We start from the raw sequence: 65,476 nt of genomic DNA, 5'->3' as shown, positions 1-65,476 counted from the left end.
CTCGCAACTGGGTGACACAGAATTAGCCAGATCACACTATCCCCGCCATTACGGTACACATATATAGAGTTAGCCGGACTACACCGTGTATCCCAGAGAACCACGTTTTAGGTGGCTGGTATAGAGTGAGGAATGGGAGCTATTCCAGACTGAAATCCCACAAAGTTTCTTGGAACAGTTTTATATCGTGATCTGTGTTCAACTCTTTAATGCCCCACAACGCTAAACAAAGCGAGTAAATGGAATAATGTGCTCATCATATGTCACACGACATGGACATGTCATTGTCGTTATCATACGTTTTTATTATTAGCTCGAGTGGCCGAGACTGCATCTGTCCACCATCATATGTTATCAGGATGATTCTTCTAACAGTAATGAATAATCGCTCGGCTCTCTCTAATGGTATGTCAACCCTTGGCCGGTTGAGGGTGTTTTTATCCACGTATAAACAAAGGCAGATGGGACTTGTTCGAGGGGAACAGAACCCCTCCAACAATACCTTCAAATTTACAGACCGTTGTCATATAGCTGGAATATTGCTCCAGCAGAGCTGGTCACCGTTATGTTTGAGCATGAACACATTGTTCCTGCAGCAGCGGATCCAAAATAGCAAGCGAATATCCATGTTCGAGGCCTCCAAATGACGTTTCTTCTGACGACCCAATTTCCATGGCAGTAACTGAATGTGCAGATTTCCTTTCAGATTTGTGTGCCAGTAATGTTGATTTTTTTCAAGTGATCCACTTCATATGCTTAATAAAATTTACAGTACAATTTGTGATTTGTCAGTTGATCAATGCAATCCCATAAAATGGTTTAAAAAATCATTTCCAAAACATGAAGGTCACCCATGTATTCCATTGAACTATTTTGGAAGCAGTTGTGGTCTGTGTCCAGCTACTGCAACCTGGTTGAAGAGTACGATGCTAGTATGTCTGGTAACATTTGTCCACGATGCCTTCATTACTTCTGATTGCCTGAAGAAAGTTATAATCAATCTAAACCCAATACTGCACCAAGGTCTGATGGCATTTGAAATCGGTTCTGTCATTACCTATTTGATTTAATCTTTGAACCTGATTTTGGACACATCGGAAGTTCCTCCATGGTTATGCAAAGGACGTGCAATACTTCTTGAAAAGGTGATCAGACTGATCCCCAAACCTACCGCCCCATTACACGTCTCAACACAATTTACAAACGAGGAGCCTTTGGAAATAGTGTCATCCTAAAGCACTTCCAATGACATAATGTACAGAAGGGAGCAAGGAAGGTTTGTTGGGGAAGGACCAACTTTTGGTAAAAATGTGATCCTGGAAGACGCTCAAACATACCCCGGAAGCCTCTCCATGTGCTGGATTGACTACAGAAAGGCATAACACTCAGCCCCTTACAACAGGATTTTAAGGTGACTGCAGTGTATTGACCTTCCTGAGCATTAGGCATTACATCAAACTGGAGTGGTACCTTGTACTAGATGTCTCTATGGCGTGATATATTGGTAGTTACGTCACACTGGAGAGATACCTTATTGTAGATATACATATGGCCTGACCATTGGTAGTTACATCACACTGGAGAGATACCTTGTTGTAGATATACATGTGGCCTGATACATTGGTAGTTACGTCACACTGGAGTGATACCTTGTTGTAGATATCTCTGTGGCCTGACTACAGAAAAGCATATCACTCAGCCCCTTACAACAGGATTTTAAGGTGACTGCAGTGTATTGACCTTCCTGAGCATTAGGCATTACATCAAACTGGAGTGGTACCTTGTACTAGATGTCTCTATGGCGTGATATATTGGTAGTTACGTCACACTGGAGTGATACCTTGTTGTAGATATACATGTGGCCTGATACATTGGTAGTTACATCACACTGGAGTGATACCTTGTTGTAGATATACATGTGGCCTGATACATTGGTAGTTACGTCACACTGGAGTGATACCTTGTTGTAGATATCTCTGTGGCCTGATACATTGGTAGTTACATCACACTGGAGTGATACCTTGTTGTAAATATCTGTGGCCTGATACATTGGTACATACTGGAGTGATACCTTGTTGTAGATGTACATGTGGCCTGATACATTGGTAGTTACGTCACACTGGAGTGATACCTTGTTGTAGATATACATGTGGCCTGATACATTGGTAGTTACGTCACACTGAGGGATACCTTGTTGTAGATATCTCTGTGGCCTGATACATTGGTAGTTACGTCACACTAGAGTAATACTTTGTTGTAGATATCTCTGTGGTCTGATACATTGGTAGTTACGTCACACTGGAGTGATACGTTGTTGTAGATATCTCTGTGGCCTGATACATTGGTAGTTACGTCACACTGGAGTGATACCTTGTTGTAGATATCTCTGTGGCCTGATACATTGGTAGTTACGTCACACTGGAGTGATACCTTGTTGTAGATATACATGTGGCCTGATACATTGGTACACACTGGAGTGGTACCTTGTAAATTTCTCTGTGGCCATATACATTGGTAGTTACGTCAGACTGGAGTGATACCTTGTTGTAGATATACATGTGGCCTGATATATTCCACTGGAGTGATACGTTGTTGTAGATATCTCTGTGGCCTGATACATTGGTAGTTACGTCACACTGGAGTGATACCTTGTTGTAGATATCTCTGTGGCCTGATACATTGGTAGTTACGTCACACTGGAGTGATACCTTGTTGTAGATATACATGTGGCCTGATACATTGGTACACACTGGAGTGGTACCTTGTAAATTTCTCTGTGGCCATATACATTGGTAGTTACGTCAGACTGGAGTGATACCTTGTTGTAGATATACATGTGGCCTGATATATTCCATTTTGTCATCTGCAGATTCCGGCCGATTTGGTCATGATGTGTATATTCCAGCCGATTTGGTCATGATGTGTATATTCTAGCCCATTTGGTCATGATGTGTATATTCTAGCCAATTTGGTCATGATGTGTATATTCCAGCCGATTTGGTCATGATGTTTATATTCTAGCCCATTTAGTCATGATGTGTATATCCCAGCCGATTTGGTCATGATGTTAATATTCTAGCCGATTTGGTCATGATGTTTATATTCTAGCCCATTTGGTCATGATGTGTATATTCTGGCCCATTTGGTCATGATGTGTATATTCCGACCCATTTGGTCATGATGTGTATATTCCGACCCATTTGGTCATGATGTGTATATTCCGGCCCATTTGGTCATGATGTGTATATTCCGACCCATTTGGTCATGATGTGTATATTCTGGCCCATTGCGTCATGATGTGTATATTCCAGCCAATTTGGCCATGTGCATATTCTGGCATATATGGTTATGTGTATAGTCCGACCCATTTGGTCATGATGTGTATATTCCGGCTCATTTGGTCATGATGTGTATATTCCGGCTCATTTGGTCATGATGTGTATGTTCCGACCCATTTGGTCATGATGTGTATATTCCGGCTCATTTGGTCATGATGTGTATATTCCGGCCGATTTGGTCATGATGTGTATATTCCGGCCCATTTGGTCATGATGTGTATATTCCTGCCCATTTGGTCATGATGTGTATATTCCTGCCCATTTGGTCATGATGTGTATATTCCAGCCAATTTGGTCATGATGTGTATATTCCGGCCCGAAGGGAACTTTCTGCCATATTGGATAGTGTTTACAAAATCACGTTTCAGGTACACCGGTTATGAAACGCCTGTAACATCACGTATATTTTAAACTTAGTTGCGATACATATATCCTTGAATTCCTCATACATTTTAGAATCAAATGACCAATGGTCTTTGTCACCAATACAAAGTGTCTAGATGAAACAAGCAAAATAAGTGTAGCATTTTCTCCTATTTTGAGCTATCCATTCGTTTATTCGTTCAAGATATTGGCTCAACATTTTCAGAATATGAATGGGAAGAGAATCGTAGGAAGAATTAGGGAATATAAGATAGATACATTGCTATGATTTGATATTTTCAACAGAAAATGTCAAAGTTACCGTCCTGTGTGACGCCATGACTGACGCAAAATCACGCGCAACGACAACGGTATTTATCGGAATTTCTGACTATTTCCGTTGGTTTCAATAAAAATTATAACAATAAGTAACAGTACATAGATCGTCAGAATGTTTCTGATTACCTACATGTCACATTTATGTATATACGATCGCTGACTCAACGAAAGTACCCTCGTAGATTCCCGCGTACTGATGACAGTGAACACGGCATTTTGTAAAAGTCGGTCACCGGTAGTGATGTCATACGTCAACATTGTTGTACATATTTGGTAATATCTTTGAGGTGAATGTCCTTGAATGAGAGTGCACACGATCATTGTATCATGCTGTTTACAGTTTCAGTTATGATATAGAATTTGCATATCTTTTATACATTTTTTCACACAATTAATTGCACTTTGGATATCTGTCAATGTTCAAAATGATATCATACGTAAATATAGGCCACAACATGTATGAACGAACCTTTGATAATCTCCTGTTTGTTTGAACATTGTTTACATAGGAATCGATAGGTTTATAGTGTCGAATACGATATCTCTTTCCTTACAAGTGTTACAAGATGAAGTGTAAGTGTAACTGCAGCATGTAAGTATTTCTTTGAATGTTTAATAGTCAATATTATAAGTTCTTATATCTTATAACCAATGCCAATGAAAAGCCCTTTCATTTTATTTTACAACTAAAACTGAATACATTCATTTAGCAAAATGGATAATAGTTTCGTTAAAATATATGCGCACATTTCTGAAAGAATTGTCTTGCCTTGGAATTGTCTTTTTATGTCGTTTAATACACAGAACAGTGATATCTAACGATTCGCCAGGTGCGCGTTAGTCATAAACAATTTACGAATTATTCCTCTCATTTTGCATTATATAATCAATTCGTTCATTCTTTTTTTTCAATATTGTGATCATAGGATATTTTTAAACTGTTTACTTTATTTCTCCAGGAATAATAAAATGTTTAAAAACAAAACCAATGCCAGGTACCCTGTTCACGGGTTCAACCTTATACGATTATCCTGATATTTCTATACCCATAGAGCTTTCGTCGCATCTTTTATTGTGTAATTCTGAGACGAGGTGAAGAGAAACAATAACATCATAATAACAAATATATGTCCAATATTGAATATAATTTTGGTTGTTTTGTAATATTCTTTTGGTTATTTCATTACGTAAATTGATGCGTGTCTTAAGATACACGATAAACTATCTAATTGTTTACATATTAAAGCCATTATTTACTTTGTGAAAGCAGTCATTTTATGTTGTGTCGAAAAAGCGTCAAATTCCGTTTTACACATCGAGATTTTCCATACCATGAACGAACATTTGGGGAGATATATATTAATCAAAATACCAGTGTCGTCTTTCCCCGACGTTATCAAAGACATAAAACCAGCCATGACATCAAAAGGAATGGTGTTGTTTTGTTGGTATTTCATTAAATTTGATGATAAGGCTAGTGCTCCATTAATAATGGTGCAACATTAGTCAAATTACACTTGCACAATCAGGAGAATGTTGGAATCTAAGGACTAAGTTAAAGGGTAGATAAGGCCATCCATTTCTTTATAACCTCTTTTAAATGAAGGACGATTTCAACATTTCTGATGATTTTTTTTATAACTAAACGTATACAGTTTCAATATCGATATTTGTGCTGGAATAGTTTGGTTCCTCGTGAACAAAACACCATGAAAATATACTCTTCAAAAAAAGAAACTTGACATAGATGTAAAACCACTTTTTGCCAAATATCTAAAATAATTACATTAAATGAGAACCAAATAAGTCAAACAGAAAGATGATGTGTCTATAATTCGCGAAAACACACGCAAAGCACATAAACGTAGCGTTTGGGGATCAATTTTACAGCTTCATTCAAACGCAACCACCTGTAAAAAACGTGCAGCACAGGATCCTGCATTTAGGCATGCAGGCCCCCCTCCTGAATGGGTATAAAAATCCACATCAACGGCTGTTCGTAGAGTCCTTATAACGGCAGTAGAGGCGCTGATAGAATGCCAAGATTGAATGCAGCTCAACGGAACAACGCCATTTGGAGATAACATTTTGGAGCAACTCAGCAAGGACTGGCCAGGCACTTTGGCGTATCCAGACAGACAATTTCCGCACTGTTGACCCGATACAACAACACCAACAGAGTTGACGACAGACCAAGGTCAGGAAGACCTAGGGTGACAACCCAAGCACAAGATCGATACATCTGGCTGCGACACCTCCGAGACCGCACTACCACAGCCACGTCTACAACCACACAGATCCCTGGGGTACGCAGAATATCAGATCAAACGGTACGCAACAGACTGAGGTAGGCTGGACTTTTTGCACGAAGACCTGTTCGACGTCATGTATTGACCCCACGTCATCTGGCGGACCGTCTGCTTTGGTGCTAACAGAGGGTTAGATGGGCACGTGCAAGGTGGAGAAATGTACTGTTTACTGACGAGTCCCGTTTCCTACTCACACGTGCTGATGGGCGCGCACGTGTCTACAGACGTCAGGGTGAACGTTACGCCCCCAACTGTGTGCAGCAGGTTGTCCCATTTGGCGGCGGGAGTGTCATGGTATGGGCCGGAATTCATCACGGTGGTAGGACGCCTCTCGTGCATGTGGCAGGTGCATTGGCAGGTGTGCGTTACAGAGACTTGATCCTAAAACCTTACCTTCTTCCTCACGTCAACGTTATGGCGGACAGTTCCAGCAGGACAACGCTCGACCGCATATTGCACGTGTTTGTCAGGACTTCTTACAGCACAACAACATACAGACATTACCTTGGCCAGCCCGGTCACCAGATTTGACCCCGATTGAGCATCTGTGGGACGAGTTGGATCGACGCGTTCGCAGAAGGAATCCACCGCCCCAAACACTTCCGGCGCTTCTTGGTGCACTTCAGCATGAATGGGAGCACATCCAACAGCGTGTTATTGACAACTTGATTGCATCTATGTGTCGTCGGTGTCAAGAGGTGATTGATGCACGTCGTGGGCACAACCGATACTGACTTTTTCTGTACCCGTGTGACATTAACTGTATCGTGTACGTGTGTCTGTCTAGATGACACGATTAATGTTTTGAACATTGTGTACATTGATCTTCAAAAAGTGTTTCAATTATGGTTTCTGTGTCCTATTTTGAAACAATCGCATTAAATTACATTTTGAAAGTCAGTGTCAAGTTTCTTTTTTTTGAAGAGTATATATTGTCCTTACCCTCAGATAATTCTCACCAAGTGACCTGAGTTACAATAAACTAGTGCTGAGCATTGCGGAGTTATGCCCGGTTTTCTTTGTACGTGCGTAACCTCTCTGTCGCCTCTCTGTCGTTATACATACGCCAACAGTTTCCGTAAAGCTTCTACATAAAATAAATCGTCGCACTGTACTTTTATCGGTGTATGAATAAAAGCGGAGAGATTTACTGTTCTTCAACGCAAAATAAATTTTCGGACAACGCTTAGAAGTCTTTTTAAAAGCGGTTGAATATTTGAAGTTAGATTTACACAATCAAATAGGAAATTTAATATTCTCCACCTCTGCTTAATTTTATAGCTAGACGCAGATCCAGTGCCGCGTGAGCGTAATTCTCGCACAGACTTCACTTTTCCGATTTTAGGAAAATGTGCGTCAGAAAAAAAAAATCGGCATCCCGAGGGTTAAAGGGCTCACTCCAACAGTCATCCTTGCGAATATGGTGTCAACGTTAGGGTGTAGTTTCCTTCCTTTGTCACTGTTAACAAAAGATGGAGCCACGAAGATGATTCAAGATGAGGAAGACCTTCAACTGCCACCACTAAGGAAATTGTTGATACAATGCATGATAATACAGAAGGCATCTGTCATGAGAGAGTGGAGAACATTCTGGGGAATGTACTGTGCATGACAAAGGCTTCAGAACGCCGGGTTCCAAGACTACTGATTCCTGATCATATACACGCCATTTCCATCATATCTCGTGAGACGTTAATTCGTTCTGAAGCAGAACCAGCTGATTTTGTTGAGCGATTTCTAGCAAGAGGTGAATCTTGGGTTTACCAGTATCAATTAAGACCAAAACACAGCCATAGCAGTGGAAACATCTAACGTCTAATCCGAAAAAAAGAAGGCAAAGGATGTTCCGTCAATTGACAAGGTGATAGCTTCGCTTTTTTGGGTTTCCAGTGGAATTCTACTGGTGGACAACTTGCCGAAAAGCCAGACTTATGATGGCCACTATCATACTAATCTACTCAGCCACCTGCATGGTATCGAGGCTAGACGTCGTGAAAATTATATCATTCCTCCAGGACAATGACCATGTGCGCAAGTATGTTGTCGCCATGGCTGCAAGACTGAAAGTCTGTCAATGTCGTAAACATCTTTTCCTGGGAAATCCCTGGTACAAGATTGAGAAATAGATGAAGCATTTAATCGTTTCCAGGTGACAAATTCATCAACTATAGAGTTTTTTAGAAGTGATACACATAAGGAAGAGAATTTATGGATGTCAACTTGTTCATTATGAGGAAACACAACGTTTCGGAATATATATTAAAACTCCTTCATCAGGTGAATGAATGCTACTTACTTACTTATTTTGGAGATTTAACGTACGCTTTCCGACTGCAAGCGTATGTCGCACACGGGCCCGGCCAGGCCATTTAATGTGTTTCCGAAAAGGGGAAAAGTGAGTTTGTGCAACCCAGGAGGGGGGCTTTTAGGGGTTGCTTATATAGTAATTTTGAGATTTTGAGATTTGGAATGAATGCCAAGAGTGGGTGGAGGACGAACTAAGGGAGCTGTGTGTGTTGGGTGGTTGTTAGAAAAGGTAGTTTTGGTTTTAATATTTTATTTGGGGTTTAAATGCGACTAATTAGTCCTGTTTTAATTAGGTATATGCCTAAGGCTTTGAATTTTTCTAATTTATTTTGTGGATTTAGGATTGATTCTAGTGTAAGTGCGGTTTTAAGATTTAGGGTGGTCTGTAGTGTTGTTCGGTGTGTTTGGTAGTGTGTGCAGTGAATGAGTACGTGTTCTGATGTTTCTTGTTGTTTGCAATGTGGGCAGTTTCCTGTTGTGTGCAGATTAGCTATTTTACGGTGATTATTTAGTTTGGTGTGGCCTGTTTGTTGTTTAGTAATTATTCTGTCGATTTTTTTGGATGGGTGTAGTATTTTTGGTTTAGTTCGGTTTTTTTAGTACCTCCCTGATTCGGCTTTTTGAGTTTTGATATATATTTTGCCATTTTTTGTAGACTTTTTGTTTAGTGACACTTTTGATTTCTGATTTTGAGCTGGGTAAGTTTAAGCTTATTTCTCGGAGTTTAAGGGATAATTTTTCTGCTTTATCTGCGTTTTCATTTCCAAAGATTCCTACGTGGACGGGGGTCCAAATGAACTCTATTTGTTTACCTGCCTTAGTTAAGTTGTTTGTGCTTTTAAGTATTTGATTTATTAGTTTGGGGCGGTTTTTAGTGTTTTTATTTTTGAGGGCTTGTAGTCCACTGAGGGAGTCGGTTAGGATGAGGATTTTTTGGTGTTTTTTAGATTCCTGATTGTGTAGTGCTGAGGCCATGCCCATGAGTTCGGCCGTGAATATGGATGGGTTGTTTGGGAGTCGATAAGATTGGGCGTTTTTGGTTGGTTGTGCGATGTGGACTCCGAAAGCTGTGTGTTTTGAGATCGGATCTGAGGATCCGTCTGTGTATATATGACACCAATTGGCCAATTTTCGTGTATGTATGCTAGTGTGGTGGTTTTAGCGATGTTAGGATCGGTCTGTTTATTTAGTGTATCGGCTAGTGTTGTGTCTATTTTTGGTATTTTAAGTTTTGGAGTGAAGATGTTGGATGATTTATTGTTTTGTTTAAGATTATTTATTTTGTGTTCATTTAGGTAATTGGTTAATCTTTGGGAAATTGGAGTGAGAAGTGGATTTTTCCGGGCTAGGGCTTGGTTTCTAGGGCTAATATTGTTTTTTATTAAGTTTTCGATTAGAGGGTTTGATTGGTACGCGGCCCAGAAGTTTAGGGTTAGTTGTACACTACGTAGTTTAAGTGGCATTTCTCCTGTTAAAGCCTGGAGTGAGGTGGAGGAGGTGCAATGCTGAGTTCGTGTGATTAGTTTTGAGGGCCTGATACTGGATTGAGTCTAGTTTTTTAAGGAGAGAGTTGTTTAGGGTGTCGTAGTAGCACTGCCATAGTCTAGTTTAGATCTAATTAGTGATATATAGAGTGAGAGGAGGGTGTTTTTAGAGGGCCCCCAGTTGAAGCCGGTTAGGCATCATAACGTGTTTAGGTCTTTGCTGCATCTGGTTACTAGGTTTTTAATGTGAGCATCCCAGGTGAGGTGACAAATATCAAAGCACAAAGTCCTAAGCACTAGGCAGATTGGATCCCTGGTCACGGTTGATGTCTGGCTGGGGTATCCTGATGTCACTGGCTTCCGGTAGTTTTCTATGTCGCCAGTTGTTGTTGTTGGTAGACAGGCCTTTGGTGGCTTCCCACATGATGTTATGGTCTTTGTTCTTGAGGATGTGTTCGTAAAAACGGATTCCAGGTCTAGATTGTTGCAGTTTGTACCCCAAGCGAGCAACACCTCCCAAGCCAGCGCAGAGCATTGCCTGATAGCCAGCCAAGGAGAACTCCAACAGCGGTAATTATCACGTCATCCTTTCAGCCTTATTCACATACTCTTACAATCACTCTCACCGTTTGTTTGTTTGTTGTTTAACGCCGAACCTAGCAGTGTTCCAGCTACAGGACAGCGGTTTGTAAATAAACGAGTCTTGGCCAGACAATCAGTTGCAGTTTGTACTCCCAGCGAGCAACACTTCCCAAGCCAGCACAGAGCATTGCCTGATAGCCAGCCAAGGAAACTCCATCATTGGTAATCATCACGTTATCCTTATTCACATACTCTTAAAATCACTCTCACCGAATTAATCATAAAAACCCTAAATCCTTAAAAAACAACAACACTAAATAACCAACACCTTATCCTACCCAATCTCCCTAACACAGCTCGCACTCATTTCTACTCACTACCCACGCCCACCACTCAAACACACCCTTTGACCCAACTCCTAAAAACAAAAAACACCTAATCCCCCCTTCTCCTAAACACAACGCTCGCTCTTTCCTACTCACCACCCACGCCCACCACTCACATACCTCCACTCCTTCGACTAAATATCTCTTAATCCCCGCTTTCCACTTGTCTCACCTTATCCCAGCCTTCCAGAATCAAACTTAATCTTCAATAAATAATCCATTTCCCAAACCCTCCTACTAAAACTAACAACAAATAACCGCCCGCAACCTCCTCCGCCTCCTAAACACAACTCACCAAGTAAAAACAACAAACCAACTCACCTCCCCAAAACACTCCACCACCGCTCACCACAACACACGCTCTCCAACACAACACCCAAACAATATGACTGACACCCGCAACGCCACACTCGCAGACATTCCAGCTCCTTACTCACCCACGCCTGCGGAAGCGCACAACACTTCTGGGAGGTCACTCGAAAACATCGTCCCGACCGAGTATGGCGAAAACACGACATACACCACCCCAACCAAACCAGCTAACTCGCCACCACAAAACACCAAAAACGCAAACTCGACACATCCACTCCACCTCCATCGCCAACACCCTCCCCGGCCGCCTTCCTCACCACCTTCGCCCTCTACTTCTTCTCAGCAGGCTCAGGCACCACTCTCTCACTAGAACTTTCGGCAGACAAAATAGGACTTTGGTTCAAAAGACAAAAAATAAATTACAACAATATTAAAAAAGCCAACAAAGGATACCAGATAATCTTTCCTAACCGAGAATCTTACAACGCAGCAAATAAAATAACTCAAATATTCCACGTCACGGTAATCAAACAAACACCTAATTGGCAACAATATACACGAGGCGTAATTAGGGTTAACCCAAGGGAAACAACTGAGGACTTACAATTAAACTCTCTAGAAGCTAACATAAACCAAGACCAAAACCCTCAACCCCTAATCACCAGCACGCGCAGAATAACCTCAACTAGAAACGGAAAAACGGTCCCAACCTCCATTGTCATAATCAACTTTAAAAAACCCGCTAAATTCCCTGAAGCCCCCAAACACATATCCTTCGGAGCCCACACCAACTTAGAAGTCAAACCCTATATAAAGCAGGTTAAGCAATGTTCAAAGTGCCTCAAATACAACCACACTGCTTCCCAATGCACATACCCTAAAACTAAATGTAAAAAATGCGCACAAACAGACTGCCCAGGCACATGCACACCCTGGTGCATCCACTGCAAATCCACCCAACACACATCACTTTCAAACCAATGCCCACACAGACACACACTCACCCAGCAGGCCAACAAACACATAAACATAGAAACGGCTAAAATCCAAACACGAAAATTTGCTACACCTGCATCTAAACGACTCCTCCCTACACCACACCCAAACACCATCCCACAAACAAACACCACACCCATAACCGACAGCTCTGTCTGGGACCCCTACCGAGAAACCGCACCCACCTCACACACACAAGCAGCCACTCAAACCAACCACGAACCCTCCCAAAACATCAACCCCCGCATGCAAAACAAACCTCAAAATGACCACCACAACACGACCCTCATCCAAGCACCCTACAGCCCATATGGCAACAACGCTCTCCCACAAGCAAGCACAACAACAAAACACAAACACTAAGAAAACATCAGCTACACCCATTCCGCCAACACCTTCACAACCCTCCACATCACATGCCTCCCCCATGGAAACTCAACCAGCTAAACCTAATCCAACCCATGACGAAGATTTCTCCACTACTGAGGAAACAATAGACACTACTCCAACTAAAACAAACCAAACTTCCCAACCAGCCAACACCCCAAACCTAAATAACCTCACCTTACTCCTAGCATATATGCATAGTCAAAACTCACCAAAAGCTAGTATGGAATCCTTCCACAAAGTAGCTTTCAATCTAAAATTAACCGATCTTCCCTTCTTCCTCATTAACCTCCATCTAAAAGAACTCACCGAATAAAATAAAAACTAAAAACTAAATCACCAATCACCCGAAACCAATAATGGAAGGACTAAATATTTTTCAGTGGAACGCCAACGGACTCACCTCCCACGGCCATGAACTAAAAACTGAATTTAAACTAAATAAAGGCCCTCACATTGCTTGTATACAGGAAACCAAATTCTCAAAAAAATCGAAATTCACACTACCTAACTACAACTCAGTTAGAACTGACAGAGCTAAACCGAAAACAAGAAGAGCCGCAGGAGGACTAATCATATTTATCAGGGAAGATATAAATTACGAAGAAATAAAAATAGACACGCCAAACCTAGAAGCCAACGGCATTAAAATCACATTAAATAACCGAAACATAAACATCATAAATATTTACCACTGTGCGGAACAAAAAGTCCAACCTGAGGATCTAAACAAACTACTCAAAATAAGCGATAAATCTACTATATTCCTGGGAGACTTTAACGCTCACCATCCTACATGGAGCATAGATGATAAAATAGATAATCATGGCAAATTAATCTCCGAATGGATAGAAACAAAGGACCTAGTACTCCTTAATAGCAACCAACCCACGACGTACGATAAGATAAACCAAAAAATGTCGGCTATCGACCTAACCATATGCACCGCAGATCTAGCCCAAAGCACTCAATGGGAAGTGCACGACGTCCCGCTAGGTAGCGACCACTTCCCCATAAACATAACCATAGGAAATACAAACGTACCAATCCAAACAGAAAACCAAGAACCAAAATTCCATTACAATAAAGCTAACTGGGACCAATTCCAAGATATCTGCAACGAAGCTAACTTAAACGAAATAGAAAATAATGATCCAGAAACCTATTGTAAAACCCTAACAGACTATATAATAAACGCAGCCAAAACCTCCATCCCCTTCAAAACATCTAAGACAGGCAAACCGACGGTACCTTGGTGGAATGAGGAAATAGAACAGACTAGACGAAAACGTAAATCAGCCTTCAATAAAGCAAAACGCGACTACAAATATTTAAACATAGCCCACGAACTAAACCACCAGGTTCAAAAACTAGTCCAAATAGCCAAAAGTAGAGACTGGAAAAAATTCTGCGAAGGTATAAATAACCGTACAGATGCCAGAACAGTCTGGCGCAAAATCCACGCCATTAGAGGCTTAAAACGACATTAAAAAACCCTAAAATTAACAACTCAACCAACCCCGCCCAAAAAGCAAATAATCTCGCCAACCACTTTTCGGCCGTTAGCAGTAACACCAACTTCAGCCAAAAATTCCAAGATAAACTTAAAACAGAAAACAAACCCACAAAAGAACCAAACAATAACAATCTAGAAATAAATCAACCCTACACAATGGAGGAGCTCCTCTACGTAATCCAAAACAGGAAAAAGGGCACAGCCCCAGGATTAGACCTAACCTCTTACCAAATAATTAAAAAACTCCCCCTAAAACTACTCCAGGCACTACTCAAACTATACAATCTCATCTACCTAAACGGACAGGTTCCTACTCCCTGGAAACAGGCCCTAGTCATACCAATCCCTAAACCTAATAAACCAGCTAATCAAGCTAACTCACATAGACCAATATCCCTAATTTCAAACTTATGTAAAGTAATGGAATCAATGGCTAAAAATAGATTACAACATTACGTAACCCAAAATAACATCATAAACCCAGATCAAAGCGGTTTCACTCCTGGCCGCTCAACCCTAGATAACCTCGCCCGACTAGAACAAGATATTAAGACAGGACAACTAAATAAACAATATACCACAGGCATCTTCTTAGACTTCTCTAAAGCTTTCGACATGGTATGGCACGATGGGCTAATACAAAAACTTTTAAAAAAATAGGACTCAAAGGTCAGATAATAAACTACATCCAGGACTTCTTAAACAATCGTAAAATAACCGTGGGTATAGACCAAACTCTATCGGACCAATGTCCCCTAGAAAATGGCACTCCACAGGGCAGTATCCTCAGCCCCACCCTCTTCAATATAATGATAAACGATCTATTCGAGGGTCTATCCCCTAAAGTAAACACATCAAAATTCGCGGATGATGGAGCCATCTGGATCCGCACTAAAAGCATGAAAATGGCCAAAAATCTACTCCAAAAATCTCTTAATAACATACAACAATGGGCTGACAAATGGGGCTTCTCCCTTAACTCAGAAAAAACAACAGGAATAGTATTCAAACATAAAAACATGAAGCCCGCCTCCCCAATCCTCCAGCGAAACAATCAAACAATCAAATTTCAAAAACAAACCAAATTCTTAGGACTTATTTTCGATGAACATCTCACCTGGGATGCTCACATCCAAAACCTAACAACTAAATGCAGTAAAGACCTAAACACCCTAAGATGCCTAACTGGCTCTAACTGGGGAGCCTCCAAAGATACTCTCCTCTCTCTCTACATATCCCTAATTAGATCAAAACTAGACTACGGCTGCGCCATATACAACACCCTAAACAACTCTCTATCTAAAAAACTTGACTCAATACAATATCAGGCTCTCAAACTAATTACACGCACCCAACATGGCACCTCCTACACTTCACTTCAGGCCTTAACAGGAGAAATGCCACTAAGTCTACGCAGGGAACAGCTAAGCTTAAATTTCTGGGCCGCGTCCCAATCAAACCCTCTCATCCAAAACTTAATAAACCAAAACATCAGCCCTAAAAACCAAGCTCTAGCTCGTAAACACCCCTTACCTACCCCAATATCCCAAAGAATAACAAACTACCTAAATGAACACCAAATTAAAAATCTTAAACAAAACTGCAAACAATCAAATATCTTCACCCCTAAACTTAAAATACCCAAAATGACACAAACCTAGCTAGCCAAATAAATAAACAAACCGACCCAAACATAGCTAAAACCACCACACTAGCATACATACACAAAAATTGGCCAAATTGGTGTCACATTTACACGGACGGATCCTCAGATCCGACCTCCAAACACACGGGTTTCGGAGTCCATACCACACAACCAACTAAAACCACACAATCCTTCCGACTCCCAAATAACCAATCAATATTCACGGCAGAACTAATGGGCATGGCCTCAGCCCTCCACAATCAAGAATCCAAAAACCACCAAAAAATCCTAATACTTACTGACTCCCTAAGTGGACTACAAGCCCTCCAAAACAAAAATACCAAAAACCGACCTAAATTAATAAATCAAATACTTAAAAGCTCCAACGACCTAACAAAAGCAGGCAAACAAATAACCTTCTTGTGGATACCCGCCTACGTAGGAATATACGGTAATGAAAACGCCGATAAAGCAGCTAAACTATCCCTCAAAATCCCAGAAATAAGCTTAAACTTACCCATCTCAAAATCAGAAATTAAAAGTGTAAACAAACAAAAAATCACAAAAAATGGCATAACCTATATCTAAACTCAAATAGCCAAATCAAAAGAGTGCTCAGCAAACCACTAACCAAACCAAAAATTCTCCATCCATCAAAAAAAATCGACAGAGTAATCACTAAACTCCAAACAGGACACACCAACCTAAATAACCACCTAAAAAATTTAAAAAAACACACTACAGGTAACTGCCCACACTGCAAACAACTAGAAACCCCAGAACACGCACTCATCCACTGCACACACTACCTAACACATCGAACCGCATTACAAACCACCCTCAATCTAAACAAGGCTCTCACTCTAGAAGCAATACTAAACCCACAAAATAAACTAGAAAACTTCAAGGCCTTAGGCGTATTCTTAATCAAAACGGAACTAATAAAACGCATCTAAAACCATAATAACCTACCAAATCAAAATCACATAAACAAACAATCATCCACCATACCCAGCTCCCTTAGTTCTCCTCCCCAACCCCATCGGCATCTATTCCAAATCTCAAAATTCCCAAATTCTATATAAGCAACCCCTAAAGCCCCCTCTTGGGTTGCACAGACCACCCTCGCCCCTTTCGGAAACACATTAAATGGCCTGGCCGGGCCCGTGTGCGAAATACGCATCAGTCGGAAAGCGCACGTTAAATCTCCAAAGTAAGTAAGTAAGTAGATTGTTGACAGAGGTCTGATGTTGTTTGAGTCTGGTGTTGAAGGTCTGAGGGTTCCTCCAGTGTACTGGTGGCAGCAGTTGCAGGGGATCTTGTATATGCATCCTCGGGGGTTGGGACTTACACTGCTTGTGCCTCTGCCATCGGCTTGTAGATCAGACTTGACGGACTTGCTGCTAGAAAAGGTGACATCTGTGGTCATCCTCAAGGCCCTCAAGAACTTTGATCCCAGACCCAAACTTGCTACGTTGCCCATTAGAATCACCATACCCTACCAAGGCCCTGTCACTCATCAGATTTCACGCCTCATCAAGGACAAAGCCAACATAGATGTCACCTTCTCTAGCGGCAAGTCCATCAAGACCCATCTACAAGCCAATGGTAAATAGTGTTTTCTTGTATTTTCATGGAATGCATTTGCACGTAATACTGCATTAAATCAAATATATTACATGTATAGTATATTGTGATTTAAGAGCATAGTTTAGTCATGGTTGTCCTTGATATGTCGTCTTTTGTTACCCGAACAGGTAACTCGGTCGAGTTTCCAAAACGACATTCGTTATGGTACTAGATCAGTGTTTCATACTCTAAGCATTGGATGGATACAACAAGCTATAAACAAGCTACAAGCATGCCAAACCTCTTGTTTTTTTACTTGTGTGTTATTCTCGTATAAGACCGTGATACGAATTTGACATTGCAAGAACATTCTAGTTTGAGGCAGTTGAAATAGTCAGTGTACGTGCCTGCCCAACTGAAGATTGGATATAAAATCAGGAGCTTTGAGTATTTTGCATTTTGGGTTGTATTTCCGTGGTGGCTGTTTCAAATTGTTATCAGCGTGAATTCACACGATGCCCCTCGGTGAAAATGGTAACCACATACATGGGAACAGCGACATCAACCACATTGGTGTTGACGGCGGCGGTTGTTACTGCCTAAACCTTGAAGAAAACGGCCCTCGATGTAACAATGACAACGGCATTTATCACAACAACAGTCCTGAGGAGGATTGTCCCAACAGTGCGACAAACAAATCACCTCGGAAACTAAGCACAAGATACTGGCAAATTGGATCGGTCATCAGTTGTTTTATAGCCAATTTTGCTGCTGGTGGCCTTCCAAACTCATACGGAGTAATGTACACATACATGAAGGAACCTCTGGGTACCACGGAATGGCAACTGTCTTTGATAGGATCTCTCATGGGTGGATGTATAGGGTTTGCCTGTGAGATTAGCATTCATTCATGATGTTGATAACTCTTTTCTTGTTATTGATACCAGTTCACATGTATTTACATGTACAAAGTGAAAATTGTTAATTACGTTAACTGATCAATAATTTTACACAGTGCTTCTGATATTCAAATACATGTTTTAAACATATTTTCAAAAAAAACATAATTTGTTTATTTCAGCAGAATCACTAGTTTATCTGCTACTTCTGCCTCCTATAATTCCAGCTCGTCAGGGTCGATATGTCTTTATTGTCCTGGGGAGATGTGTTGGGTTTGCCCGTACGATAAGTATACATATGTTGTTGAACACATGATTATTTATGTTAACTTTTTTCAGTGAGAATAAAGTTTTACATTTTAATCGTGCAGACATATACCAGTCCAGTGGATAAATTATGCCATTGATACAAATGATCGTTCAGTCTTTTGTTCCAGGTATTCTTGGAACGGTATGTGTTGATTGTCTCGGGAGTCGTTTCACCACATTATTTGGAAGTGCACTAACTGTGATTGGGTTTATTGTCGGCAGTCAGATGGACAACATATACGTCTTGTATTTCACACTCGGCGTTCTTCCAGGTAAATACATAGAAAAACGTGTAATATAACTGCGGTTTTATGATGATGACTTCACTTTGTTCGTGTTATGTAAACAAAGATACAGTATAAGTATGTCTATGGCATTGACGCTTTAGCAGTCCTGTAAAACTACTGATAGTTTATTTTGGGATTTGACAGTTGTCTCCACTGTTGCGGGGTAGTCGGGTAGCCTAGTGATTAAAGCGTTCACTCGTCACGCCGAAGACTCGGGTTCGATTACCGACATGGGTACAACGTGTGAAGCCCATTTCCGGTGTCTCTCACTGTGATGTTGCTGGAATATTGCTACAAGCGGCGTTAACCCATAATCACTCACTCACTCCACTGTTGCCGCATCATATTATTATAGATAATATGCGGACCGCCTCCGCGGTCTAGTGGACAGAGGGTCTGCCAGGTGAGGTTAAGGTTGTGGTCTGTTCCCGGGCCGCATCATAGCAAAATACATTAGAATATGGTACTTGTTGTTACCCTGCCTGGTGCTCGGTATTAGAGGATAAAAGGACTGGTCACTTGGGAGTCAAAACACTGTCGAAGTGGGGTTTCCATATCAGGATGCAACATGGTATCTCAGTGGGCTAGCACAATAAAACCGACATTCGACAGACGTACAAACCCCGCACACACACACACGTGCATGCACGTTACTATGTAAGTGAAATATTCTTGAACGCGATGTTAAAAGACATTTCACCTCACCTGGAAGATATCCTTCCGTGGACTGCAATATATTTTAAAAGCACAAAATAATGTCGATGGAAACAGGTTTATGACTAGTTGGTCCTTTGTTTCCATGGTGAAACGAATAAACTACTTTAACACATATTCAAAGCCAAAAGTAACTGTGACATACAAAACACTTTTAAAACACTTCCGTCAAAACATTTTACTGCCGTGGATGGAATTATATCACATATGCAAATGTCCGTAGCGACCGTGACCTATTCCGGGTTAGACTAGCCATAGGTACTCAGCAACCTACATTTTATGCTGGTCGTAAGAGGCAGTCAAGTGCATCGGGTGTTCAGGCTCGGTGATCTTGGTTGATTCCGTGTCGTCGTACCGGACAAAGTGGATTGTTACTCGTAATATCGATGGATTGTCTGGTCCAGACTCGATAATCTACAGTTTGAGTGCAAAATACAAACTACTACTGCGTGGGTCTCTGCCTAAACGTTACATAGCACGTTGTATTGGTGAAAATTGGTCATACCATTTATAGTGAAGAAACATCATTATTAAAGAAAACTGTTGAGTGTTTCACTTGAATCGCCTATATATCGCAAGAACGTGCATCTATAATGTTATTTCCCTTTTGCAGTGAACTGGTATCAGTCTTAAATAAAGCCAGCATATATGTGTACCGCACATTTACTTTGAAACAGGAATTGGTGTTTCCCTCGTCTACACCGCGACCATGGTGCATGTCAACAAACAGTTTTCAAAATGGCGACCGTTAGCCGTTGGGACATCAGTAACAGGGGTAGCTGTGGGAATACTCACTTGGCCCCCTCTCTCTGCTGCTGTTGCCGACAATATGGGATGGCGGGGGACATTTCTCATCAATGGTGCACTGGCGCTGCACTTCCTACCATGTGCTCTCTGGATAACCCCGCGCAGCAGATCAGGTGACACTGCAATATGTCCATTCCTTTGCTATTTTTTTCAGTTATAATCAATGTCATAAAATGTCCCCCTCTACTGAGTGAGTTTGGGGCAGTGACTAAGATATGACATGGAGTCAAAGTTCGAGTACAGTATCCGATGTCTGAACACTGTATATATACTCTTCAAAAAAAAAAATTGACAACCTGAAACTGACTTTCAAAATGTAATATAATGCGATTGTTTCAAAATAGGACACAGAAACCATAATTGAAACACTGTTTGAAGATCAATGTACACAATGTTCAAACCATCGTTTCACCTAGACAGACACACGTACACGATACAGTTAATGTCACAGGGGTACAGAAAATGTCAGTATCTGTTGTGCCCACCACGTGCATAGGCGTCCTACCACCGTGATGAATTCCGGCTCATACCATGAAACTCCTGTCGCCAAATGGGACAACCTGCTGCACATATTTGGGGGCGTAACGTTCGCCCCTACGTCTGTAGACACGTGTGCGCCCATCAGTACGTGTGAGTAAGAAACGGGACTCGTCATTAAACAGTACATTTCTCCACCTTGCCTATCTAACCCTCTGTTGGCACCAAAGCAGACGGTCCGCCAGATGACGTGGGGTCAATACATGACGTCGAACAGGTCTGCGTGCAAAAAGCCCAGCCACCCTCAGTCTGATATTCTGCGTACCCCAGGGATCTGTGTGGTTGTAGACGTGGCTGTGGTAGTGCGGTCTCGAAGGTGTCGCAGCCAGATGTATCGATCTTGTGCTTGGGTTGTCACCCTTGGTCTGTCGTAAACTCTGTTGGTGTTGTTGTATCGGGTCAACAGTGCGGAGATTGTCTGTCTGGATACGCCAAAGTGCCTAGCCACTTCTTGCCTGAGTTGCTTCAGCTTGTAATCTCCCAATGGCGTTGTTCCGTTGAGCTGCATTCAGTCTTGGCATTCTGTCACCGCCTCTACTGCCGTAATAAGGACTCTACGAACAGCCGTTGATGTAGATTTGTATACCCATTCAGGAGGGGGGGGGGGGGGGGGGGGGGGGGTGGGGTCCTGCATGCCTAAATGCAGGATTCTGTGCTGCACGTTTTTTATAGGCGTTTGCGTTTGAATGAAGCTGTAAAATTGATCCCCAAACACTACGTTTATGTGCTTTGCATTTGTTTTCGCGAATTATAGACACATCATCTTTCTGTTTGACTTATTTGGTTCTCATTTAATGTAATTATTTTAGATTTTTGGCAAAAAGTGGTTTTACATGTATATAAAGGGGTTTTTTTTAAGAGTATATAATCATTTTATCACTTGCTGTAATCGGGTTTTTTATTTCTTTTCAGAGGATTCTGTTCATTGCCCAAGGGTCTCCTTGAGAAAAACAATAATCAACTGTTTCAAAATATACCGGCTGCCCGGAGCATTTGCATTCTCCATTGCTCAAGTGACCTTCGGCTTTTGCTATTACACTTTCACAACTTTTCTTCCTGACTACGTATCAACCCCACCATTCAACATGGCGGCATCAGAAGCTGCGCTCATTGTTTCATCTTCGGGATATGGCAGCATTTTTGGTCGTCTAATATTCTCTGGAATAGTCATGGTGAATACCAAGGGAAGTAGCTTCATATTTCTCTTTTCGTCCTGCATGTGTGGCATCACCAGCCTGCTTGTGCCACTCTGTACGAGCTCCACTACAATGCATATTAACAGCGCTGTAAATGGACTAGCTATAGGTGAGAAGGTTTAGGAGAAAGTTATTATGGATTGTAGTTCAACTAGCTGATACTAATGTTCTCAATTTAATCATCATTTTACGTCCGTGTTTCAGGAGGTTGGATGGGCGTTTTTACACTTGTGGTTGTGGAACTGTTTGGTCTTAATAATTTGTCACAAACATTTGGCATGAACATGGTTTGCCAAGGATTTGGGTCATTCGTCGGACCGCCGTTACAAAGTAAGTTTTAATTATATAGATCCTTGTAAGAATGTTTCGATCTCATTTAAATTGAGTGAGTGATTAAATGCTGTCTAACGCCGCAGTAAACAATATTCCAGCGATGTTATAGCGGCCTCACCACAATCGAGTCTGAATATTTACCATGAACCTGACGGTAAGATGACACGCCTCATCCTAGTAGTACAATTTAAAGTACCTATCTGTAGTTATGTTAACAAAAGAAAGACAATTCATGCCGAATATTGGTCTGAATAATGTTTTTTTTCAGGTTACCTAGCAACTCGACTTGGGAAGGAAGTTACGTTCTACAGCTCGGGAACTTCTTTTCTCGTGACATCGATTTTGGTTATGGTATCTTTAATGCAAAAGCAGAAAACATTTTGTTCTGCAAGTCGGCTTTCGGTAGAGACCGTGGTTGTTGGTGTCGATAACAAAGGTTTCAATCCAAGCAAATCTAAGTACTAAACTGACGATGCAGTGGTTGTGTGTTGAGTCCCGTGCGGTTGCATACTGATGGTATGGCTACTGGTGGCTTGTGATCTGTGCGGCAACATCCGTGCATGGTGCCATGTTATCTGCGTGATTCGTCCTCTGTAGTGGCTCCGTGTCTGCTGCCAATCTGTATGATTCCTTTATGTGCAGTGACACGTGTTCGGTTTGATGTCTTTCTGTGTGTTCTGTAATGTGTGTGATTACCTCCTTTTCAGTGGTGTGTAGACTGTGTGATAGCTTCCTGTGATGGTACTTCCCAGCAAACACTCAGCGTTGTGGATTAGTTGTGGGAATGTCACGTTGTCACATCACGTTTTGTAACGTTGTGACACAGTTGCATGGCAACCATGAGGATCCTATATGGTTGTATGTAATATTTAAAAGAAAAAACTAAATCAAGATCATTATTGACATTTAAAAACCAGACCTTGGTATGAAGTTACATATTTACAAACCTTTTTGAAAAATAAAACTATTCGGATATTCGAAACAGCCCTGCCTCATGACCGCCATTTTGAAACTACAGAGAGTCCGCCAAGGGAACAGTATTTAAATGGAAATTAGGACAAACGTCATTTAAACATCAACCCTGTCAAGAAGTGATGAGAATATATGACAGGCCTGCCACTCATGCATACAAGTATATGATAATACAATGGGGTAGAAAAGTTGCAGGAAAGTGTTTTGGTTAAGTTACGTTGTAGCAACATTATGAAAACAATACAATGTTATTTCCAACGTTGCCACAAGAAAATGAAACGTTCCAGAAACGTTCTTTTCTGTCTGCAAGGCTTGGACTAGCGGATGAGTCAATATGCTGTCCCAAGTGGAGATACAGATCGTATCGGTGGAGTGTTTTATGTTAATATTCAAAGAATAAAGTGAGTGTAAGAATGACATTTTGAGTGTCTGTTATATATGTTTCTTCAACTACAGCCTATACGTGTCTAAGCATAAGGGAGTTACGTATCCAGGTAAACTGCACATTCGTCCAAAAAATACTTTAAATCTAACTCCTATCATGCTGAAAAACACAAGCTTGATTATTTACATCATACATATTGTCTTGACTACGTTGTCATAATTATTTCTTATAACATTATATTAAACCTGAACTGAAGAAAGATCCAAACTTTATGTTGCTATAGGGACGAAAACAGGAAAACACAACATTTTACGACCTCGATATTGTGCACCGTAACTTGATTCAAATTCATTATGTTTTCACATCACAACCAGGAACACACCTGCCCTATAGTCACATTTATATTATTCCATTTTTTAAATTTCCGTTAATGTATGAAAACATGTATACTCTAATGTGGTGATTTAAAGAAACTGGGTCTGTAAGGTAGCCATACAATTTTGTCTTTGCAATATCTTTCAAATCTTTGGTCTACGTAGCAAGAAGCTTTTGTAGGAACTATCCTCGCCGTTGCGGTACACATATACATAATAAGCCAGACCACACCGTGTATCCTCGAGCACCAAGTTTGAGGTGGTTGTTATAGGGTGGGTGTGGGAACTTTTCAGTTCACAGTCTCTTAACCTATGGAATACTGTAAGGGACATTCTCGCAATCTCGCATTTTTGCGATCTCGACCTTTGGAAACGAGCTAGATTTGCCAAAAACACGAGAATGTGAGATCGCGAGAACGCGAGATTTGGAAGCATTTGTAAAATGTCGCAGTCTCGCAATCTCGACATGTCAAATTATGCCACAAAAACACGAAATCGCGATACCGCGAGAATGCGACATTTCATTTGCTCGCGATCTAACGTTCTCGCGTTTTAGACGCTGTCCATGGGCATGCGTAATATCATAATATCAAGGCCCAGTCCTTTGGTCATGCTTCTGTCATGCTCTTCATTCTCCAAGTAGCATTTACCAAACCTAGACTTGTGTTTGAAAATGCTGTGTAATTTACATACACAGAGTCCTATGTAGAGTAGGGTCCTTTCCCGTTGCTATAGTTTCCTGTGAACATTAAATGAAGACCCTCAACATGCTCAATATAAATTAACAAAAGAAATATTCTGTTCCCGAATGTCTAATGGTAGTTAATACATTAAAGTATCCGGAAGCTGAAAACAAAATATCAACGTCAGTGAGAGAGAGTAAATATTGCTTAAAACCACATCAGCAGTATTGCTACACTGTCAGGCCAGTGAGTTTCACCATGAGGCAATATTATACACGGCTAGACTATTCATTTAAGAAAAATTCTCACAGGCCAATTTGAAGCATTCGGCTAAAATGATATTGTCCGATGTTTATATTCGACACCACATTCGCTACTTTATAGGTCATACAAAATTTATTAATATATTTTCTTCCGCTCCCCTCTGACTACAACACATCCTGCCTTACATTATTCTTATGCCTGGAAATATCTCTAAAATGAGTGTTCCTACTTTCTTTACTTGATGAAATACTCCAAACACGTAGCCCTAGTGAAAACGCATGATGCATGTGAATCGCACCCTTCGAAATTCGACATCAATTGTACACAGCTAAGCCTGAATAGTTCGATAGGAACTAAATAAAATGTTAAAAATAAAATGCCTCCCGTCTTCCATGTGTTTTTATAAAACTATTTGCTCTCTAACTGTTAATTTATTGCGGCCTTAACATCTATGTGATAGGCATGCTTATACTAGAAATGTACCCCCAATATCCAGCCTGAGGGACCGGCATGGCTCTGAATACGTCAGTGAGTTTGGCTTAATACCGCTTTGAACAGTATTTATATTTCAGTTATATCCCGGCTTGTCAGACTATATGGGACGAAATTGTCGTGATCTCGCGTTCTGTCGTTTTTGAAAATATTTACATATAACTGTTTGGGCATTTGACACAAAAGCACGAGAACGCGAGATGACGAGATCGCTATATTGGTCAAGTGTTGCGAACTCGTGTTCTCGCGTTTGTCGCGTTCTTGAAAATAGTTACATGTAACTGTATGCGAAATTGACACAAAAGTACGAGAACACGAGATCGCGACACTGGTGAAGTGTCGCGTTCTCGTGCTTGTGTGGTAATCGGCTATACAGTTATATGCAACTATTTTCAAATACGCGAGATCGCGACACTTGACCAATGTCGCGATCTCGCATATCGTGATTTTGTGTTCATAAGCCAAACTCACTCACTTGTTCAGGTCCATGCCAGTCCCTCATGAACAGGCTGTATGTTCGGGTACATTTCCAGTATAAGCATGCCTAGCATGTACATGTTAAGGCCGCAATGAATTAATGGTTAGAGTTTGACTATTTTTTTTTTTAAAACATGGTGGACGGGAGACATTTTGTTTTTAACAATTCTTTTCTTATAGAACTATTTAAGGCATATGTGTACAATTACTGTCGAAGGGTTCGGCGGGGCTACGTGTTTGGAGTATTTCATCAAGTAAAGAGAGTAGGAACATATTTATGTATATCTATATTTATTTCCAGGAACTTTGAGTCAGTAGTATCAGGGTAACACTATTTTTCTGGGCATTATCACTTGCCGAATCCCACGGCTCAGCCACACATGGGGTACATTCCCCTCGTGCAAAGCCTGCAATTCAGGACGTACTAAAGTGATCGGTACTTATGGAAAAAGCAATGATAGGCTGACCAGAAAGTGTAAACGTAATCAATCATGATCAGTCATTCTTGATTGTAGAACATCCCAAAACAAGTCACTGCTGAGTTATTTAATTCTGAAATATCAAGAACATTATAGTTTGTTTTGTCAACTGAATGTTAAAGTAAAAGATATGAAGTGATATGAATGTATATTTACTTTGTTGATTTGTAATTAGTCCAGCCATATATATCTGTATTGTCATCGGATGCTATTAACTTTACCTTAGGAAACCGTCCCTCATTCCACCTCTTGGAATAAGAATATAACTTGAAATTTCTACTTTGAAAATGTACTCAAAAACATATATCCTTGTTTCCTCCGTGGCAACTGGAAAAACCAAAGATAGATCTTTTATAAACAAAACTAAAGAAAATCTTATACTAATCAACTAATATATCATCAAGAATAACATCATTTCAGGAGCATAGATGATGACGCAGTCGCTGGACCCAGAGCCACATCACCATGGTTACCAAACTGCAGCATATCCGATGCAATTCCATATTTTGAGTTTTTCAATAACTGTGAACAACTGACATGCGTTTGTATACAGAACCAAATTAAAAACTTCACAATCCTAAAATTTTAACATTTTGCCAGTTATCATTGTGGGCCCTTATTGTGTATTTAAACAGTAATGACCAGGTATTGTCTTCAGATAACACCCGTTTTTGGGCAGGTGAATCGATCACAGTCATGTGCACATCGCTATAGTGGCAAAAGTGTTTATTCACGTGCAACTGGTCACGTGGCCATAATACCGCACGTGTTTTCAGCCATACTTGTTAGCAGTCATTAACAAAAAAAAAGAAAAACACAAGAAAACAAAAGTCTTTACGGCAATTTGTCACGCCACGGCTTTCAAATGTGCAACGTGAACGTGCCATCGGCATGTTGCAGACGGGAACGTCCGTAGCTGAAGTCGCAATGACGATGGGTTGTAGTCGACGGACTGTTTATGATTTACAGACGCGTCTACAGCAAATGGGTACCACCGCTGATCGCCCTCGGCCAGGTCAATCCCATCGAACACGTCTGGGGTGCTCTTGGCAGAAGTCTGCGCACTCTCCAGAACCAACCACAGAATTTGCAAGATCTTGGCACCATTTTGCAGCAACAATGGCGTCGTCTTCCAAATCATGTGTTCACAAGCATCACAAGGTCCATGCGGCGGCGTTGTGTGGCAGTTGTCAACGCACATGGTGGCCATACACGCTACTGAACTTGTGTGCCATCAGATTCCCGTGCGTGGGACTTTAAACTGTTGATGTTATTGCCGAATACCGTAGGTGCTTGGAACAAATTATGGTTACCACCGTTAATTACAATTTTGGACATTAATGATTAAAAATTAACTTCTCTGATATATTTGTCCGTTGTATATCATATATGGGATTACTTTTAAACATGTGAAGTTTTACATTTGACTCAGTATATTTGTTTGTGATGGGTGCCATCGACAGGGGCAGTATACACTCCCTTTTGTTCCTGGTACATGTACCTGGTACAATCACTATTCGATAGTAAAACAAAATAAAAATAGGATCAATAAGGTATCTGACACCAAACAAAAATAAATTATGGGGTAAAAAAGATTTGTGCAAAAGTATGATGAAGTAAGTAAAAGAGGGGGTAAATAAATAAGTAAAAGTAGAATATAGATATAATAGACCTAATACTATGAAATAAAAAAAAAGGTAAACAAAGGCTAATTAGGAGATAAACATACTGTGTTTTCAATGTAGAGCTGGGTTACCTGTAGATTTAACCGCGTTAAATTGAATTTGGAACCGAGAGGAGAGGAGATTTACTAGAAACTCGTTTCGTAAATAATACAGTTGGATGTTTAAACACAGGAGAAGACTAGAAGAGATGATCAGTTTCTTAATTGAACAAACAATTAGTTACTTAGTTGATATTGGTTATGATACCGATGAGTTTAGAGGAGAGTCGTTTCTTAAGAATACATACAGTATGTATTTGATGGTATAACGCACAAGTTCGAGCGACTATGGTTGATTTTAGAGTTGATTATGGCTAAGTTTCGCTCTTCCGGCCCAGAACCACTCAATCAGATGACAATGTGTTTAGAGCAGTTGACCAGGAGAGATCAAGACTGAGTCAGATACATCCCCTAAAAGAAAAATGCATGTACATTCATGAAATAAAACTGTTTAAATAAAACAGGGCTGCAGTAGATTCTTTGAGCTCCTAGATTATAGCTATAACCCGGGGTAGATTCTGGGAGCTTCCAGGTTATACCCCGGGGTAGATTCTGGAAGCTCCCAGAGTATACCCCCGGGGGTTGATTCTGGGAAAAGGGGTAGATTTCGGAAGGTCAAAGAATCTACCCGGGTATACTTTGAAGGGGGCGGGGGGTATACTTTCAGACTTTACACAGGGTTCGGTTCCCGACCTGGGTAACTTATGGACTTTGGGATTGAACAAAGACAAAATGTAAACAGAGAGGTATTTGTTTTAATGGCCATGAATTAATATGAGTTGTAACTGATTCTTCATCAGAGGAGGAAATGATGTCTAAATCAACATGCCTTCTGTTTGTTGTTGAACGAGAAGCAGTTTGTTGTTGGGTAGCCATAATGAAAGCACGGAGGTTCAACACGCCTGGTGCCCACGGGGCTCGAATAACAGATGATTGGATGGAGTGTGTAGTTGTTGTTTTTTGTAAAAATATTTTATTACATTTTCCATCATATGTTACATTTCAAATTCATACATACAGTGTGCATGGAGTAGCTGTCATATTTTACATAATTATTATAGAGAGATATAAACTAAGCGGCAAAAGAAAGTATAAGTTGGCAATTTGTAATTTGTAAGTGGAAAGTTGCTATTGGGAATATGACTGCCCAGGAACAGGTACCAAAAAACACCCGAACACGCCACCTTTGACGGCGCTCGTGCCATGACAAAAAAAATTCCCACCTATGGTATAAACTGCACGTGCATGTTAGCTGTATAAATGCGTTCGTCTGGAGGGTATAACCACACGTGATGAAAGCACACACAAGAAATGCCACGACGGTCACAGGAGCAGAGAGAGAGAGCCATCGGTATGGCTGAAATGGGGGCAACACAGGTCCAAATTGCCAGAAGGTTCGGTTGTACACCATTGACAGTAGCCGAGCTGGTACAGGCAGACAGGTAAGACACAGGACAGGCCTAGAGCCGGACGACCCCGAGTGACAACACCACTGGAAGACGGTCAGATACGGCTCATTTACCTGCGAAACCGATTCGTAACGGCGACGGCGACGGCGACGGCGACGGCGACGGCGACGGCAGCAACAGCGTTGGGACATCCCATTAGCCAACGTACAGTACTACGACGACTTCGTGCTGCTGGAATCCAAACGTATCGTCCTTTCCGAAGAATGGTACTGACTGCTCAACATCGACGCCTGAGACTGTGATGGGCGAGGCAGGTTCGACGCTGGCAAGTGAGAAATTGGCGTCGAGTGCTGTTTACTGATGAAAGTCGGTTTAACTTGTTTCGAAATGACGGCAGAGAACGAGTTTATCGACGTAGAGGGGAACGTTTGGCTCCAGCGTGTATTCGAGAGGTACATCCACTCGGCGGGGGAGGTGTCATGGTGTGGGGCGGTATTTGTGGAGATCAGAAGACTGATTTGGTGATTATACAAGGAAACCTGAACGCTGTGCAGTACAGAGACCAAGTGTTGCAGCCAGTTGTGCTTCCGGTCTTACAAAACCAACAGCAGGACATTGTTTCAACACGACAATGCCAGGCCCCATACTGCGAGACTGACTCGGAACTTTCTAAACCAGCAGAACGTTGACGTTTTGCCCTGGCCTGCCCACTCACTCGAAATGAATCCTATTGAACATCTGTGGGACCATCTTGACAGACAGATTAGAGCACGCGATCAGCCACCCGTCAACAGACAAGAATTGCAGCAGGCCCTGAGAGACGAGTGGCAAGAATTCCAGTCCACGTCATCAGAAGACTGACGTCATCAATGAGGCGGCGTATTACAGCATGCATTGAGGCAGCTGGAGATCATACACGCTATTGAAGGCAACTGTGTCGACAATAAACTTGTAGTGTGTCTGATATTTTTTTGGTGACATTTCAGACAACTTTTGAAAATGAAATTTCTTACCCCACCATTGTTTACCTTGAGTTTACATTACCTGTGATTGCACAATTTCATTCAAACTGTGGTTGATCAATCATTTGTTACCCCCACCCCTAGATTATATCATAATTCACAGCAAAACCTCTTCTTCTTTTTTATCGATCATGGAACTCGACCTATACTTTCTTTTGCCGCCCAGTTTAGATGCAAATATTTGTAGCAAGGACATACTATACAGCATAATTTATATAGGGTTTCAAAATTATAAAATGGAAACTTGCATAATTACAATAATTATGAATATGAAATAAATATACATTTTCATAAAATCTAAATATTTCTTTTTGAATTAGTAAAAATATTGGATTTACTTTGTTTTCTATTTAATGTGGAAAGCATAGATTTTGTTACCAAAATTATTGCATTGAGTGAAATGTTATTCTCATCTTTGATTCCAAAATATAAGTGTTCATTACTAAAATTAACTGCCTTCTGTATAGTTTCCAAGTCAATCTGAATATTTCTTCCACGTATCTGCAGCATAGTGACAATTACATAATACCTGAGTAATTGTTTCAGATGATTCATTACATAGTGAACACTTAGGTGATTTAACATGTCCAATTCTAAATAAATAAGTTAGTTAAAATATAAATATTATGTATAACTTTAAACTGTTTATCCCCTTTGTATCTGTATACTGTTTTTCAAAACAATCTTCCCATTTACTGTAACACTTACGTTTTATAACTATAGGGTTTAACAGTGCTTAATAAAATACCTTGCTTCCCCTTTTATTATTTATTTTTGATATATTATATTAATAGCCTTTGGGAAATTTCAGCACAATTGTTTATATTGTTATTCTGTAAATAACAGGTAATTCAAAGTTTTACTCCATGATGGGTCAAAAAGTCTGTCTTCAGCTGTATTTTTGCACTAATTCATCAAAATAATATAACTTCCCTGTTTTACGAATGGACCATTCATGTATGAATGTTAATGCCATTGTGGAAAGTAAATAGACTTACCATCAATTTTGATTTCTTTGTTATACCAGACAGATTTGCTCATCATATCTTCAACAGATGTTTTATCATTATTATCACAACAATCCAAGCATACTGACCACCATAACAAAACTTCCTTCCAAAAGTTATGATTATTGTTAATGAAGTACACAGCAGTGTGAATGGAAGGAGTGTGCAGTTACATGGTTGATACAATGTGGTATTAGTTGATGAGAGAGAATGGAGCCTAGGAGTGTTGATGAGAGGCGGCAGGGCAATATGGCTGGTCCACTGGATCTAACGACTGGCGTGTTGCTGAATGTAATCAGGGATTGCGAATTGTGTGTAAATACGTACCAAACTTATAAATAGCTGAGATTATTTTTCTGCCGACTAACTTGCATGTATATAATCATCATCATTTGCTTGCGTGAAGAAGGACGAAACCAAAGATTTGTTCGGATTCCACTTACGTTGCGTGATATGTTGTATCAGAACACAGCTTGTCATGCCCGGAATCTATGTCCTATGTCTGATTCAGAAAACATTTAAGACAGAGGAACTTGTCACACTCCGAACTAGTACCTGGCATTATAAACGGCATTATAAACGGCCAGTTACTGTTACAGATCGGGAAGAGATATGGTTCATTATGTCACAACAGTATGAAGTTGGGACACAATTGTTTTTCGTTTGTTTGTTGTTTAACGCCGCACTTATCACTATTCCAGCTATATGACGGCGGTTTGTATATCTTCACCATTGGGATACGATGCCAAGCATCAAACCAAGTCACCGAGCCTGACCACCCGATCCCGTTAGTCTCCTTTTGCGACAAGTATAGTCACCATTTACGACAAGCATGGGTTGCTGAAGACCTTTTCTACCCCGGTCCAGAATTACAGTAGGGCCGGTGGGGTAACGAAATACCATACAACTAATATCCAAGGCATTGTAGTCGGCGCGGACAACATGTCACACTGATTTTGAAAAATGTAAAGGCTTGGAGCTCCCTTTCTTCTAGCTTAACAATCTGCTCCAGAAGTAACATTTGTCATCTTCACTTGCTCAATGTACGCCTAGATATGCACCCTCTGGAATGTGACTGGAAACACACACATATACACCACAAGCGATACATATTTGTTCCCGGCCCTTTTGCCGAATGAAATAACTTTGTCCTTAGTCATAGACAATACATTATTTTCAAGCCCAATCAACCGAGTTACATACAATCTTGCTAAAGCAATACGACAAAAACAACCTATTAACTATAACCTATAACCTATAACCCAAAACAGCATTTACGTGGGTGCTGAAGCAATGTCATTGCCTACTTGGCAATGTCTTATGTATATACGTTGGTTTTGTTTGACACTACCAAACAATTGACGTTGTTGTCACGTAGAAACTCTTGTAAACATGTTATAGAAAATGTTAGTGGCAGTAAATTTTTGAACTAATAGTGCTAAAATTGCCAAGAACTGTCGTGGACCCATTTAAACCACAGTCGTCAGCGTCGAGTGGATGCTTTGTAATCGAAGTATTTGACACATGAGCATGACAGACTTTATCGTTCGAGCAGTTTCTGGATGGGGCAGTTTCTTGAAAACTGACTATACCTATAAAAAGGCGAAAAAGAGGCCGATTATATGCCTTTATTCAGCCTGATGTCTAATTTAGTTGCCATATTTTTTTTATATAGAAAACAGTTTTATTTGAATCATGAAAATACAAGTTTGGGACAAGTGATACTTGTACAAATATTTGCTTCCCTCCCCCCGCTGTCAAAACAAGTTAACTATACGGCCTTGCACTTAGCTGGCCTATTGTATTTTTTGAATAATGTAAAGCAGAACAAGCGTACTTTAACATTATAACTATTACACCACACCACACCCCCCCCCCCCCCCCCCCCCCCCACACACCCCACCCACCCCACACACACACACACATTGTTTTAAGTAAGGACTATGAATAATACTCTTCAGTTAGTTACACCTTCCTGATTGATAGTCACGCGTTCAGGAGATGAGTCTGATATGACGTGAAAGCTCTGGTGAGGACCAGATCGAGCTGGATACATCAGCATTTTGCAGCATTAATACAAGAACACTGTCCTCATCGTCACGACTAGGTTGAACTCCTGTATAAAGACGCCTAAACTCTTACTTGCTTATTGAACGCCGAATTCGTTGTCAGGTGTAATTATACATCTACATACAAACGTGTAGGATGCATCACCCGTGAATGAGTGAGTGAGTGGGTGAGTTTGGTTTAACGCCGCTTTTAACAGTATTCCAGTCATATCACGGCGTGTCAGCTTAATGTGGGAGGAAAGCCTGAAGTGATGCAGGTCTCAGACGTTTACCACTTCGGTGAAGCCCACGAGCACGGGTATGGTGCTGACAAACCTAGAAACATAACCACCCGTGAACATCCGGGTTAGACTTCCGTGAATATCCGGGTTAGACTTGGTCTTCAGCAACACACGCTTGTCGTTAGAGACGACTAACGGGATCGGTTGGTCATGCTTGCCGACTTTGTCGATGCATATTATCGTATCCCAATTGCGTAGATCGATGCCCCTGATGTCAATCACTGGTCCAGACTCGATTATTTACAGACCGCCGTCCTATAGCTGGAATGTTGCTGAATGTGCGGTAGACAACAAACAAATTAACAACGTGTTTCACACTTTGCGAATATCCTTGACAATATGTGTCAAAATTAGGTGTATTTGTATGCAGGTAGACTCTGCAATAATGGTTAAAGTAATTCATGTGGGATTGACGTTCACCTCACCGACAGAACCGAAAGAAAGGACTTAGAAAGCAACCATTTAATTTTCGGGTGTTTGAAATGGGGTGGTTTTGATTGAACTGTTGAACATCAAAACAGATAACACCAGCAGTCTATATTAAGCAGAATCATTAGACGGCGTTGTTGTGTTGAGAACTCCAGCCTTGACGACTTACATCATCTATGTTGCGTGCTGTAAGGTGTCCTGCAACAGTAGTGGCATCGCCCAGAACTCAACACAACGTCATGGATAATTGTCCCTTCAAAAACACAACCAAAGGAGATCCATACTGGAAAAATGTAGCTCTCTGTAGTCTCATGTCAATTACGGCTGTCCTTGACACTGTAGGGTTCTCGGTGGTATGGTGTCCAATGTTGATGAAGTTGTTCCGCCTTGAGAATCTTCCCAAGCTCTTTGGGGGTCAATTTCTGATTTTCTAATGCCAAAAGCTATGTTTGAGTGAGTGAGTGAGTGAGTGAGTGAGTTTGAACTACATTTTAGTTCTATCACGGCGTATCAACCTTACGTGGGAGAAAATCTCGAACTGAAGCGACCTTAATCCCAATTTGGTGAAACGTTGAGCACCATCTAATGACAAACCAGATCCATCCCAGTGGCTTAATACACCCGTAACAGTTTGTTATTACAGATTGTTTTTAAACCTGTCAGCCACCCTAGTACTTTATCACTTCCAAGAGCAGATTTATATATTCAAACACGCTCAACACTAAAATTATTCCAGATATTTTAGTATCGAAATCAAATACAATACACAATAAAATGAGACCATGATTTCGATTTTTCATGTTGAAAAAATAATGTGCTTACCCAGTGTTAGATCTGGGAAGTGGCCTCCCTGGTTCACCACTTTCAATTTTAGCACATCAGCCTTTACTGCCCGCAGATTAGCCAAGCTTAAGCATTCCTTTCTCATCTGTCCATTTACCCAACTGTGCTGTGGAAGGATACCTTTTGTCTTAAATGTACATACATTACTACAAGCTAGCGGAGATCTATGTGCATGTATACACTTAATAAAGTGGGACATACTAGGACTTCATTTAACTTAAAATTTCCAAAATTGTAAGAAATATGAGTTTCTAGTTATGATGATAATAATGAGCGAATTGGCAACATATTACAGCTGGTACTGAAGTATGATAGTAGATGTTATGAACACCAACGATCTTGAAGGACGACTGGGGTAAGATGGGAAAATTCAGCTTGGATGGATAAGCAGTGCGTAAAACCGCCATGATTTGTCAACCATTCATTCACTCTACGAGGTACACTGCCTAAGAGTTTCCCTCTGGCGATTTGAGGGAATCTGTCCCACTCCTCTTGCTGCCCTTGTTCAACTACAGCCAACGTAGTCGGCGGCCTATGACGTTGACGGGCATGTCTCCATATCATGTCCTAGACGTGTTCAAATGTGTGGCCTCATTACTGACCGTGACACTGTATGGATGTTGTGCTGCTGGTTGTCAGCATTGACGATTCGTGCACGGTGAGCACGGCCCTTGTCGTCCTTGAAGAGTTATCTTATTTAGCTCCCATGGCTGTAATGAAAGTCAAGTACCGTCGTGTGTCATAAATCTATTCTCATCTCTTCTTATGGCGACTACTCAGACATTTATTTTTCAAAATGTAATGAAATGCAGTATCATTCATGTGCTGTTTGTTGTGGGTCTCAACATATGTGTTTCGGATTTGTTTTGGCGATTCTTCGATCTTGTGTTACTATGCTCTCAAATTAATTTGAAAGAATATTAGCTTGATAAAATTCTCATCTACTGAAATTGAGGAAGCTGAATTTGGGCACGTATGCCTCTCCTTATGATTGCATCATATTTTGTTCAAATCAGATTTCGAGAAAGCTTTTGATACGGTAAATAGAATTTTTATCATTAATGCATTAAAATTCTTTCAATTTGGACCATAAATTCAAAAATGGATGTCAGCATTTTTTAATGGAATGGAATCCAGTGTAGTAGTTAATGGATTTGCTAGTCCCTTTTTAAGATATTATAAAGCCTTCGTCAAGGTGACCCAGTGTCGCCATAAATTTTTATAAATTTGTGCGGAAATTTTGGCAAATAAGATAAGAAATAATCCTAAATTTAAAAGGAATTAAGATAGGAAAAAATGAACACTTGCTGTCACAATTTGCAAATGACACACCATTAAGTTTGGATGGAACAGAAAAAGGCCTTTATGCTGTATTGCACACATTTCAGTTTTTTGCTAGATTTTAACCGGTCTCAAGGTTAATGCGTTGAAAACCAAAATAATTTGGATTGGTTTAATTTGGCATGTTAATGTTGATTTAGATAATATTGTAATGGATAATTATAAAATATTGTTTGAAAAATGAAAAGAGAAATGAACCTATGGACGGTAAAAAATTTGACTCTAATAGGTAGAAATGTGGTCCAACATAGCTTCTTATTGTCAAAATTGAATCATGTTGTTTCTTCCATACCCAACCCTCCAAAGGATGTGATGGATACTTTTCAGAAAAGACTTTTTTTTAATTTGTATGGAAGAGGAAACCGGATAAAGTGAAAAGACAAATAATGTCTCAACACCCAAAACATGGCGGAATTAAAATGCCAATTATATAGGATGTGATTGCATGGATCAGAAGATTTTATTGTTTTCACTCAAAATGGACTGAGTTAGTTGCTTGCTGTATTCCAAATAGAGATAGATAATGGCTGGCAGATGCCTCCTGTGTTGATGTATTTATTGCTCCAAATACCATGAATGGATTTTGGAAGCTTGGGCATCATACTTGTCCAAAAAGAAACTGAAAACTGGTCAAGATATTATGAGACAGTCTATATGGTTTAATAGCAGAATACAAATAGGAAATAGCCCAATCTTTTATAAACATTGGTCAAGCAGAGGTGTAACCTTCATTGGGGATTTAGTGGATGACAAAGATAAATTTAATTTATTTGATGCTTTTTGTGCATATGTATGGAATCCAAACAAATTATATAGAATATTATGGAGTTTTGTAAGGTAAAGGAATACAATGTTTTCAATTCTATATCTCCTCGACCAAAGATGTCACTCAGTATATCAGATCTTCTAAACCAAAATATAGGTAGTAAAACATTTTACAAGACTTTATCAGCACAGGAGTTTGTTAAATTTCATGGCATTGAAAAAATGGGAAAGTATACTAAAAAAGACATTTAGTGAAACACATTGGCACGAACATATATTACTGGCAAAAGATGCACTCAGAGTGAGGATATTAGATGGTTTCAGTTTAAGATTCTTCACTTCATTCTTACAACTAACAAATATTTATATAAAATTGGATATGTTGATTCTGATGTGTGTACTTTCTGTACAAATCAACCTGAAACTATAATCCATATGTTGTATGATTGTGAATATGTAAGAAAGATTTGGGAGAAACTGTACATTTGGATAAAATCCATTGTGGAAGGAACCATTGATTTAAACAGAGAAAATGTTTTGTTTGGATTTCAAGGCAAACACAACAACCCATAGAATATTGTACTTTTAATAAAAAAAACAAGCAACATACAGACAATGTAGTGAAGGGATTATTGCCACATTTTGAACACATACATAATTAGTTACAAATTGTAACTATGCACACTTTTTCAGTTTCTGGTATTCTTTCCACACTTTGATTAAAAACTAAATTGTAAGACACACTGATATAGTGCGTTGACTTTACAGGCAAGAATTTATATGTATGAAAAGACGTACATTACTTGAATACCATGCACCACAATTGTATTCACATGACATGTGTATATATAAATGATGTACCTGCTGAGATGAATAAAAAAGGAAATAGAATAAAAATAAAAAATCACTATTTTTGCCATTCCGTCTGACAATGCTTCTGACGAAGCTTAGAACCAGTTAGGAACTATTTCAATTTTTTGTTGTCTCTGGTACATATACTTTTTTATATATTACATATCAGTTTTAACAGAATCTAAGTTTGTGTTAATGATACCAAAAAGTCAAGTTCTCGATCTCAAGAAAATAATCCAGAAGTAATCCATATGGTATGAAAATAAAATAGTTACAATAATGTATCTTGTTTAGTTTATGACCAACCTACTCACCTTAATGATTGGAAAAAGTAAATTACTTGTCACGGACGTACTATAGGTAACACACATTGGGGATACAATATCTAGACCAAAGCAGAACAAACAAGTGTGATAAGTGCGGTCATGCACTTACATTATTAAGGTATGTCCTGACATTCAAGACGCATATTCTTCTCCATAGGGTCGAGAGAACCCACACCATCACATTTATCATGAGATGTTCACAGTGGGAGCATTACTGGTCCTGTGTAGTTTAGTTTAGTTTAGATTGGTACAATGTCTGCCGGCGATGTGGCGGATGTTACTGGTGACTTCAGAATGGCTACATGGATGTGTCGAGATGGCAACAAGGGCCCCCGTGGTCTACTAGATGATGACAATGTTAAGAGCATTCGTCACAGCCACAGGCAATGTGTCGAAGACAGCAAATCTGTGGCAAGCACTCATGAAGGTACCCGTGAGGTTACTACAAGTAAATACCGGCAGATTGGATCGGTGGTCAGTTGTTTCGTTGCCAACATGTTCTATGGAGGTTTAGCAACGTCGTATGGTGTAATGTACACATACATGAAGCAATCTCTTGGTGTCTCAGAGGAGGAAGTGACTTGGATAGGAGCTCTTTTTGGTGGATTTTCTGGGATTGCATGTAAGTTAAACCAATCTTCAGGATTCAGTATGTGATGCCATTAGGGTTGGCAGATATATTTCGTTGTATACGTTCAAGTTATAATTGCAAAAACTAGTAATGTGGTCTATCATTTCATTTACGCTGGCAGCAAAAGTCCCAGCACATTTGACTCAAGTGGTTCAAGCATCACTCATTTAACATTGTGAAATTTGTTCCAGTTTCAGTTCCAAATGTATTAATTACAATTCATGGACACCAGAGGTCGGAGCTTTTTAATTACATTTTTTTTTTACTACTCATAAAAGGTATATTGACCAGTGTGGTTAACCCTGAAATATTATATTAAATTAAACGCTCGAAAACCAACCATGTACAAATTACACACATAAACTGTAGTCCTGCTTTTGAGCTTGTGTTGTTAAACTCAAAATAGTTTATCAGTTATATTAAGCTGGAAATTATTGTACACAACAACAATATTCAACTCCATAAACCTTTATTCAAGCAATTATTGGAGTGGTGTGTGTGGATCGCCTCGGGAGTCGACTTACCACGTTATTTGGAGGTTTGCTGGCTGTCACTGGCTTTATCATCGGCAGTCAGGTGAACGACCTGAACGTGTTGTACTTCGCACTCGGTGTTTTGCCAGGTCTGTATCGCATTACTTCCTATTAATCAATGATGGGGTGGTGAGTAACTGGTGGTAACTACTAAACCCTAGTAATTAATAACTCTTCTTGTAGGACAAATATAATACGCCAGCTGGGTATTGAACATACAATATGTTATCATAAAATTGTATCCAGATATGTGGGGCAAGGAGTGTCGATTAATAAAGAAGTTTGGAAAATCATTTACTGGGTTTTAATGTGAACAAAGCAAAAATGACATTGAACCCATTAATCTTTGGAAAGTATTATATTTCTCGTTATTTTACTCAGGTACTGGTGCGTGCTTGACTTATACATCGACCATGGTACATGTCACCAAACAGTTTTCAAAATGGCGACCTGTAGCCGTTGGAATATCTGTAACGGGGATAGCTATTGGTATGTTGATGTGGCCACCGTTATCAGCCGTAACTGCTGACACGACCGGGTGGCGGGGTACATGTCTCATCAATGGCGCACTGACTCTACACTTCATACCCTGCGCCATGCTGATAACTCCAAGAAACAGTACAAGTAAGTATACATTAAAAGTTTCTGATCTCAGCTCATTTCGAAAGATTTGTCGTGGAAAACTTTGCTATTTCAGTATCATATTGAAACCAATTTCACAATGTTCTTTCCCCATTCTTTAAGATTCTTCTGATGGTCCAGTTGTCTCCTTGAGTCAGACGTTGGTCAGTTGTCTCCAGATATTCAGGATTCCAGGAGCAATAACGGTCTCAGTCGCTCACATCACCCTCGGCTTCAGTTACTACACTTTCTCCACCTTCCTGCCTGCCTACGTAACTGCCTCACTATCTACCATAACGACTTCAGAGGCTGCTCTCATAGTTTCTACTTCGGGATATGGAAGCATGGTTGGTCGTGTCATCTTTTCTGGAATCTCTATGGCGAGCAAGAAGGCTGCAAACTACATATTTATCTTTTCATTGTGCATGTGCGGTGTCACAGATCTCCTTGTACCGCTCTGTGAAAGATCTCTTGCTTTCTACATAAACGGGGCAGCATATGGGCTAGCTCTAGGTGAGATTTTCTTCCGTCGATTTCTACATTATCTCCTCTCCAAAACTACTGACGTAGTTCATTTATATCAAGTAAACTTTCTCCAGTTTTAGTAATCATATCTTTCAATCGTGAATTTTATATGTGACGTTCGTATGTGAAACTTTTAGGAACATCTCACTATTTCAGGTGGTTGGAACGGTGTGTATACACTAGTTTTAGTAAAGTTGTTTGGACTCACTAATCTGTCCAAAATATTCGGCATATGTGTGATGTGTCAAGGGATTGGAGCTTTCGGCGGAGGGCCTTTACAAAGTAAGCTTTTATTGGTAATTAACTCATATAGAGTAATACTAAAAGAATCCGACAGAGGTATAAATGTGCATCGCCTTGATTGCTATACTAAGGTAGTACAAATATGATCAGTTTTTATCATATAATGGTTATTTTAATCGATGCGATAAACAAATCTGATAAACTAGGTATAATGTTTCGATAAATATGCAAATGACATTGCCTATCAGGAACAACTTTCATGCTCCATACATCAATGTATTGACTTCTTTTCTCATTATACTATTGCCTAACGTTCCCAATATGCTTAGTTAGAGGTTTCCCAATGTGTAACCCAACAATGGCTGCAAGTCATTCGACACAAGGTAAATAACGGAACGGTATAATCAAAAAACATGTTCCAGTTCACATCATGGATAATTGGAGGTATCGGATGTACATGCTATACCTTCCCAGCTTACATAGGCAAAACGTCTTCGATGAAACTAGCAAGGAAACTGCATGTTTTTTTCAGGTTATCTGTCAAGGTTACTTGACAAGGATATGACGTTCGTCTGTGCAGGGGGTTCTTTTATTGCCACGATGATGTTAATGCTGACAGTGGTTATGAGACAACAGATATCTTGCCCAGGCAAGCGGCAGTCATTCAGTGTTGGGGTGCTTGGCATCAAGAACGACGGCTTTACTCCAAGCAGCTCAGACACCACAGTCTAACGAACACCACTCCCACTGATATGATTCCTTGCTGTTGCTTTTGACAACGCAACCGGACACGGTTTGACAGGGACAATGTAACTGTACTGTTGGTAAACGTCTCATGCGGTATTCAGGATGCAATAAAACAGTTTTTGTCGGGCTTTTTTGGATTGTCCTTCCGTTTTTAAGTAGCACAGAACAGGATAATGGCACTGACAAATCCTTGATGATCATTGGTTGGAATCAGAATTCGACCCCACACACAACGGATCATATATACAAGAACTATTAAGGTTGAACCAGATACGCCAAGGAAATGTTCATAGAAAACAGAAGACGATTGCACAACTTGGTCGGTTTCCAATCCAGAATTTCTATTATTTAAATTATTTCCATTCAAATATCTAATCTCATTTTTGTTATACCTGACGCTACCTGAATCATGCTTGGGGTATTCTCATGAACTATTTGCGATATCACTGTGCTGTATATTGCACTTCTGTTACGTACAACCTACATAAATTCGTGACTTGAGATTCTGTTCTTCCGCTACCCAGGTACCAGGCTTCAAGTTTGCGCGAAACCTACCACCGTGCGTTGGAACTTCCAGGTTCGCCCTGATAATGATTCTTGGTTTGTGGATGGTTTCACATGGTTTGCTAACTTGATGTTACACAATTGAAGCTTTGTTCCTCTGCCTGAACGTAACAGACCCTTGGATCATTTGAAATGAAGGAATAAAATGGCAGTCGTCCTGGAATCATCATTATTGTCTTTGTTCAAGAAACATAATTGTCAGTTTTTATGATCAGAAAGTAATAGTTCATTGTTTGTTCCAAACGAATTGTCTATTCGATGTTTTCGTGGTCTGAACCATTATTGATCTGCCGCACGTACTTTGAATATTGTAGAACCGCAACTCCAACCGGAACTGTAACGTACACTTGTACTTATCATTATTATCGAAACTCCTACCGACAAGGACTCTGGGGGAACAGATTGCATGCACATCTGGATTTATCAGCCTGACAGAAACATTGGTGTGCATCATGGTGGTAAAAACTTGGGAATGATCCACAGCAAGAGTGTGCTATCTTTCTCTTCATGATGATAACAAGTATGATTGCCAACGTTACTAAATCCAGACGGAAAATCTAAATATCATTAACTTCTTTAATTACTGTAAATGCGACGTTTCGGTGTAGATCATTATACCGTTGTCAAGCAAGACATAAATAGGAAAAGAAAAAAACATGAATCAAGTTGCAGGGTTGCTGCACGGACTCGAACTTCTGATAAACCATGACTGTCTGGGTTTCACTAAGAGTCAAACTCTTTTCACTGAATAGATAGGTTTTGTATTCACATGTATATGATATTTTATAAAAATGATTTCTTGTAAGTAGATGCCTCTTATGTTAAGATTTATTATGCATAGACCAGTGTCAGGACAATATAAGTAGTTCCTATATTTATAAAGACAGTATACTGTTATAAATAAAATGTCTGAATAGCTTCATAGTTACTTGGAGAATTCTTATTGCAATTTGTTTCGGTTTTCAAAAATAGGTGACACGTTCTTTTCATAGATTCAGTTAAATAAGATGCATTTCTATGAACAAGGGAGACGTTTGGGCTTAATTATCTGCCTTTGGGTTTATACTGTATAAACAGCCGAAGTGACCAAGTATGGAGTTTATTGTATTTATAGTTGTGAGAAAATGGTCACATATCTGTTTGAGACCAATCAAATAACCAGAAATTACGTCCCGTTACGTTCTTTTTCACAACGTAAAACCACTGGTTTATAGAGCAGGCGAACCATCACAGGGGGTAATGGTATGGCCAATTCAAAGAGGAAGATTACAAATGTCAGGAGCTCGAGGCAATTGGAATGTATTAGAAACATAAGATGCTTAAAACAATTAATGGAATCTAAGAGGGAGGTGCACTTCTCACACCGAGTGTCTTCAGCGCAATGGATGTCCCTACCTTTCCACCATGAAGAATGAGGTTCTCCCATGATCATGAAGTGATCACCAGACTTGCTAGTTGACTCACACACAAACACACGAAAACACCAAGTATATGTACGTGTGTACCAGCCACATCAACCCCTTATTGAAGATGACTCGGAGTCCTTAATAAGTTGAATAGCAACGTAATAATAACTAATGAACTGGATTTAGCAAGCTGTAGAGTGACTACACAACCTGTGTGCTAGAGTAACGAGACTGTTAATAGTTGATGTTCACTCTGGCACCTACTGGAAAGAAGTGAGATTTTCCCGCCTTTACACACAAAAAGAGCTGTGAGTTGCTGTTTGGTGCTATTACAGTGACAACTTGTAGTGTATAGTTGACAGTGAAGAGGGCTTCTGTTAAAAATCTGAAGATTTAGTTATAGTGTGATATAGAAAATACAGGAATTTTGCAATGGTGTAATACAGGTAGAGGATAATAGGTTTCTGGTTTCTGGTTTCTGTGGGTCTACTGGTGTTGATGGTGATGCCAGACATGGGCCTTCTGATGTTGGCGGGCCTACTGGCCATGGGCTTAAGCCTGGTGGTGATGGGTGATGGAACTTCTGAAGTTAGTTGGTCAGCCAGCCACGGGCCTGATGGTTGTGGCGCGCTGGGCGTGGTGCAGCTTGTGGTGGGGCAGCTTGGCGAGCAGTTGTTACTCTTATCTGTATGTTTTCATTCTGAAAAACCTACAAGGTGGAAAGTAAAAAGTAGAGTGGCTCTGTAGCTCACCTTAATGAGCAGTCAATAGCCATTTTGCCAACTGAAAACACTGTCACAGAGCGCAACAACACAACTAAAGAGAGTCAGCACATTGCATCACAACTGAAAGGAAACCAAGATTGTTGGTTACATCTACACTAGACTAAATCAGCATTGTTTCACCCACAACTGTCAAAAGATACATGTTGAATTCGATTTTCTCCATGAATACATGTAAGAATTGGCTGTCACTTTGTTAGAGTTCAATTGAGTATGAAACTACATGGAGTGAGGGCCACTGTGTATGATCGTCGGAGCGTTCTCTATGCTACCAAACGTCCTTTACAGACATGTTGACCCAATATATAACCCAATAATTAATGTCCTTTATACACAAGTTTCATTTGATCTTCTCAAATACACAATGCAATGTCCTTTGTGCACATCTTGAATTTGATCTTCAATTCACTACCCAAAGTCTGCCATACACATGTTGAATTCGATCTTCTCCAAACAACAACACATTATTTTGTCCTTTATACACACGAATTCGCTCTTCTCAAATACACACCCCGATGTCTTTTCTACACTCGCATCCTATGTGCCCATAAGCGTATCTGCAGTAACAATAGTTTGTACGCAAATGCAAACGCACGGGTAGAAGCAATTTCATCTTAAAGGGGCTTCTTCGGTCGTGACCACAGCACTCTAGTGGGCGGAGCTTATACGAGTGATCTGACAGGTCAATATGACGTCATGATAACACACAAATTTCACTAGTTAATGCGTAAGCGGGTGACGTCATGCAACCACCACTCAGGTGGGCCGTTTGACAACAAGTACGTAAGTTTCAATGGTAATGAATATCCATCAAACGATTCCAAGATTTTTTTAACAAACGCGTAACAAAACCTACCTGCCATGTCGTCTACACATCTTCATTAAATGATACTGTGGAATGTCCACGATTCAGTCCAACACACACATTTTAGTTCTTCCCCATTCTCTGGACGAGGACACGTTTGTCGTGATGAATAAGAGCAGTGTTATTGTACAAAACACCATAATGTGTATCACGGCACCGACTGTAATCCTGTTGTGTACGGTATATCTGCAGTTTATGAATAGCATTTCTCATAATGTGTACGACAATCAGTGATTTCAACAGCGTTGTCTTCTTTGTGTTAGTCTTGCTTTCATCTGGAATCTGGATGACAACGATCGTGTAAACAACCCTGGTAATGGTCACAAATATTTTCAAGTGATGAAAGTAGTTTTTATCGTTTCCGTCACATTAGAATCTAGACTATGAATAAATTTATGATGTAGAATCTAGACCGAGTCGCTTTGCTTCGGAAACGAATTTTTAATAAACAACTGTAGAAAGATAAAGTTGACCTGGTTCCTTTATGACTGTGCAATGGTATATCTAGTAGTATTCTTTTATTAGATCGGTGCGCAATTTTCCACTGCGGCAGGAAAAATTGAGACACGAAATTAAAGTTTATATTATTTCACGTCGGAATGGAGATAAATACGGAGAGCCTCACATACTTCGAAACGATGTTCAGATTTTGTTCACATTAATTCTGTCATGTGCGTGAACAGGGATTTCAACATTATTTCCATCAAGATTATTCAGGTTCTGGCTACACAGATCATCTTCTCTTGTAAACTACTTCCGCATGAACACATGTTTTGTCTCGAAGCTCAAAGCAACAATGTTTCTCACATATTCATTTTTTCTCCATCCATGACGGGCATCTGTCATAATGCCAATGCCTGGACAATCTTCCTGGTCAGTTGATTTCAACAATATAATACACACAGCCTTATTCACGGCGTCATCACAAGATTCCTTCCAAATACTCACGTGATGATGGTTTAGACCTTGGGATGAATTAATAAATTAATTTGCATTTCTAGAAAGGAAATGTTTTGTGAATACTATTGTTAAAAAACATCCCGTACATGGTACTTTTGGATTGCACCGCGGATTGCTTTTATTACTTTCTAAAACTTTTTGTTTTCCCCCTTTCTGACCTAGCAACCACGCCCCATGAGCGCTTCCAAGTTGATTGCTGCTTACAACTGTCAAGAACTTTACAAGTTCGCTAGTCTTCAGTATGAGCGACAAAACATTTTCATGTGACGCTTAACTTGACGGAGAGTTGTTCGAGATGATCAGAGAGCCTTTGGTCATTTCGATTATGACATTGTTGACCTTATCGTGGAGAAAGTTCCAGTTCAAGATGACATAATTCCAATCATCAACTCGAATCGACAAGATGGCGCCTCTCTTCTCGCCCTTGCAAACTTTGACCAATTTAGTGCCGATTCTTCTGATTTGTGAATCAGTGTCACAGCCATATTTCATTGTGGAACCAGATGAAGCCGAATATGTATGTTCAAACTTCTTTTGTCAAACTTGCGTGACACAGCTCAAGGCAATCGCAGTTAGGGAATGGTGCGGCCGCCATGTTGCAGAATTTCGTCGATTCGAAAACAGTGTTGCCAAAACTTCTGGACTGAGCTAAATAAACGAAGTGTTTGGAGAGATCGTAGATACCCGGACTTGAAGAAACGGATATTAAACGTTGCAGCAGATGAAGGATTGGTGAGGACAAAACGGGAAAGGGATCCCAGATTGTATTTTAAAACTTGTGCGCGATGTATATCCAAATCCCCAGAACAAAATATAGATCAAATGATCAAACTTCTGTGAATGTGAACATTCTGTGAAAGAAACCATAATTAAAGTTGTCTTGGAATACGTGTGTAATGGAGTTTTCGTTTATCGTAAGTACAATAGTATCTGGGTACGCCTAATGTAGATCAAAACATCTGGTACGTTTCGTTACATATTTATCAGTTGCTTGTGTGTTATGTTGATACACGTGACATGTTCATACATCGTAGTAAAGCTTAAACATATTGCTGCATCTACCGATGCTTCAAATTCGGCCCCTTCCGAAACACCAATTGAAAAATCTGTGTAATAATTTAAGTTTAATAAATTCAAGTTGATACGAATTTTGACGGTCAATGGTGATCCTGTTTGCGTATGGTTTTCAAAAAGGTTCTCCCGACACTCGTTTGTGTTTACATTGTCAATCACTGTTCGAAACTGAAACACCTTGCGGGCTATTTATAGTCAGGATGGGGCTTCAAGTCCTACAATAATGCCAATATGTACATATACGTTCAAACAGAGAAAATAGACATGAAACCAAACGTCCTCAAAGAACAAGTCTTTTGGCAAAATAAACAGTATTTATATTTGTAGTGTGTCAAGAATGATGTCTTCATTTTATCAACAATGATGTCCGTCGTGTTATCTTTGCTGCCCATATCAACAATGTGGCCATGATAAAGATATATAGCTTGCTCCAACCCTATGTGTAGTGTCAAGAAGTATTGTTTCGCCATGAAATATTATAGTTAAAGGGCAAAAGGATTCCAGTTAGTAACCTCCCACTTGTCAGACAGCTTCTCCAAGGATCAGATGAGGTAGAGTGCACTGGTAACTGTTACCTGTTTACGTACCGTAACGTACTCATCTGCTGAGACATCTGGTATAATGAGTATAACCTACTCATCTGCTTGGCCATCTGGTATAATGAGTATAACGTATTCATCTGCTGGGCCTTCTGGTATAATGAGCATAACCTACTCATCTGCTGGGTCATCTGGTATAATGAGTATAACCTACTCATCTACTGGGCCGTATGATATAATGAGTATAACCTACTCATCTGCTGGGCCATCTGGTATAATGAGTATAACCTACTCATCTGCTGGGCCACCTGATATAATGAGTATAACCTACTCATCTGCTTGGCCATCTGGTATAATGAGTATAACGTATTCATCTGCTGGGCCTTCTGGTATAATGAGCATAACCTACTCATCTGCTGGGTCATCTGGTATAATGAGTATAACCTACTCATCTACTGGGCCGTATGATATAATGAGTATAACCTACTCATCTGCTGGGCCATCTGGTATAATGAGTATAACCTACTCATCTGCTGGGCCACCTGATATAATGAGTATAACCTACTCATCTGCTTGGCCATCTGGTATAATGAGTATAACGTATTCATCTGCTGGGCCTTCTGGTATAATGAGTATAACCTACTCATCTGCTGGGTCATCTGGTATAATGAGTATAACCTACTCATCTACTGGGCCGTATGATATAATGAGTATAACCTACTCATCTGCTGGGCCATCTGGTATATTGAGTATAACGTATTCATCTGCTGGGCCTTCTGGTATAATGAGTATAACCTACTCATCTGCTGATCCTTCTGGTATAATGAGTATAACGTATTCATCTACTGGGCCTTCTGGTATAATGAGTATAACCTACTCATTTGCTGGGCCTTCTGGTATAATGAGTATAACCTACTCATCTGCTGGGCCATCTGGTATAATGAGTATAACCTACTCATCTGCTGGGCCGTATGATATAATGAGTATAACCTACTCATCTGCTGGGCCATCTGGTATAATGAGTATAACCTACTCATCTGCTGGGCCGTATGATATAATGAGTATAACCTACTCATCTGCTGGGCCATCTGGTATATTGAGTATAACGTATTCATCTGCTGGGCCTTCTGGTATAATGAGTATAACCTACTCATCTGCTGATCCTTCTGGTATAATGAGTATAACGTATTCATCTACTGGGCCTTCTGGTATAATGAGTATAACCTACTCATCTGCTGGGCCGTATGATATAATGAGTATAACCTACTCATCTGCTGGGCCATCTGGTATAATGAGTATAACCTACTCATCTGCTGGGCCTTCTGCTATGAGTATAACCTACTCATCTGCTGAACCATCCGGTATTATCAATTTAATTTAATCATCTGTTGGATCATCTGGTACAAACACTATAGCCTTCTCATCTGCTGGGCCATTTGGTCGTGTCTGTAGATTATTGAATGCTTTATAGTGTGAATATGATTTTGAATATTTAAACAGCAGTAATTGTTAGCTGTGAACTGACAATGTATAGACTTGTGGCGTGTTTTATTGGACAGTTTTATGTTTTATGTTCAAGCAAAATACTGCGTATTATGGTACAACATTATTACATATAGAATGACTTTTATATTGTATTTACAAGTACATATAAACTGGTATGTAATTATCTACAAATAAACAATAAGTAAGGCAAACTCTGCAATGCTTACACTATAAATGCTTTGACTATAAAAACCATCATTCAGACCATAATATGCACATGAACTAAGGAAAACCTCCTTGTAAAACAATGAAGAAAGGGAAGATCGAAAAGTTCCTGCTATGCGTACATGTACCTTGTTATGTTGCTATTTTGAACGTTCCGCTCCGTAATGAGTGAAGTTTGTCTAATAAAATATAAGTTCAATTATGTCAAAACATTTATTTTTTCAATTTTGTATACCACTATCCTACACGCTAAACCTCCATTTCTTCAAACCTTTTTTCATGGGGCATCTGTCAATGTACATAGTGATCATAGTTATATCTCCATCCTCAAAGGTTCAGGACAATTTGGAAATATGAAAGCATATGCCATGTGAAGTTTACCAAGAAAACAATTTATAAAATTGTGGACTTCCCAACAAATAACATGCATGTGAAATTTGGGGATAGAACATTTAGACAAGTTGTCGGCATCAAGATAAGGCCATTGGCGCCATCTGTGCTCCCCTTCTTGGTGACCTGCTTCTGTAGGCATTTCACAAGTTCTGCTCACATTGGCAAAATATATATTGGGGCTTTGGCCAAGAAGTTGAACATAAGCTTCAGGTATTATAATATCGATTATCTGATATCATTCAATAATGGTCAAATAGCCAATTCCCTTCCACTGATTTACCCACCTGGGCCTCCGACTCACCTATTTTATATTTAGATGCATGCAAACAGATTCAGAGTCATAAAAAACTATCCACCAGACTGTATGGCTAGAAGTGAGACTTCTCCAGTCTTTGGTGTGCACATTTCATAACTTGTATAATGATTTCAAAGAGCGTCATATGACTCTTGCTCAAAAGTTGTTTGATCAGTGTTACACCATTCAGTGAAGCTTTAATGGTAGACATGTGGGGGATATTTCCCAATTTGACGCATCAGTGACACAATTATGTCTAATGCAGTTCCACCATCATGACTTGTACCATATGTTCCCGCATTTGTTCAGGTGAACACTGGACATGCCTTTGCATGTCGTAGCCACCGGTGAGGCAGGCAGGATATGCTCACCGCTTTGCGAACACCTATTCATCTCACTATTTGATAATGGTTCAGAAATACATGCTTATGATAGATAGTCGGAATCGTACGATGAACTCTAATTTTAGTTCTTATGATTAATTCTTTAATTTCTTATGATTATGGACAGGATGATGTCGCTTGTATTTAAGATGGTAGTGACCGCGTGAACATAATCGTGTCGTTAGCATTGTCCCTTCAGAGGTATCTTCAATGGCGTTCACACTGAAATTGTTCTCGCCCCATATGGGTGGTGAAATAAGAGCTGTATTTGATAAAACATAAAGTGCTAATCTATGGGATTGACGACAAAGAAGAACCCGAGGAAGCATCCTGTGGCGTCGCAAACGCACAATCAATGGAATTTGTAAATGTACATCGAAAACCTAAATATACACCGAAACCTACACATACACAGATAATCGAAATCTAAAGTGAAATTCACAGAAATGCTGGAAAGAGATTGAATCATCAGAGTATTGTGTACAAACACAAATTGGTGCAACTGCACGGCGAGTGGTACGGCAATCTTCGCATAAGGAACCACAAACCAGGAAAATGACACATAGGTGCAACGTCACCACCCCTTCGAAAACCATGTGTAGTTGACGATGTCCAGCACGATAAGGCTGAATCATCAATGGCTGTTACCACTAATTAGTTAACGACACCCTGGACCATGAGGCTGAATCACCAATGGCTGTTACCACTAATTAGTTAACGACATCCTGGACCATGAGGCTGAATCATTAATGGCTGTTACCACTAATTAATTAACGACACCCTGGACCATGAGGCTGAATCATCAATGGCTGTTACCACTAATTAGTTAACGACACCCGGGACCATGAGGCTGAATCATCAATGGCTGTTACCACTAATTAGTTAACGACACCCTGGACCATGATGCTGAATCATCAATGGCTATAACCACTAATTAGTTAACGACATCCTGGACCATGAGGCTGAATCATCAATGGCTGTTACCACTAATTAGTTAACGACACCCTGGACCATGAGGCTGAATCATCAATGGCTGTTACCACTAATTAGTTAACGACACCCGGGACCATGAGGCTGAATCATCAATGGCTGTTACCACTAATTAGTTAACGACATCCTGGACCATGAGGCTGAATCATCAATGGCTGTTACCACTAATTAGTTAACGACACCCTGGACCATGAGGCTGAATCATCAATGGCTATAACCACTAATTAGTTAACGATATCCTTGACCATGAGGCTGAATCATCAATGGCTGTTACCACTAATTAGTTAACGACACCCTGGGCCATGGGGCTGAATCATCAATGGCTATAACCACTAATTAGTTAACGACACCCGGGACCATGAGGCTGAATCATCAATGGCTGTAACCACTAATCAGTTAACGATATCCTGGACCATGAGGCTGAATCATCAATGGCTGTTACCACTAATCAGTTAACGACACCCTGGGCCATGGGGCTGAATCATCAATGGTTATAACCACTAATTAGTTAACGACACCCTGGACCATGAGGCTGAATCATCAATAGCTGTTACCACTAATTAATTAACGATACCCTGAACCATCAGGCTGAATCATCAGTGGATGGCTGTTACCACTAATTAGTTAACGACACCCTGGACCATGAGGCTGAATCATCAATGGCTGTTACCACTAATTAGTTAACGCCACCTTGGACCATTTGGCTGAATCATCAATGGCTTTTACCACTAATTAGTTAACGATTCCCTGGAGCATGAGGCTGAATCATCAATGGCTGTTACCACTAATTAGTTAACGACATCCTGGACCATGAGGCTGAATCATCAATAGCTGTTACCACTAATTAATTAACGATACCCTGAACCATCAGGCTGAATCATCAATGGATGGCTGTTACCACTAATTAGTTAACGACACCCTGGACCATTAGGCTGAATCATCAATAGCTGTAACCACTAATTAATTAACGATATCCTGAACCATTAGACTGAATCATCAATGGGTGTTACCACTAATTACTTAACGTTATCCTGAACCATTAGACTGAATCAACAATGGCTGTTACCACTATGGAGTTATCGAAATTACAATGCCTTTCATAGAAATTGTTGAATATAACAAATGTTGGTTTATTTGGGCTTACACTTTCTTAGTAAAGTACAAATTGCAATTGAGTGTTTTGGTTCGAATTCCGAACGAGAATGTACTTTACTGAGAAAGTGTAATCCCATATTTACTGAATCACAATCCTAAAATTTTAACATTTTGACCAGTTATCATTGTGTATTTAAACAGTAATGGCCACGTATTGTCTTCAGATAACACTCGTTTTTTGTGCAGGTGAATCGATCACAATCATGTGCACAGCACTATAGTGGCAAAAGTGGTTTTTCACGTGCAACTGGTCACGTGGCCATAATACCGCACGTGTTTTCAGCCATACTTGTTAGCAGTCATTAACAAAAAAAGAAAAACAAAACAAAACAAAAGTCTTTACGGCCATTTGTCATACCACGCCTTTCAAATGTGCAACGTGAACGTGCCATCGGCATGTTGCAGACGGGAACGTAGCAAGGACGATGGGTTGTAGTCGACGGACTGTTTATGATTTACAGACACGTCTACAGCAAACGGGTACCACCGCTGATCGCCCTCGGCCAGGTCGACCACGTGTGACGTCACATGCAGAGGATCGTCAGATTGTCTTGCGACACCTCCGTAACCGATTTTTGACGGCTACATCAACCAGAAATGAACTGTTAGGTTAGGGGTAGACTGAGTACGCAAACTGTTGGAAACCGTCTGAGAACTGCTCACCTTCAAGCACGACGGCCATACTGCGGGCCGATTCTGACTCAATTACACAGACGTCAACGTCAATTGTGGGCACAGCGACACTTAGTATGGACTCAGAGGAATTGGAATCAAGTCGTCTTCAGTGATGAATCCCGATTTAATCTTCGATTTGCTGATGGTAGGGCGAGGGTGTGGAGGCGACGTCATGAACGTTACGCCCAGTGTTGTGAACAGGTAGTGTCATGGTGTGGGGTGCTTTATGTGGCAATGCACGTTCCAGGCTTCTTGTCATCCGTGGCAACCTCAACGCTGCTGCTTACCGCGACCAGGTACTGGCACCAGAACTTATGGCTTTTATGGCAGCACATGGACCCGCTTTGATCTTCCAACACGACAATGCCAGACCCCACACAGCAATTTTGACAAGGAATTTCCTTCAGAATGTGGGAGTCAACGTCATGGACTGGCCGTCAAGGTCTCCCGACCTCAATCCCATCGAACACGTCTGGGGTGCTCTTGGCAGAAGTCTGCGCACTCTCCAGAACCAACCACAGAATGTGCAAGACCTTGGCACCATTTTGCAGCAACAATGGCGTCGTCTTCCAAATCATGCGTTCACAAGCATCACAAGGTCCATGCGGAGGCGTTGTGTGGCAGTTGTCTGAACTTGTGTGTCATCGGGACCTCGTGCTTGGGACTTATGACTTAAACTGTTGATGTTATTACCGAATACCGTAGGTGCTTGGAACAAATTATGGTTACCACAGTTTATTAAAATCCTTCTTTGGACATTAATGATTAAAAATTACCTTCTCTGATACATTTGTCCGTTGTATATCATATATGGGATTACTTTTAAAAATGTGAAGTTTTTAATTTGACTCAGTATATATACTGAACAGCAAAAGAAACGTCACAATGGATAGATATATGAGAAACCTTATTTGTCCAAACTCTGTAAACATACTGTAGACATATTAAAAAGATGAAACTTGGCAAAACTGATCATCAAGGTTGAAATTAAAGTGTCAAATGTTCTTATAGTGAAACACAACACAAGCTTCTGAGAAAATGGCATCACAAGTCAGTATCTCGTGTGTCCGCCATGTGCATTGATGACTGCCGTGCAACGTCGATACATGGAATGGATGAGGCGGTTGATGAAGGCCATTGGCACTTGAGCCCACACTCTGAGGGACGCCTGACGCAGTTCAGCTGCCGTCTTTGAATCTCGTCCAACAGGGGCTCAATGGGATTTAAGTTGGGACTGGGGGCAGGCCACTGCATGGTTCTGATGCCATTCTCTTGTTGCTCTCGCAGAGAGGTCACGGGCGTTATCATGCTGAAACTCGTTGTTGCGTCGACGTGCCAAATGAGGTATGGTGTGTGGACCGATGGACTCTCCCTGGACCGATGTTCTGGGAGACCACAGGGCCGACCATCTGTGCAAGACCAATTCCACCCCACACCATGATGCTCGGACCAACCCACGAGTCTCTCTCAACAACTCAAGCATGCGAATAATGTTCCACGGGATCTGCTGTTGAGAGTAACGGCTCTCGTCTGAGAAGAGGACTCTTTTCCACTGCTGGTGGCGCCAATGCTGGTGCTGTGTTACCCACTGAAGACGGTCCCGGTGATGACGTGGTGTCAGAATGGGTCCTCGGTGTGGCCTGTGACAGTTGAGGTGTCTGCTCGTCAATCGTCGACGCACGGTGTCCGAACTAATGTGTCGCAGGTGTGTCCTCATGGTCTGTCGTGCAGTAACAAAGCGATCTTGAAGATTCTGTCGCACAATCTGACGATCCTGACGTCGGGTGGTGACCCTTGGTCTTCCACTACGTGGTCGGTCATATGTTGTGTTGACGGTCTGGTACCGTTGCTGGAGCCTGTATATGTTCCTTACGTGGACTTGAAATGCATTGCTACTTGCCGGGCGGTTTGTCCAGCTTGCAATCGTCCAAGGGCTTGGTGTCGCTGATTTCTTGTCAATCTTGGCATGTGGTAGCAATTCAATAACGAATGAATGTTATCCGATCTGGGTGGATTTTTATAGGGCAAGAAATGGGGGAACGCATGTGCCTTTCAATTTATACGGAACTCACATGCATCGGGTTACCATGGCTGTTGCCGTGATGCGTTTGGGCGATCGGTTTTATTGTCATCTGCTTTGGGTTTTTTATCATCAACTTTCATTTTTCCAGACAAGGTAATGTTAAATTTTAGAAAAAATACCCAGATATTTAAATGACAACTTTTCATGCAATGTTGCTTGGGGTGACGTCTCTTTTTCAGTTTATAATTTTTTATACGAATCTCCCCGAGTTCTCAATCATGAAATAACGAACTATGTAAACAACACCACTACTATATGTACCTTCAGTCTTGGAACCTATGGGACGTATGACTGTTTGCCTCGCGAACTTTGTTTTATTTTTCTTCTTTTTTGAATAGAAGAATATCAATATTGTGAATGGTACCTATAATAACTGATATCACATTTAAAGGCATTAGGATCTGCTAATATATACGGTCACAACACAGACAGAACAATTTTCAATGACAATCTATTTGCTAATATAGACGATTTTGAGAGAAACAGTTGTAAAGCGTGGAGACTGGAATCTTGTTTTTGTTTGTTTGTTTGTTTATTTGTTGTTTAACGCCCCACTCAGCAGTATTCCAGCTACATGAAAGCGGTCTGTAAGTAATCGAGTCTGGACCAGACAATTCAGTGAATCTTGTCCTAGATCCGGCTATAAATAAAACCATACATGTACATATAGTAACAACTGACAGTTGGTTGTGTAATGAAAAGAGAATTTAGAAATGTATTGACAATTGGGAACAAAACGAAACATAAAAAAAATTTACGCGGTGAGAAAAACAGCCCAGATTTGATATATTTTAACTTCTTGATATATATTTAACTGAACATTAGAGAGCACAATACTTCCAGAATATTAATTATTCAGCCCCCAAACTGACATTATCGAATACTCCTACGAAAAAGGTAAGTGATGTTGGAAGTTTAATTCGTAAGTATTGCATAATGAACACTTCTTTCCACTTTCTAAATAAAAGATACATTTTGGAAAAGATACGAGTGTGCTGTGAAACCAACAAACACCTCTACATAGCGAAGGATAAAACACACGAGTGTGTTGTGAAACCAACAAATACCTCTACATAGCAAGGAGTGAAACACACGAGTGTGCTGTGAAACCAACATACACCTCTACATAGCAAGGAGTGAAACACACGAGTGTGCTGTGAGACTAACAAACACCTGTACACATCAAGGGGTGAAACAATCGAGTGTGCTGTGAAACCAACAAACACCTCTACATAGCGAGGAGTGAAACACATGAGTGTGCTATGCAACTAACAAACACTTCTACACGCCAAGGGGTGAAACATACGAGTGTGCTGTGAAAATATGAAACACCTCTACATAGGGAGGGATAAAACACACGAGTGTGCTGTGAAACTAACTAACACCTCGACATAGCGAGGAGTGAAACACACGAGTGTTCTGTGAAACTAACAAACACCTCGACATAGCGAGGAGTGAAACACACGAGTGTTCTGTGAAACTAACAAACACCTCGACATAGCGAGGAGTGAAACACACGAGTGTTCTGTGAAACTAACAAACATCTCTACATAGCGAGGAGTGAAACACACGAGTGTTCTGTGAAACTAACAAACATCTCTACATAGCGAGGAGTGAAACACACGAGTGTTCTGTGAAACTAACAAACACCTCTACATAGCGAGGAGTGAAACACACGAGTGTTCTGTGAAACTAACTAACACCTCGACATAGCGAGGAGTGAAACACACGAGTGTTCTGTGAAACTAACAAACACCTCTATATCATGGAGTGAAACACACGAGTGTGCTGTGAGACTAACAAGCACCTCTACATAGCGAGGAGTGAAACACACGAGTGTGCTGTGAAATTAACAAACATCTCTACATAGAGAGGGGTGAAACATACGAGTGTGCTATGCAGCATACAAACACCTCTACACAGCGAGGGGTGAAACACACGAATGTGCTGTGAAACTCACAATTATCTTTACATAGCGAGAAGTGAAACACACGAGTGTCCTGTGAAATTAACAAACATCTCCACATAGCGCGAAGTGAAACACACGAGTGTCCTGTGAACATAAGAAATACGTCTACACAGAGAGGGGTGAAACACACGAGTGTGCAATGAAAATAACAGATTTGCGTTTGAATTGTGTGGCTTGTCACATACGGCCGTGACAAGAATTCGGCATTGAAAGAAAATTCTAGTTTTAGCTAGTTGATATGGTCAGTGTACGTGTCTGGTCAACGGAATATTGACTATAAACCTAAACGCTTTTGGTATATTGCACTTTTGGATGGTATTTGCGAAGTTGCCATTTCAAATTGTTATCAGCGTGAATTCACACGATGGCCCTCGGTGATGATGGCAACTACATACATGAGAACTGCGGCTTCAGCCATGCTGGTGTTGACGGCGGCGTGTGTCACTGCATAAACCTAGAAGATGAAAGCGTCCCTCAATGCAACAATGAAAATGGCAACGGCATTTGTCACGACAACAGCACTGAGGAGGATTGTCCCAACAGCACGACTGAGAAATCAACTGGGAAACTAAGCACAAGATACTGGCAAATTGGCTCGGTCTTCAGTTGTTTTATAGCCAATTTATTTGTTGGTGGCCTTCCAAACTCATACGGTGTATGTACACATACATGAAGGAACCTCTGGGTACCACGGAATGGCAACTGTCTTTGATAGGATCTCTCATGGGTGGATGCGTTGGGTTTGCCTGTACGAAAATATACATATGTTGTTGAATCATATGTTTTGTTTATGTAAAACGTTTCGGGGAGACTGGAGTTTATATTTAAATCTTGCACACATATATCAGTCCTCTGGATAATGCGTACCATTCATACAAATGATCGTCTTTTGTTCCAGGTATTCTTGGAACGGTATGTGTTGATTGTCTCGGGAGTCGTTTCACCACATTATTTGGAGGAGTACTTACTGTAATTGGTTTTACTGTCGGCAGTCAGATGGACAACATATACATCTTGTATTTTACACTCGGCGTTCTTCCAGGTAAATATGTCGAATATCGTGATGTTTAACGCCGCACTAAGCATTATATCAGCCGAATGACGGCTGTCTGTAAATAATCCAGTGTGAACCAGACAATCCAGTGATTGATATCATGAGCATCGATCCACGCAACTGAGATACTATGACATGCATCATCCAAGTCATTTACGAAAAAAAAAGTATGCTTCAGTCTGTTGAAAAAAAACAATTTGCCTGCCACAAAAATGGCATTGCTGCAAGGTGTTTTTTCTTTTAAAAAAATGCAGGCTCTTACTTCTAAATATAAATATCTGGCTATAAGCTGTAGCTGAAACAATACCTAATCTCGATACAAAATCCAAATTTCGTGATGAATATTGATCTTTGTTCCGTCGAAATGATGGGACGGTAAAATGGCAACTGTCACGTCACATCGCAGCACGTCATGCACGTGCAGCATGCCACGCATGCATGTTTCAAAATGCAGTATCTGTACACCGCAATTGTTGGTATTTAAAGTCACTGTCCTTCATTGTTGAATCACTATTTGTGAACATGGCACGAAGAAGGTTATCAGAGGCGCAAAGTTGGCGTACAATTCAACTGGGCTATCATTATACCGCAATCAGCAGACACGGTGAAACCAATGCTGTACAGGATCCCCAACGGTCAGAAAGACAAGGTGTGAGCAATGTACATTGTAGCGACATTTCCTGTTATACCCAAATAGACGGATGTCTACACACCCAGGAACATAAGACCTACGACCCCGTGTATAGGGGGTTCGGTAATGGTTTGGAGTTATCTATCACACGATTGTAAGCTGGATCGTATAATAAATTGTGGTGATCGGTACATTCGTAACGCTCAGCAGCCATCTGTTGTTCCGTATTTGGGCAACCACACACCACCTGGCCTGTTTACATGGATGACTATGCTACGCCACATCGTTCCCGAGCAGTAGCAGCTTTTTCTCCAGAATGAGGCTATGGCGACACTGCTGTGGCCTGCCATGAGTCCTGACCTGAACCCACTGAAACATATTTTGAGCACATTGGGGCCACGAGTACAGGCACTGTACTCACCGGTACAGATTCTGGCCCAATTACTCTAGGGATGAGTCGAAGTCTGGAATTTGTTATCTGGACACGTGGCGGGTTTACCCGCTATTGATAATTTGTGTCATGAATGTCATCTTTGGACTGAAAATGACATTTTTCATCATCAATCATGATGTGGAATTGCGTTCCTGACTCTGCACCGCCATACTTATTTAGGCTACTGTTCTGTCACAAGTACAGTGCCACTGTGTTTTTAGAAATTTGATTAAATCAGGATAAACTTTTCATGTTTTCTTATTGTCAGAGGTTTCTTCCTGCAAACCACATTCGTTTTTCCGAGGTTATGTTTTCAGAGTTTCAATGCCAACACTCGTACGACCAGTTATTGTCAAATATACAGGGGGTGCTTAACTATTTGCTGTGTGGGGATTTCGGGTTAGACTAGGTACTCTGCAACCTATGCTGGTCGTAAGAGGCGATCGAATTGATCGGGTGTTCAGGCTGTTGATTCCGTGTCATCGTACCGGACGGAGGGGCGGTCGGGTAGCCTAGTGGTTTAAGCGTTCGCTCGTCACGCCGAAGACCCGGGTTCGATTCCCGACATGGGTACAATGTCTGAAGTCCCTCGCAAAGATATTGCTGGAATATTGCTAAAAGCGGCGTAAAACCATACTTAATCACCCACTCACTCACTCGTACCAGAAGGAGTGGATCGTTGATTGCAATATCTATTACTGGATTGTCTGGTCTTGACCCGATTATCTACAGGCTGACGTCATGTAGCTGGGCTATTGCTGAGTGCAACAAACAAACTACCGCTGCGTGGGTTTGTTCGTAGACGTTGCATTGTACGTTGTATTGGTGAAAAATGGTCATACCATTTACAGTGAAGAGATATCATTTGTAAAGAAAGTTGTTGAGTGTTTCACTTCATCACGAGAACATGCAGCTATCATGTAATTTCCCTTGTGCACTGAACTGCGATCAATCTTAAATAAAGTCAGCAAATATGTGTATCGGAAATTTACTTTCAAACAGGAATTGGTGTTTCCCTCGCCTACACTGCAACCATGGTGCATGTCAACAAACAGTTTTCAAAATGGCGACCGTTAGCCGTTGGAGCATCAGTAACAGGGGTAGCTGTGGGAATACTCACTTGGCCCCCTCTCTCTGCTGCTGTTGCTGACAATATGGGATGGCGGGGGACATTTCTCATCAATGGTGCACTGACGCTTCACTTCCTACCATGTGCTCTCTGGATAACTCCGAGCAACAACGCAGGTGAAACAACGACTTCTTCATTTCTTTGCTATTTATCATCAATATCATAAATATCATCCCCCAAATGGGAAAGAATAGATCAGTGTTGAGGCAATGACTAAATAGCTAATTGGTCTTTGCTCAGCATGGAAGGTGGCCATAAACCTATGATACATAGAACAACATAATGTCTTAATGAAAAATATGAACATGTTTTGAGCCATGAGTACTGTTCATATATAGATTTTAATCTGAACATTGATTTCTTTCAGAATTATATCATCATTATTGATAAACTGTAGCTCCCAAACAAACCCAAAGCCCAAACTGCATAATACAGACTGTAATTTTGAGACCCAGTTTACCCTGCCATTAATGACACCCAAGAGTAAGAGATTTTACGATTTCTGTTGGATGACGGGTAACGGGCATACATAATTATGCCACTATTTTATACTACTTTTATAGTCAAATGAACACTGAGGACATCTTCCACACTCTCGACACTGATTTTAGTTTTAACCATTTTTTAACAAAAATTTTGCAAAATGAAAATGTCAGTATTATTTACAATTGCTGTGTGTGGTGTACTAAAAACACTAAGTACTGTAATTTCTCTGTAATTGGAGGCATACTGTAAATCACCCTTTGTATGAACCTGAGGGATAATTCCTTAAATATATACTCAACAATAAAAGTTCCCGTGACACCAATGTTTTAGTGTATTTTTCAAACAAGAAAAGTTTGGTTTTCAATATTGTAGTATATGTATGGAATCAAGTCACAAAAACGCAACTGCTACAGAAAAGCATACATTCCATGCAAAATTGACTTTTATGCAAGCCCCATGCATTTCATAACCCAAGAATTGGTATAAAAACATGGGCGTTAACGGGATTCCATATGCATTGTTTAGCATCGTGCTGACAACAACCACTCAGAAAAACAACAAAATTACGCAATTATTCAACATTACGAAATGCTACGCCTGTCCGAAAATGAGCGTCTGCGTGCCATTGGAATGCTTGAAGCAGCATCGAGTCAACGTGATGTTGCAAGATAATTTAACGTCCACAGAAACACCATTTGGTGTTTATGGCAACGTTGGCAACGGACGAATGCAGTCAGAGACCATCCTCGGAGTGCCAGGAAATGCGTAACCAATAATCGACAAGACAACTGGATTCGAACAACACACCTAGGAAATCGATTCCAGCCAGCAGCAGTGACTGCAAGAAGCATCCCTGGCCTTCGACGAATATCTTCACAAACCGTACGTCGTCGCCTCAGATGTGTAGGGATTGTCTCGAGAAGACCCGCCAGACGTCCCATTTTGACAGGAAAACACCGTCAAGCACGTCCACGGTGGTGCAGACAGCGTCTACGCTGGACGGCCATGCAGTTCTTTTCACTGACGAGTCTCGTTTTCACCTCAGCCACAGCGATGGACGGATTCGAGTGTACCAACGTCGAGTTGAACGTTACGTCAATCATTGGGTCATGGAAAAAGATCGGTTCGGGGGCGGCAGCGTTATGGTATGTGATGGGATTACAGCAAGACAAAGGACCCGCTTGATAGTTGTAGAGGGAAATCTCAATGGACAGCGCTACCGCGACGAGATCATCGGCCCTGTTGTTCTACCGTTTTTGCGTCGTCATGGCCCAGGCATTACCTTTCAACATGACAACGCCCGGCCTGATATTGCTCGACTTGTTCAGGATTCTTTTCAACAAAATAACGTGAATGTCATCCCCTGGCCGGCTTGCTCCCCTTATCTCTCACCAATCGAGCACATGTGGGATGAGACGGATCGGCGCCTTCGACGTCAACCACGTGTTTTCACAGACACTCCAGGAACTTCGAAACATGCTCCAGCAGATATGGACAGATATCCCACAGGACTTTGTGCGACGCCTGATCCATTCCATGAGACGAAGATGTGTTGCTTGCATCGCAACCAGAGGTGGACACACACGCTACTGATTTGTAAATTGACATTTTGGCATGTTCATTTTTTTATGAAATCACGTTTTTTCTTAAGTCAGTATGGCAAATTAAACCATTTGAACACTTACAGGAGTCTTTTATCTGTTGCAAACCGAAATTGTTTCAGATTTGGTAAAAAACAACAACTTTGCATTAAATCTTATTCAATGTCACAGGAACTTTTGTTGTTCAGTATATTACTGACTTGGTCATACCACTCGAAGATTGATATATTTAATGTTGGAAGATGAACCTGAAAATGTTTTTCACCAAAAGGTTTTACTATCACGTTAGTTAATTTATCCATCATTTTGTCCTTTTTTATATGTTTTTAACTACAGAGTTAATCATACCCCAACATGGAGGCTACACTACATTCGATGCTATCATCCACTTCACCATGATCTACACATCACCAATATTTTCCACAATTGACAATGAAGATTTAATAAAACGTTATTCCATATTTATGGATCATACTATGTAGATTCCACATGATTAATGTAAACACATGCTGACCAAGTTTGAGTTCAATACCTCAGAGCACTATATTGATAATCAGTTTATGATAATGTAATTGTTTACGATCTTTTTTCAGAATATTCCTGTGATTGCCCAAGGGTCTCCTTGAGTAAGACTATAATCAACTGTTTCAAAATATACCGGCTGCCCGGAGCAATTGCTCTCTCCATTGCTCAAGTGACCTTCGGAATTAGCTACTACACTTTCTCAGCTTTCCTTCCTGACTACGTAACAAGCACGCCTTTCAGCATGACGGCATCAGAAGCTGCACTCATTGTTTCATCGTCAGGATATGGTAGCATCGTTGGTCGTCTGATTTTCTCTGGAATAGTCATGGTGAATACCAAGGGAACTAGCTTCATATTGTTCTTTTCGTCCTGCATGTGTGCCATCACCAACCTGCTTGTGCCACTCTGTACGAGCTCCACGGCACTGCATATTAACAGTGCTGTAAATGGACTAGCTATAGGTGAGATGGTTTCCAACACATTAGGAGAAAGTATTTATATATTGTCGTTCAACAAGCTATTACCGATGTTCTCAATTTAATTATCTGATGCATTTACTTACTTATTTCAGGAGGTTGGATGGGCCTTTTTACACTTGTGCTTGTGGAACTGTTTGGCCTTAATAATTTGTCACAAACATTTGGCATGAACATGGTGTGTGAAGGAATAGGGGCATTCGTCGGACCACCGTTACAAAGTAAGTTTTGAATGAATTTGAATAAACCCTTGTAAAATGTTATAATGTCAATCAAGTGAGTTAGTGATTACGTGTTGTTTAACGCCGCAGTCAACACTATTCCAGCTGTATTATAGTAGCCTGTCAATAATCGAGTTTGAACCATGCAACATGAGCCATGTCCTGAGGATAGGATGACACCACATCAGTCTCAGAGAATGACAAGCCTGATCCTCGTTCACAATGAAAAGTATGTGTCTGTAGCTATGATAACTAAACTCGAGTTTTGTTGATGTTTCAGGCTACCTTGCAACGTTATTTGGGAAGGATATTAGGTTTTACAGCGCTGGAACTTCGTTTCTTGGGACAACAATTTTATTTATTGTATCGTTAATGCAAAAGTATAAAACATCTTGTTCTGCATGTGGGCAATCTGCCAAGTCCGTGGATCTTGGTGTCGACAACACGGGTTTTAGTTGAGGTAAATCTAAGCACTAAAGTGACGATACTGTAGTGTACATTGGCGTATGTCCCTGTGTGGTTGCATATGAATTATGTAACTACTGCCGGCATGGTCCGCGGTATGACTTCCTGTGATGGAACATGACATGTACAATGACTTCCTGTTGTGGCAAGTGGACTGTGAAGTGAGTTCCTGTAGTGGTACGTGTTCTTTGTGATGTCTTCCTGTTGCTTCCAGTGTGGTGTGTGACATGGGTGGTTGTTTCCTTAGTGGTGGTGTATGGCACGAGTGGTTCTGCTCTGTCTGGTGGTGTGTGACATGGGTAGTTGTTTCCTGTGTGGTGGTGTGTGACATGGGTAGTTGTTTCCTGTGTGGTGGTGTGTGACATGGGTAGTTGTTTCCTGTGTGGTGGTGTGAGGCATGGGTAGTTGTTTCCTGTGTGGTGGTGTGTGACATGGGTGACTGCTTCCTGTGCGGTGGTGTGTGGCATGTCTGGTTGCGTCCTGTGTCGTGGTGTGTGACATGAG

The 65,476-nt window shown here is 40.6% G+C and overlaps 2 protein-coding genes and 1 pseudogene across 2 annotated transcripts; all 3 read left to right on the top strand.

The window, feature by feature from the left end:
• The first annotated feature begins 18,048 nt into the window (after window positions 1–18,048).
• On the top strand, window positions 18,049–23,080 carry LOC139449117 (monocarboxylate transporter 13-like). The gene is made up of 7 exons (XM_071230600.1): window positions 18,049–18,424; window positions 18,615–18,713; window positions 18,870–19,013; window positions 20,420–20,662; window positions 21,999–22,391; window positions 22,487–22,612; window positions 22,884–23,080. Exons 1-7 carry the CDS (start codon window positions 18,049–18,051, stop codon window positions 23,078–23,080), a joined length of 1,578 nt encoding a protein of 525 aa, XP_071086701.1.
• Window positions 23,081–39,060: 15,980 nt separating this feature from the next.
• LOC139448598 (monocarboxylate transporter 13-like) lies at window positions 39,061–42,093 on the top strand. The gene is made up of 6 exons (XM_071230162.1): window positions 39,061–39,430; window positions 39,918–40,061; window positions 40,354–40,596; window positions 40,717–41,106; window positions 41,275–41,400; window positions 41,894–42,093. Exons 1-6 carry the CDS (start codon window positions 39,061–39,063, stop codon window positions 42,091–42,093), a joined length of 1,473 nt encoding a protein of 490 aa, XP_071086263.1.
• A 16,222-nt stretch (window positions 42,094–58,315) lies between these two features.
• Window positions 58,316–64,966, top strand: LOC139448629 (monocarboxylate transporter 13-like; annotated as a pseudogene).
• The last annotated feature ends 510 nt before the right edge of the window (window positions 64,967–65,476 follow it).

The sequence above is a fragment of the Haliotis cracherodii genome, unplaced genomic scaffold (genome assembly GCF_022045235.1).
Source record: "Haliotis cracherodii isolate W230 unplaced genomic scaffold, xgHalCrac1.p SCAF_7, whole genome shotgun sequence".
Taxonomy (NCBI): domain Eukaryota; kingdom Metazoa; phylum Mollusca; class Gastropoda; order Lepetellida; family Haliotidae; genus Haliotis; species Haliotis cracherodii.
This window is presented reverse-complemented; position numbering and strand designations above follow the sequence as displayed.

Bases quoted from the DNA above. Each gene is read 5' to 3' on its own strand.
- LOC139449117 (XM_071230600.1), top strand. From the start codon at position 18,049: ATGCCCCTCGGTGAAAATGGTAACCACATACATGGGAACAGCGACATC. The intron at 18,425-18,614 runs GTGAGATTAGCA...TGTTTATTTCAG, and splicing joins TGGATGTATAGGGTTTGCCT to CAGAATCACTAGTTTATCTG. The intron at 18,714-18,869 runs GTACGATAAGTA...CTTTTGTTCCAG, and splicing joins GAGATGTGTTGGGTTTGCCC to GTATTCTTGGAACGGTATGT.
- LOC139448598 (XM_071230162.1), top strand. From the start codon at position 39,061: ATGTCTGCCGGCGATGTGGCGGATGTTACTGGTGACTTCAGAATGGCT. The intron at 40,062-40,353 runs GTCTGTATCGCA...TATTTTACTCAG, and splicing joins CGCACTCGGTGTTTTGCCAG to GTACTGGTGCGTGCTTGACT. The intron at 41,107-41,274 runs GTGAGATTTTCT...TCACTATTTCAG, and splicing joins AGCATATGGGCTAGCTCTAG to GTGGTTGGAACGGTGTGTAT.